Source organism: Macaca nemestrina, chromosome 5 (genome assembly GCF_043159975.1).
Source record: "Macaca nemestrina isolate mMacNem1 chromosome 5, mMacNem.hap1, whole genome shotgun sequence".
Lineage (NCBI taxonomy): Eukaryota > Metazoa > Chordata > Mammalia > Primates > Cercopithecidae > Macaca > Macaca nemestrina.
The window spans coordinates 118,955,337-119,027,425 of record NC_092129.1 but is presented as its reverse complement, the minus strand read 5'-3'; positions in this window follow the sequence as shown (position 1 = coordinate 119,027,425).

Genomic DNA, 72,089 nt, shown 5'->3' with positions numbered 1-72,089 from the left:
TCTTTCTCACATTTTTGCTATTTTTTATGTGCATCTGTCCTTTCCAGAGTCTACAAGACTTTCAAGGTTAGAATCATGCAGATTACTTTTTTCTAGATCCCCTATTGTTATCACAATGCAGAGAAGTCATTAGCTGAGTTTCAGCCTTCTGATGTGAAATTAGAATGACTTTCCCTATGGGCCCTTTAAATTCCAAAAAATAACACTAACAATGGTAGTATTAAGTGCTCAATAAACTTGATGTTTGTTGATTGGTTTCATAAAGTGTATGCCTTATCTTCACATTAAGAAGTAGACTTTTTTAATCCAAAATATCTTCACATTGGTATTTTATAAATGCAACTGCAACAGTGAAAGTGACAGATAGATATTAATATTTTGGGCATTTCTATTAAAGTTTCCCCCTTTTAAAACTGTGTTGCATTCCAGACTGTAAAACTTGCTTTTCATGTGTTATAATTCAGGGTTTTTTAGTCCTCTTCCATCATATGATGTAATAGGTAGATATTTAAAGTTGATGTTGTTTCTAAATTTATAACAAAGCTATGGATTACATATTTAATAGAAAACATACTCAAAAGCAAAAAATAATGGCAGCTCTTCCAAAAGATTATATTTCTAAAAATGTGTTAAATAGGTACTATTTCTCTCTAAATGCTACATAAGACATGGATTACATATAGTGATAGTGCATATTGATCTTCAAACTGAACCTTTTAGCTTCAACATTCATAGATTTTGCTTGGTTTTCGTGTTAGGTAATACTATAAGCATCATTTTAATCTTCATTTGAGTTATTAAGGAAAATGTCCACTTTTATATCAAGTAACAAAGTTACAATTAATGTAGTTAACAAATACTTTAGTAACACTTAAATGATTATCTTTAATCTTTCATTTCACTTCCTCATAGTTATTTGGAGCTAATTTTGGCAAGCTGTGTAGCATGATGTTAACAGTTGATGATTTAGATTCAGATTAGGAAGTCTCAAAGCACAAATCTAATAGTTCAGCTGTAAACTTTATGTCTTTCAGATTTCTCTGCCAAAAATATAGGAATATTGATAATAGTTATGTTGGCAATATGCTTAGAGTTATTGTATAATACAGCAAATACTCAATTATTACCTGCTATTATTGTATTTATTTGGATTTTATAATTTGAAATAAGCTGCAATATGTAATCAAATAAAAATCTGACACCCATGACTAAAAATAATCAAGTTCTAAAAGCACATCCTTTTAAAATAATATTTAATGAGATAACTCATAAATTATTTCAAAATATATAGAAAGTGAGTTTATCACACTAGGATTTACATGTATTTATCATTTTTTGACAAATTTTATTTGCCCTTATTTATAAAGATTTTTTGGAAAGAAAAAGTTACAAAATTTCAGTTAGACAAGATACAAAAGTCGAAGAGATCTCTTGAACAACAAGGTGACTATAGTTAATAATGTACTGCATTCTTGAAAAACCCTAAGAGTGTATACAAAGTATTCTTACCACAAAATGATAACTCTGTGAGGCAATATTCTATGTGAGCTAGCCAGTCAGTATGTTAGTCAGTCTACAATGTATGTACAGTATATTTCAAAACATCCGTTGTACACAGTAAATACATACAATTTTTCTTTCAATGTAAAATATAAAATTTAAAAACCCAAAATATTATTTTATCTTTTTTTGTTTTAATTGACTGAGGTGAGTTAAATGTTGTTGCTTCTTTACTTAAAGGCTATTTAACAAAAATCTGAATAACTATAAAAGCAAAAATACTCTAAAACCAGTATCCTAATTCAACATGGTCATTGTGGATTTTTTTTCTTGTGTTGTTTTCATTTTATAACTAGCAGTAATTATAATCAAGAAGCTTAGACATTTTTATAAATGCTGACAGAAGTGCTCACTTAAAAAACGCATGGCATCTGAGGATTTATGAATGCATGTGTACACCCAAAAGGTACTTTGGGCTGAAATAGATGACACTCAACTACTTCCTGTTAGATGTAAGAAAATGTGTTAATTGCATTTAATATAGTTTATTATACTGTAGTCAACACAGGCCATCTGTCCACAACAGCTGCCTCATGGTGGTTTCAGCAAGGCATGTGCGTGTATATATTTTAAGTGAAAGCACAACTGAAAAGAGCAAAACAGCCTACATTGAGTTTGTGTTACATGACTATGCATCAAATAAATATAAAAATATTATACCAGCATGAATATACTCCAACCAAATTTTATCCTGGTGCAAGAAGTGACTTTGTTTAAAAGTAAATATCAATAAATCACTTAACTAAGAAATAACCATTAGAGTTTGTATTGTATACGGACAAAAAAGTAAAAAAGATGACTAAAGTATTTTGCTTAATATATAAACATAAATGGGGGTTTGAGAAGACTTGAGAGAAATAGCAAAAGAGACTCCAGGAGCAGATGAGATGATAAGTCAGGGATCTGGAACCTGTGGTGGTGAAATGTGTACAAGGTACTTTTAAAAACAAAAATGTTAAATACTCAATATGCTATTAGCAATTCTGTGATTTATTCTGCTTATAAAAGGCTTAGTAAAGTCTACTAGACAAAAAACTTGTTGCACATACTATGTTTTTGCTACATAAAGATCAAAGGTAATGCTGTTTTGATGACTGGGTTCAGGTAAGAATCAAAAGGCAAAGCATGGTGGGGTTGAATTTCAACTTTTTAAACAGAACAGACTTGGGAAACACAGTAACTCCTAGAAATATAGAGATGATCATGCAAATATGCTACCTCCTCAAAAATTCAGATACCTTGAGATGAGGATACCACTTTTCCCAAGCAGATAAACCTTAACTAATTTTAATTGGATTTAATTCAATATATTTTATTTTAGTCAGAATAAGCTTATTTTAGGAGAAAAGGTGACCTCAGTAGGTAACTGAGTTGTTAATTTTCTGAGGAAAGAAACGAAAAGGTAAAGATAATTCATTTCAATAAATATTTATTGAGTGTTTCTTGTGCCAAATGATTGTTAAATCACTGTGTATCTCACAGTGACCAAAGACAGAAATCCTTGCCTCTATGAAGATTATATGCTATTGGTGCATAGAGACAGAAAAGAAAAACAATAAATGAGTAAATTATACAGTATATTAGGCAATGATATGTGCTATGAGGTAAATAAAGCTGGCAAGGTAGAATTAGGGACAAGATACAATTTTAATTTGAGCAAAGACCTAAAGAAAAAGAAGGCACAAATCAGATAGAGATATGAGTAAAGAGAGTTGCAGACACATGAACATGTAAGGTCTCTGAGTTTTAATTTGATATTTAAGAAACAGCAAGGGGATCTGGGACCACAAATTATAAAGGTGCCTTCATGTTAATTTCCTCTTGGCAAAATATAACCAACTCTGTAAGTGCTAGTCAACTTATAAAGTAGACTCATTTCATAACTAGAAATACTAAAGGATTTTAAGTTTTTTGTCCAAACAATTTACAACTCCTATCTTGTTCAAAAGTATATATCATTTTAGAATACTATTTGAATATTACTCTTTTATCACTACTATGTAAGTAATTAGCTATAGTTTTTTTTTTCTTGTCTCATTTGATTTTATGACCACACAGGAGGATCAGCCAAACCATGTGAAATATTTTTAAACTCTTTATTCTTCATTAATCTGAATAGATTTGAGAGAGTGTTAGAAATGCCAGAGAAAGAAAACAGAAAAACCTTATAAAATACTTATGCATTCATTTATTCAATTCATTTATTGAACAACTGTCATATGCCAGCAGCAAACTAAGCACTGGAACTATAGTACTGTAAAAAACAGACATGATTTTGTCCTTAAGAAGGTAACATTCTAGTAAGACATTCATGCATTAAACAAAGGATAACAAAATAATTTGAAAGAAAGTTTTACAGCAACATGAAGTTGCAAGGAATTCTGTCTTAGAAATCAGAGAAGTCCCAGAAACATATAAAGGCATTACAACTGTCTTATGAAATAGAAAATATTAATTTGGTCAAAGAGAGGGTGATTAAATATATGAAATAATGCTGATCATGCCACTATTTCAAGTTCTGAAAGTTGTCCACAAGACTGGGCTAAGTGGGTATCGCCTGTAGCTCTGATAAAAACAGTTTTGGTATAGTCTTGAAAATGAAAGCTTGATTGAAGTATGTTCATAAGAAATGTTCACTACAGTGCTAGTCACAATAGCAAAAACATAGAATCAACCCAGGTGCCCATTAATGGGGCATTGGATAAAGAAAATGTGGTATACATACAACATGGAATACCACAATGCATAAAAAATAATGAAATTGTGTCCTTTGCAGAAACATGGATAAAGAAGGAAGGTATTATCTTATGCAAACGAACATTGAAAAGAAAAACCAAATGTTGCATATTGTCACTTATAAGTGGGAGCTAAACATTTAGTATACATGGACATAAAGGTGCGAACAAGAAACACTAGGCACTACTAGATAGGGAAGACAGGAAGCGGGAAGGGACACGAACTGAAGAATTACCTATTAGATATTATGGTACTGTACTCGCTATCTGGGTGACACATTCAGCCATACCCCAAACCTCAGCATCATAAACTATATCTCTGTAACAACCCACACATGTACCCCTGATTCTAAATAAAAGTTGGAGAAGAAAAAAATGGAAAGGAAATGAAAGTTGAGAATATAGACAACCCCTTTAAGGAGTTTTGTGATAAATGGTGATGAAAAATTAGGCAGAAGGTGAAATTGGCAAAAATCATTTTTCAATATTAGATTTATATCACATTTTTCTTAGTTTATGAGCAAATTAAAGACAATTGATAATAGATCATAGAGAGAGGTCAATGGCACAGTGTATTTTATTATGTAAATAAAATGGAAAATAATTTAATGCAGAAGTAGAAGAGCTAGCATTAGGTTACACCACGATCTGCTCATCCAGAAAGCAAAATACATGACTTCCGGCGTAGGTAGCTTCACATAGATAGAAAAACTAAGAATTGCTCTTTTAATTTTTTTTAAATTTCTCAGTGGGAAAAAGGGCAGCATTATCAGTTAACCATGACAATTGGAGAGGGGTCTTAGTGATTTAAGGAGATATAAGATGGTAAATGATTGCTGAATTGAGTGGCCCACTTGAGGGTTGTGAATTTAAGTTAAAGTCTTCAGGCAGTGTTGTTCAGAGACTGTTGCAGGTGAATGTAGATGAGATTTTGATTAAATGTAGCACTGGAGTTTTATCAGGTAAATATAGTGAAGGAAGATAATTGCAGGAACGTTGAGGGTCTATATAAAAAAAGGGAAATGATGGGTGTCTTAGTCCATTTTGTGCTGAGAGAACACCAAAGACTGGGTTATTTTATAAAGAACACACATGTATTTCTCACAGTTCTGGAGGGAATGAAAGTTCAAGATCAAGTTTGCAACATCGGGTTGAATTCCTTTTTGCTGCCTCCTCACATGAGGAAAAGTCAAAGGCCAAAAGGAGAAGAGGGTACTCATATTACAGAAGAGCAGAAGAGAGAGCAAACCCACTAACAAGAACTCATTTTACAAGGGCTGTATTAATTTGTTCTAATGCTGCTATGAAGAAATACCTAAGACAGGATAATTTATTTAAAAAGAAACGTTTAGATGTTTCACAGTTCCACATGGCTGGGGAGGCCTCAGAAAACTTACAATCATAGTGGAAGGCACCTCTTTACAGGGCTGCAGGAGAGAGAATGAGTGCAAGCAGGAGAAATGCCAGATGCTTAAAAAAATCCATCATATCTCATGAGACTCACTCATTATCAGGAGAACAACATGAGGGGAATCACCCCCATGATTCAGTTACTTCCACTTGGTCCCAGCCTTGACAAGTGGGGATTATGGGGCTTATAATTCAAGGTGAGATTCGGGTATGGACAGAGAGCCTAATCATATCAGGGCCCTTTCCATTCATGAGGGAAGAGCCATCATAACATACTCATCTCTCAATGGTCCCACCTTCCAACACTATCTCCTTTGTATTAGGTTTCTATATGAATTTCAGCGGGGAAACTCCATTAAAACCATAGAAAGGCATCATACAATCTAACCTGTTACAAGAGATGAGTAAAGACATTAGGGGCTTGTAGACATAACAAATGTAGTGGTATCAATTACTAATACATTCCAGTGGCATCTAAGATTTCTGGGAGATGGGGTACCAAAAAGAGTGAGCTGAAAATATAGAGGTAGTGTTTAGAGAATAGAGCACTGGAATTGAAACTATGGTGGTATGACTATTGGTGTTTTGGGGAGTTAAGCAATAGCTAGGTAACTGGGTAATGGTCATTGGAGAAAAGGAGGTCAACAGATTGAGAAACTAGAATATCAGATGCATAATCTAAATGGATTTTGAAATCATTGCAAATTATGAGAGAATTAATGATGCAGAAAGATGAAGTGTGTCAGCCAAAATCCACATCCAGCTCCATGTTTGTGAGCCAAAGTTCTGACACAGATAAAGGTTGAAGACAGTTTCAGATCATTTTGCCTCCAATACTGTTAAAAATGGAGGTGATTAGGAGACAGTTTAGGGGCATGTATCTCAGTGGGTGTCACATAGTCTCATCTCCTACAAATAAACACCAGTTTTCTTTAGTGAACATTCAGAAAGATGAATGGATTAGAAATTCTTCTTTATTTGCATAGAAGCAAATTCATGTGTGTTTTCAATTTGTTAAACTCTTTCACTCTGAAGATGGCTCTGTCCTATTCAGATAGAGCTCAACATTTGTTGAAAATGTGCTAATTCTCATCACTGGTGAAATAGGCAAGAAGGACCCAGTGGCACTGTCTGCTGGCCCTAGGAGAAGTCTGACCAAAAATTGAGCTGCATCTGTAGGAAGACCCCTGACTTCCCCTAAAATAAAATGTCTTGCAGTCCAGATCTTTCCTGTTTGCTTGTGGGCACAGCTGACCTGGACCTTCCTTTCTGGGCTGGGACTTTTCTGGGTTGGCCTTGGCCTCAGAGTGGCTCTGGTTTGGCCCCAGGGGTATGTGGCCTGGCCCAGCCTGCAGCCTTCTGGTTGGGCCCTTGGTGTCACTAAGACGCCACCCCGCCTCCCACTTCTGCTAAAACTGCACAGACAAATGCATTGTAGAGGCCACTGATGGCCTCCAGTGTGCATTCTTCATGTTTACATCATTTGTAATCTTCAAAACCAGTTCGTAATGGTGTGATAAGTATTGCTTCAAAAGCCCTCAGGTTGATTGCAGTCTATAGGAATTATGTGTAATTATGGTGAGGTGATTTGTCCTGTATTAGAGTGAGTCTGTGCCCAGGTGGGGTCTGTGCCTTGCACACTGGTCCCCTCTGTGTGCCTATTGCTACCTGAATACAATAGTAATTCACATCTGGAACAAATACAGTCTGGGCATCACTGTGATTCTCTGCAGACAAGAGGTGGTTTGATGATCTCACTGACAGATGGACAGTGGCCCTCACAAGGTCATAATGTCTTCTAGGAGCCATGAGTAATTTTCTAAGCTTTCCAAATGTTCATTTTATAAGGGTCATGAGAATCTGTGAAATTTGCCTCATTGGAGAAATGCAGTGTTTAAGGTTAGCCTCTTACCCTTATCATTCACATTGTGTTCATACTCCTGTACTAGGAAGTATTTTCACATCATGGTTCATGCCTACTAATGAGAAGTGAATTATTAAAGAATCATTTTATTTAGCAAAAACTTAAAATATGTTACTAAAGTCCTATATAATTTGTGTTATTACCCAACTACAGAGATATGAGCTTCATAGCTATTCCTTAACTTGTCTTGCGATAATAAGAAACTAATCAGTTTCTGCATATTAACTATTTTTTATATCATAAGTAATATTTTCCTCAGTGGACAACTAGTTACTGGGGCAAACCAAACTGTGAAGACTGGGAAATGTTTTGTGCATAATTGCTATGACTACTCCTATGTGATTTTTTGTCAATTAACAACATCCTGATAGGACCAACAAAAATACATATTCAAAACTAGAAATGAAACAGGATTAAATAAAACAAGTTGAGAATCAGAACATTTCTGTCCCAAAGGCAGCAATTAGTGATCATTGTAATATTAAAAGAAAATAAAGTCCCCTATTCAGTTCATTTTATCATCTCTTCACCAGAGATAGCTTTTTCATGTGTATAAGTTTGGATATTTTCTTGTTTTAAATATTTTTATCTATTATAAACAGTGCTACAAAGATGTATTTTATGTGTATGTGGGTATACATGAATATATGTAACATGCAGCATTAGAAATGAAATTGGTAAGTTAAAGGATGTGGATTTCCGTATGATAAACATTGCCACGAACTCTTCTGAGATATTGTATCAATTTGTACTTCTACTAATGATGTGTAACAAGATCATTTCACACAATATATTAAAAGGGTATACTAATTTATTCTGAATATTTGCTAATCAACATTCTGAAAAGCTTTTCCAAATTAAATTTTGAAATTTATACATATTCATAATTCATCATTACATATATATAAAACTATGATCTAAAAAAATCAGATATTTTAAACTTTTTTATTTCTTATTCTGTATTCTACCTGTGTTCTTCTGCATTCTTATTCTGTTATGACTAACGTTATTTATTTTGTGCTTTAAATAGATATATCTATTGCAGGATTCATTCCTTGGCTATTCATTATAAAGGTACTTTCTCCAGTTCATTGTTGTAGTTTGTTTACAGTAATTTTTCCCTGGCAATAGTTAATAAGTCATGTTAAAATTTATTTGTCATTTTTATTTTGATGGCCGAATTTCAAATTATGTTAATAAAAGCCTTCTCTGTGCCAAAATTATATTTTAAAATCTCGCAGTATTTTTCTAGTAGTATTTATACAGTAAGCCTTTTTGTTATAATAACATGTAAACCATAATTCCATCTGTGTTTTTCATTTTGGTCTAATGGGAAATAACTGTTTTATTTTAAATGGTTACCTGATTGTTGGAAAAACAATTTGTCACATAATTAGTCTTTCCTTGACTGATGTGAAGAACCACATTTATCACTTAGCAAAAGGCTTTCTGTTTTTCATTGATTCGCATATACACACAGATATAGATATAGATACAGAGATAGATTAGATATAGAAATACTAGGATGCATAAGTGGTGAATATTTGAGAGTTCTCTGTTCAAAAGTTTTCTAGTCACTTTGAGTGATTGTCATCCAATAGGAAATTAAGAAAAAAATTAGTCAAGTTTCAAAAATCTCCTGTGATATTTTGATTTGGATATCTTTGCATTTTAGATTCAATGGGTGAGACTTCTCACCATTTTTACTTTTTGTATTCCAGCCAGTGTAATATTTGATTTTTCATTTATAAAGCTCTCTTCGTTGTGTCACTCATTCAAAACAAAGTTTTGTTTGTTTGTTTTTGTTTTTGTTTTGTTTTGTTTTGTTTGAGACGGAGTCTCGCTCTGTCGCCCAGGTTGGAGTGCAGTGGCGCGATCTCGGCTCACTGCAAGCCGCGCCTCCCGGGTTCACGCCATTCTCCTGCCTCAGCCTCCGGAGTAGCTGGGACTACAGGCGCCCACCACCTCGCCTGGCTAGTTTTTTTTTTTTTTTTTTTTTTAAGTGGAGACAGGGTTTCACCGTGTTAGCCAGGATGGTCTTGATCTCCTGACCTCGTGATCCGCCCGTCTTGGCCTCCCAAAGTGCTGGGATTACAGGCTTGAGCCACCGCCCCCGGCCCTCGAAACAAAGTTTTATTCTTATGGTCCTTTTATAGTTTTTGTTCATTTATTCCCTAATGTTGTTGCGTTTTCGTTTATTTCCCTACTGAAATTGCTGTCTACCTTCTCATCATAATGTCTAGCTCATTGCTGTTTTTATATGCTTATATCATTCACATCTGTAGTTTTGTAACCAGCCATTTAACAGAATTTTAATGTTGTGCCTATAGTAGTTTAGTTTTAAATCCTCTTTGAATTTTCTGAAGCTTTATCTCCTGTTAATATTATTTTTTTCTTTTACAAATATATACTTACATTTAAAAATAAAATTTAAGAAAAAGCAAACTTACAGAAAAAGTTTCAAGAATGATGTTAAAAAGTCTACTTACTTGTATTATTCAGAAATATGTTTAGAATATTTTTAGTGGATAAATGTTAAGTATGATCCTAGAATAGCATTGTTATAAGATTAACATTCACAAGTAATGGGATAATACATATTATACATGTCTGTGAATAACTTACAACATCAAAATGTATTGTTTATTATTATTTTTTTTTAATGACCGATCTTGTTTTCACTGGGACTACTTATTTTGGACATGACAGATAATATTTACTTTCTGAATTAAAAAAAAAAAAAAACACATAACTTCAGTGGTAGCAACCACAGGAAAGGAACCGCAATGCACAAACTCTGGAATACCTCTTCCTACTGTTCCTTTGCCTTATAAAGAGGACATCAGATGAAGGAAATACTTTCTCAGGAGACAAGATTTAAGACTTTAGAGGTGTGTTATCATGCTTATCTCCATGGTACAGTTTCTGTCACTGGGTCCTCATGTTCCCCGAATATCCACAAAATCAGAGACTGCTTTTAATCATCCTTCTGAAAGTTGGTAGATCAGAGAATTGCCCATGTTTCATAGTGTGACGTGGAAGACAGCAGAGGGCTGGATGAGAGAGAAAAACGGGCAGCTGGTACTCTCTGCCTACATGGAGTGGGTCCTTGTGTGTTTCTGGGGTATTGGGAATGTAGCTGAAGTTTAGTGAGTCTTCAGCCTGCTTGCAAGCACCCACAATGGCTGTGCATAGGGACACTGTGAAAGCAGCTGTAGGACGGATTTCCTTTTGTGTGGGGTAAGGGGAGAAGTCTGCTGAAGATAATCTCATGAAAAGACTGAGCAGAGCAACAAAAAGGGAGTCAGCGATCTATGGATGCAGGGGCACGGAGAAGCCCACAAGCAGCCAGTTTTAGAAGGACAAGAAATCCAAACACATTAGCAACTGTTTGTAGCTTATAACTTTCTTTACCTTCTCATCTCCCCCATCTCTTCTCCAGTTGACAGTTGACAGTGTTAGACAGGGGGAAAACTTTTGCTTAGACACTTGAGCTTAGTCAAAAGGCTGAGAAGCAATAAACCTTTGCTTAGAAAGTGGGACCAGAAGTACAAGGGATGAAAATATGCATGGAATGAGGAAATCTTGATATTGAGATCAGAACTTATGTAGTGACTAAATTTTCATAATTGTATTACATAATTATGTAATACAATTGGAATATAATTGTATTTTATAATTATATTATCAATTTACCTAAATTTAACACAAAGGATTAGATATGATTGGCAAATTACAGATTTGCCCACAACTATCAAGCCATACGGTCCTAGCACATGATTTTGGTATCATTTATTAGTAAAAACAAAAATATTTTATGTTCATGCATATTTCATATCTGATTCATAGGCTGTAGTCCTGTTCTTCAACAGTGTTTCTAAAAGTCATTATTGTCTAGGAGCTACTTCATACCGATTAAACAAAATCATGGTTCTGAGTTTCACAATTCTGTTGTGATTTTTTTGTTTGATTGTTTGCTTGTTTATTTTATAGCTTTCTGCATGATTCTAATACATAGACAATGTTGAGAGCCAATGCTTTAATACAGGGCTTCTCATACTTTCATGTGCATGTGAATTGCCCACCTGTCTTGGTAAATTACAGATTCTGTTTCAATAGGTCTAGGTGGGGCCTGAAATTGGGTATTTCTGTCAAGCTCTCCAGTCATACTGATGCTGCTATTTCAGATTGACAACTTTAAATTTTAAATAGAGAATTGGAATTATCTATTGTGAAAAGTTTTATTTAAATTCACTTTTGAAATACCTGTATCGTGTGTGTGTGTGAGAGAGAGACAGAGAGAGAAAGTAAGAGACAGTGAGGGAGACAGAGAGAGCATGCATGCACTGAAATTTTGACAAACGGGTATTTTAAAATACTGGCTTTCAGATTTGTTTTCAGAGATAAGCAAATTATCGTCTCATAATTCACTACACGTCTCCATTTTTGTGTAAATTTTCTCATTTCTAATTTTTCCATTTAGTGTATTTTTATACTTTTTTTCTTGATTAGATTAGCTAATGACGTATCTATGTTATATTTTAAAAAATTATTTTTGTTCTCTGTAAAATACAAACTTTACTGTTTTATTATTTGTATAACTTAATTTCTTTTTTGTTTTTCAATTCATTATTTTTCTGTTTCTCTTACATTACATTTAATGTTTCTTTTATTTTTAAAAATGCATAATTAATTAATTTGTATTTTCTGACTTTAATATATATGGCTTCAGCGATCTTCAGCTATTTAACCGGGACCATTAATTTAAGTAAATTAGCAATTATATTATTCATTAAAATTATTTTCCATTTTTTGCAATCTGTATTTTAATTTTTCTCTTAATTTAGTAGTTGTTTTATACTCTATGTGGTAGGTTTTTTTGTTATCATCTTTTTCTTTTTAACTGTAAGCTCTCTTTTTTTCATTTTTATCAGAAAACGTTATATCACTTTTAATGAATTTGGACATTTTCTATTTGTCTTCATATATAGATAATTTTTATAATATTTTTATTCACTCTTTGAGAGAATATTAGTGTATTTTCAACTCATATGAGTTTAAACTCATCTACTAGATCAAATTTATCATTATGATGATTGAGTACTCAATACATTATAATTTTTTGTCAAGTTTATGTTTTATCTCCCTTGTATTTTACTCCATTTATACTTTTCTTACAGTTTGAATTTTACATATTTTAACTTGAGCATGTATTTATGATTATCATAGTTTACTACACCTTTTTATTTTATGTATTGCTTTCTCCTTGAATTCAAACTCTGCTTTTTCTTCCCATGAAATTTTCATATATTTGGCTAACAATTTCAATTATTTTGAGCCATTTTGTGTTATATGCATCTTTAGCTTACAAATGTTATTATTCTAGTTTTAAAAATTTTAACAAATACATTTATCTCATACATTTATTTATATATAAGTGGTATATGCTCTCAGAATCACAATTTTGTGTTTTATTGTGGTTTAATGATTCTTTCATTTTTTTTCTATATGATCCTTTTTAGTTTTCTTTGTTGGTTGTCATTATGGTAACATTATTGTAAGACTGGAATTTTTATTGACTGTTTTCATATAGAAATTGGTATATTTATTAGCCTTTATCTGCTGTATTTTAATTATTTAAAAAATGAGGAAACTTTTGTCCAAGTACTTCTTCCTACTTTTCCTTCTTGCCACTTTCATTGTATATTATTTTATAATACATTTTCAATGGTGATGCTCTCTTTTTCTGTTTATAAACAAAAAGCACAATTTCTACAGTCATTCAGACTTAGATATACAGTTAAAAGCATATGATTGATTTCATCACTTCTTTCTTTTCACAGTTTCTCCATTTTTGAGCTCTATATTATGCATTATTTATTGGTTGGCTAAACTCATCATTAAGAGTTAATTGTTTTCTTTTCACAAACACCCCAAAATAAATGTCCTGTAACCTTTGACTTCTTTCATGTTTAAGAATGTTTGTGTGCTGATTTTACAGTTGGATCATGCCTTAGTGGATTCAGAAGTCAGATGACACTTTCCTTCCTTGAGCATCAGGTATTACTGTAAGAAACCCAGACGCCAGTCTGAGTTTTCCATTTTTAGTTTACTTGATATTTATTTTATTTTTGTCTTAGAATTTTATATTCAGTGGCTCTTACATTTTTACTTGGTGGAATTGTTTAAACATAAATTGCTAAACCTCACACTCAGAAGAAATTTTTGATACAGCCTGGAAATTTGCCATTCTGACAAATTTCCTGGTGATACTGACACTACCGGATTGGGGATCACACTTGAAGAAATACTGCTTTACATAATTTCCCTTTTTATTGCTGGAATTCAGTGACACCATCACAACATATTGCAGTGTGATGTATTTACTCACATTGTGTGATTTTCAAATGAATATTCTGATCCTTCTCTCAGGGCAGATTTTCTGCTATTATCACATGAAATATTATATTCTACTCAACTATTTTCTTTGGCCTCTTTAGGGATGTCAATTAATTCTAATATACTTTCCTATATTTTTCTCCAGGAGTGATCCATTTTTTATTTAGTAAAGCATTTTTTTTTTCATTTTGATCAGAGAATGTGATTTCATTTTCAATACATTTGGACATTTTTTATTTGTCCTAACATATAGGTATTTTTTTCTTTCATTCATACGATTTTTGTTTTGAAATCTAACACAAGTATCTAGAAGGGAGTAAAACTTACTTTGAGAGTGTAATAAATAATTAATTATAATATGAATCCTCACTTAAGCACCATCAAAGTAAAGGAATAAAATCTTGGAAATATCCTAGAAGCCTCTGAGAGTCCCATTGAGATCACATCTCATTCCTTCTACTCTAAGCTGACTTATATGTTATTTATTTCTTTGTTTCTCTTTCGAGTTATTCAACCTAAGAATGCATTCCTCAAGAAACACACACACACACGCACGCACATGAAAATAAATTTTACTAGTGTCTACTGGGTTTCTGTCCTTTGGATTTATAATTATTTTCTTTAACAAATGCCTCAGTATATGTTAGAAGGTAGATGAAATTGGTTGCTGTATCAAATGCTATACTTACTCTCCTGGAAACAGTTATTATATTAGAAATGATACAGAAACTTAGTCTTAGACCTCAACTGTTCCTAGATATTTGAATCCTCTTCAGTGTACGAGATAAAGCTACTCATAGATAAATATGTCAATAGTGATTGCTTACAAAATCCTTTGACCATTACCATCTCAAAATTTCAAATTCAAATGATCTAATTTTTTTTGTATATCCCCAAATATTTTATATTTTTTATTAATAACTAATGAGATTTGTATGTCCCCCAAACATTGTAACAACCTAATGATTCTGGCTAAATTGCCTAAAACCAAATGGCATCTCATCTCAGATCTTACTCCACAGAATGGTCAGTCTAGATGATTGCATGCAGTATCCTGTGACATGAGCCCAAAGATCCTTTAAAGGCACCATGTTTTTTACATAGGGCTAAAAATTTGTGGAGCTGGAGAGTCCAGATAATGTGAAATGAAGAGGATCTAGGAGACAGACACATTACAGTTTGAGTAATAAGTAAGAACATGTGTTAGTGGCATATCAGAGCAGGAGGCAAGGGAAAGATCTAAGATGCTGGTGGTGGGCCAAATCCAGTGCCTAGGTTACAAGGTATGTCTCCCACATGTTTTTAAAGTCATGGCTGGCCCAGTTAAAAGAATAGGAATCTGAAAAAACAAAATCATGCAATTAAATGTTTATAAGATTTATTATCCATTTTATTTTATTTTATTTTAGCATTTCATTCTTTCATGTATTTATTAAACATATTTGCAAGTGCTTTAACTTAGGACACCAACATGTTACACAATGTCTGCTTTCATAAACTAACCATAAATAAATAAATAGATCAGAATATGGTAAACATATTACTGATGTAATGTTATGTTAAGTGAATTAAAAAGGAACATATGATATAGTCACATCCAATGGTAGACATATGGGGAGATTTTTCTGCAGGAAATGCTGCTCATGTGAGTCTTGTAGAACAAGTAAAATTTCCCAAAGATAGATGCTAGCAAGGATCAGAGGATATGTCTGAAATTGAAATATTCTGGGAAAAAATAACATTGTGTGCAAAGACAAGACAATCTGAATGAGCATGATATAGTAAAGGAATTTTAAGTACCATGAAGTGAAAGTGTTATTTACAGCATTTTAAGGTTTTATTTACTTATATCAAAATAGGTCAGACTGCATTTAATATATATATAAGCAATATGAAGATGTAAAAGGAGGAGGAGGCAATAATGGAATGCAGAGGAAGGAATAGCATGAACAGAAATTGAGAAAATATAGTAGCAATTAGTAGCAATATTTTCTGACCAATGGAAGGAGGAACAGTGAGGAAAAGAGAATAAGACCCTCTAGAGAAAGAACATCTGTAGGGTGATTCCCAGATTTCAAGTACGAATGGCTAGACAGTTGATACAGAAAATAGAACAGGAGGTCATATAGTGGGGTACTGTATTCGTCCATTCTCACTCTGCTATAAAGGTATTACCTGAGACTGAGTAATTTATAAAGATAAGAGGTTTAATTGACTCATAGTTCCTCATGGCTGGGGAATCCTCAGGAAATTTACAGTCACGGTGGAAGGTGAAGGGGAAGCAGGAACCTTCTTCACAAGGCTGCAGAAGAAAGAGAGAGAGAGAGCAAAGTTGTAACTGCCAAACACTTTTAAAACCATTAGCTCTCTGAGAACTATTTAGGGAACTTTGGTCTTGCCATGGACTAATGGTCACACTTATTTATAAAAAATGCATATTTCTATATTTTTAACTTGTTAATGACATCATTGGGCATATGGATTTGAATTGGTGCTCAAGCGAAAACTTTTTTTTTTTTTTTAATTATACTTCAAGTTATAGGGTACATGTGCACAATGTGCAGATCACTCACTATCATGAGAATAGCACGGGGGAAACTGCCCGCGTGATCCAATCACTGCCCATCAGGCCCCTCCCCTGATACGTAGGGATTACAATTTGAGATGAAATTTGGGTAAGGATACATAATCAAACCATATCAGGTACTAAAAGGAATTTGAGACTTGAATGTTAATGTACAGTCAAAGATGTGTGTGTGTGTGTGTGTGTGTTTATATATATATATGTTTGTGCTTATATATGTGTGTATCATATATATATACATGTTTCAGTCATGTATATATGACATCTAACTGAAAATTTCCTGATATAAGTGCTCAAGAGAACAACTTCATGTCATTAGCATGTTTGTAATATTTGAAAATGATGATACAAATTGGAAGACTTATGGGAAGTGAAAGTATGTGGGTCTAGAAGACTGTCTCTAAAGATGAAAACTGAAATGGCAAAAATATTATGAGTATTACAGAAAAAAAATACATCTGAAAAGAAAGAGAAGTGAAACTGAAGTTTAGTGAGCAAAGAGATTGGAGGAAAACTAAGCATTTTGTTTTAGAACCCAAGACAAGCAAGTTTCAAACTGTAGGAAGTGCAGAATCATCTCATAGAAAAAAAAAATATAAAGTAAGTTAACATTTAGCATGTGTTTCTCAGATTTATCCTCACTGCATTCATTAGTAATCTTGAGGAATATAGTGTTTATGGCAAGTCATTATCGGAAATGAAGACATAAAGTGTGAATAAAAAATTAGAAAGTGCAAAGTGCAACTGTAATCTACTTTTTCCACTAATATGACTTGGAAATTAAAGAGAGGCAGGAGTTCAGACATTTTAAATATACAAAGAAAATTCTGTTTTCCAAAATGAAGATCACTAAATTTATTACCTGATGCCTACTGAAATGTTGACTGAGGATAAAAATGATATAAAACAACATAGGCTGGTTTTTTTTTTTTTTTTAATGCAGTTTATAAATCAATCAAGTGTGTTGGTGAACTTTAAAAAAATGCACAAAAGTTTATGTTGGTAGAGTGAGACTAGTTAATGAAAAGCCAATAAGAAATCAAACTTGACCAATTTTTTTCAGTCTTTGAAAAGTGTAAGGAAAGATATCACTCATTTTTATCAAGAGAGAAGTGTATATTTCCTCTTGTGGCAAATGTTCAAAAGAGATAACTACAATCTTCAAAATCTTACTTCATTGTTTTAAATATCATTTATCATCAATTTACATGTATTTGGTCTAACTGCATTAACAGAAAAATAAATATCAGAAGCTTAACAGCTATATTATACCAGCTTTTGGTTTGTCAAAGAGCCAGTTATAAATTACTTCAAATTTCCTTACAATATGGAAATTATCCTCTATTTTGTTTTAGCTGACTATGACCAAAAAAAAAAAAAAAAAAAAAGAAGAAAAAATTATAATCTAATCATGGTGTCTTAGTTTCACATAGGAGACATTTTATGTATCAGAAAGTAAATTCTGTGCTTTAAATTCAATTTTTGTTTTCTTGAAAGAATACAAAGGTTTAAACATTTTAAAATATAAACTGAAACACTTGTAAGTTAAAATTATTATGTGCTTTATTATAACTTTATCAATAAGTAAATTATTTTATACATAAAAATTGCTGATAATTCAGTAAGAAATATATAATTAAGTAAAATCTAAAATTTTTAATATGAGGGATGAGGAGGATACTGTATATTTAGATATTTTAGTAATTTGTATAAATAGTTTCTCAAAAAATAAAAGTCTTATAGTTAGCATTTAGATTACTTATTTTTTCTGACTTGACTGGTTTGATTTTACCATGATTCCTACATACTGGTGTCCACAGTACTTAGAATATTATATGCTGAATAATTGGGGAATATTATGTCAAAGAGATTATTTTTCAACAAAGAATACAGACATATCTGTAAGTTTTTCATATGTCATTGGTAGAACAATTTTGAAATAATGCATTTTGAAAAAAATTTTGCTGTCATTGTATACCTAGATATAACATGTGCTTACATTGATTCTCTGGCCATGAATGTTAAACATATTTGTCTAGGTCTTCACACACACTACTGGTGGTTTTTAAAATTTTAACTGTCATTACACCCACCCCAACTCCTTTGAGGTTAAATTCATATTTTTCGTTAGTCAGTCTCAGTCCCATCCCTGCTTGGCATTGCTTGATATTCATGTTTGTATATTATAACCATAACCCAATTCCAACCTTAAAAGTTTCTGTTTTCATCTTGGCTCTGTGAAAATGTCTTTTTCCCCTTTTTATCTTATGGCCATGATTCTAACCCAGGAAATTAGGTGGTTAAATGTAAAACCACACCCTAATTTGTAATGTTGCACTAGGTAGTTTTACTTTTTGCATGTGATTTTTAACCTGTTGTTCTTTGTTTTCAAGAAAATTTGCATTAAAACTCTGCCCTTCATTCTAAAATGCCCATCTGTTCCTACTGTTTATTTCGAGACTTAAATAGTGAGTGACATCATTATAATTTCTATGGCAACCAACTGCATTGACATTAAAAGATGATACAGCCTTCAGATAGTATAAAAACAGCAGAAGCTTGAGAACTGTTAAAAACAATGTCTTCTGTTGATGCAAATGTCTTTAATAAAAAAAAAGAAGGATTTGTTGTAACTCTTTGAAGACATACACAATCTGAGGCTCTAAAATGCTTAGAAGTGTAAGACAATCTTTTATGTACTAATTGTTCTTAACTTTTTTACTTTGATATTTTCCCAGATTCTATATGATCATTCCATTTTTCTAATATTGGAAGTAAAAATTATGAGGGTATAAAATGGTGTTTAAAAGTGACATTTTATACTTGTAATATAGAAGTTCATTGATTTACTCAGATATCCTTTATGTAATACATCTAAGATCATATAGAAGTAGATCCTAATAATTGTGTCAGATATAGGATTGTGTTAGAAAGAAGTGTCAGAAAATTGGCTGGGCATGGTGTCTCAAGCCTGTAATCCCAGCACTTTGGGAGGCCACGGAGGGCATATCACGAGGTCAGATGTGGTGGTTTGTGCTTGTAGTCCCAGCTACTTTGGAGGCTGAGGAAGGAGAATGGCTTGAACCTTGGAGGTGGAGGTTGCAGTGAGCCAAGATTGTGACATTGCACTCCAGCCTGGGTGACAGTGAGAGACTCAGTCTCAAAAAAAAAAAAAAAAAAAAAGGAACTATCAGAAATTTAATGTAACCAAAATAAGAAGAAACAAAGAAAGAAGAAATGGAGAAGGTCATCTGAGATATTCTCAGACAGTTATATGGTGATCTTAGATTGTAGTCAAGGACATCATGCATGAGTGTGTGTGTGTGTGTGTGTGGGTGCATGTGGTGTGTCAAACAGAGATAATATTTTGTACAAAAATGATTGAAAATATAAATAAGAACACTGGAATGTTTAAATGGAAGCATCGATGCACTACACTGATCCCCTACCCAGGCACCTATTCCATAGCTACTGGGAGCCTTGGTAGATGACCATTCTCTAATGAGTAAGTTTCCAGGAATTTCCTTAGGCAAAGAGAGTTGTCACATCCAATGTTAACTTGAACTCCATACCCAGCTTGCATTCTGTGGCAGGTCAATGCAAGAATATAGAGATCTAGCTACCTCTGGGCATGCTGAAATAAAAAAGAGACTGTATTTCAAAGGAACTGTAGAACTAGCCAATATGTACCCACAGGAATCCAGAGAATATACATGGGACTGGATTCTGAGGGCCTGCATCATGACAGAGCAGAATTAAAAGTTATATAAGGAGGATTTTATCAATATAAGCTTTCTCTCTTATGATACAGGTTTAACATTCTGGTAAGTACCCAAAGAACTTGTCTTTGCACACTACTCATGGTCCTTAGAAACTTGGAGAAAGTAATGCCTAACACTAAGTGAGAGAAATAGCTTGGTAAAAAGTGGAGAGAAAGAACAAAAGATTCAGAGAATAGAGTGAGTACCCTAAGTAATATCTGAGCACTCACAAACTTCCTGTGCTCTCTAGATGCTGGATGGTGCTGTATGCCTGAGGACATATGTCTATCAAAGCAATATACACTGTGCTAAAGAGAGAGTTAGCAGGATCACAGAGAAGCTTATCAGAGATTCAACACATTTTCTCAGTGACATGGAAGGTTGTGAAGGCCCTGCAGCAGATCTAAGACATTTAAATTATACTCATTCAAAAACAGATACTGGAATGCCAGTGAGTCCTGGAAGAGAAAAAGTAAGTCACTATGGCACAATAGATGAATATGCAGCCTGAGCAGCCTGCCATAGGCTGGGTTCTATCAAAATCACCACATCAGCTGCCCAACAGCATTCAATCTTATGACAGAAGTGGCATGCTCAGAATTGAAAAGAATGTCTTGAATTCACAAATAAACTGCACAAACAAGTAGCATAGAGCCTGGTGTTATTATCTACTCTTGTAGTCAGCCAACCCATAGAGGGTGGCTATAGTTTATGACCAGCTGATTGAGGAGGAAAAAGACTAACCTTAGTTCAGAAATGTTTTGGCTCAGTGAGTACAAACTAAAACTGAAATTCTGCTACACTATTGTCAATCTATTTGCCACCCTGAAAGACAATGATAAGGGACAATGTTCCCAAGGGGAAGATCTTTGAATAATGCTCCTTATCCTCAACTTAGAGACAGAGCAGATACAAAGAGATCTGGAGAAAGAACATAAGGGTAAACTTCACAAACTGAGAGGATCCTTGAATTTGTATGTTAGTTATGCACTACTAAGCAACCAAAGAAAACAGAGTGATTCTACCAGCCAGTAGTTCCCATTAGTCTTCAGTGCTGGCATAATGGCTCATGGCTGCAGGAATGGAATAATCAAGGTAGCAGAGATGTAGACTACACTTGAAGCCTACTGTTTGAGCCTCACTCGTTGCTGGTTATACAACTTGCCAGCAACAGAGACCAACACTTATCTGTCACAGGTTACTACTCCCAAGGAACTCAATCAGCAACTTGGACCTCTTAAACCCTGGTATTTTAACTGGAATGTCTCATCTTTTAAGACTGTTGCATTGAGGATTACGTTTAAACATTTGAATTTTGGGGGAATGCATTAAGACAATAGCACCAGTGGATTTCATTGCCATGTAACTACTTTCTTTGTTATAAATTGAATCTCTTGATCTGATGAGATGTTACATGAGATAACTTGTCTGTAAACCAAGCACTTCACAAACTCTATGATAGTGCTATTGGCTGATGGCCTGAGAGCAGGAAAAGCAACTCATGCCAGAGACATAGGTGCATTCCGATTAAGATTAGGCCATGAGTGCTTCACCCTCATGGATGGGACTTTTGCCTTATAAAAGAGCTGAATGGAAGTAAGTAGGCCTCTTTTTTCTTTCTGTCTCTTTTGCCATGAGAAGCCACAGCATTCACGGTGCCATCTTGGAAGCAGACTGTGTCCACACTAGATGTCAAACTTGTCAGCTCCTTGATCTAGGACTTACTGCTCTCCAGAACTGCATGAATAAATTTCTGTTCTTTATAAATTACCCAGTCTCAGTTATTTTGTTAGAGAAGCACAAACTAAGATAATTGGCTATATCAAATATTTGCCATCCAGAAGCTGCTGACTTAATAAAGCAGTACCATGGCTTCTGAAAATGAAAATGGGCTGCCATTATCCAGAATTTATTTTCCATCCTAAGTCAGTTGTTATTATCTGATGCTGTGTCCAATAGGTCAAAAACTTGTGTCTAGAAACTCAGTGGTGAAAGTAGGAGTGCCCCGGCCTACCATCACACTTAGCTACCTGTGTAAGGGTTTTGTACTTCCCATGTCAACTCTGGGTTAGAGATTCTTCATGTTAAGGAGGAATGAGTTCACCAGAGGCTATAACAATAATTCTAATAACATCAACATTATTCTCCTTTCTAGCATTATTGATCACAATTATCAACAGCATATTGGGCTGCTGTTAAAATTTGGAGATATGGAGGGAGACATGAGGCTCTTCAGATGACCATTTAGAGCATCTCTTGATATACAATACCTTGGTTCAAATTTTACAGTAAATGGACTATTGTGGTTGCTATGACCTGAATAGGGCATGGTATTTGGAGGTATAGACAACTGAAAATGTTCTTGATCATGCCTCTACAGAGGTGCTAGCCTGGGTTAAGCAAAACCTTGAGGGAGAAGTAGTTGAAAGAGTCCATGAATAACAGTTGAGGCCTCTGGTTCAGTGTCAGTGATGAGGTAGAGAGGTAAAAGATACAGTTCATTCAACTATACTTCTTGATAGTATTTTCCAGGGAAGAAAATCAAGGAGAATTTTGTAGGTCTGTTTGAAAATTTTGTATACATATGTAACAAACTTGCACATTGTGCACATGTACCCTAGAACTTAAAGTATAATAATAATAAAAAAGAAAATTTTGTTTTTAAAAGATAATGGATGTGTGTTGAGAAAGAGTTGGGCTGAGTGGAATCTTTAGTAGGTCACCCAGATTTACCCTTTAGGACTGAAGCATTCATTCGCCCACACTGATAGCTCACAGTCAACTCATTCTGCCAGAAATACTACCTCCATAGGGTTCGCAAGACATCCCCAGGGGCATTCTAATTTTAATGACTTGTTTATACCGTGGTATAAAGAATGAGGTCACCTTTCTGCAGGCAGGATAACTCAAAAGGACCATACTAGCTTCAGAGCTCTTCATCACATCGGCCAAGGCCTTTGTACAATTTTATTCCAGTTTAATTGCTTTCTCTGTGTAATCCTTCTTCCTTAAATCTCTTATAGAAGTTGACTTCAAGGACACTCCCCTATTACATTGAATAAACCTCCTACATGAAAATCTAGGCAGCCCAATCTAAGAAAAATGTCTATAAAGTTAAAGTTATTAGAGGAATATGTCTTGATGTAGTGTGTTTTCTTTTATTGGAATCAAGTAAGCACAAATTTGGCTAACTCCAAGAGATGTATTATAGAGAGGGATTCTTATATTGAATGCAGGTTTTAATTACATGACCTCTAAATGATCTTCAAATTCTGAATTTACATTGTAGGTTATGTGTGTGTGTATATATATACACATATATATGTATATATATATTTTTAAAACATATATATGTGTATATATATTTTAAAAACATATATATATGTTTTAATTACATGACCTCTAAATGATCTTCAATTCTGAATTAACATTGTAGGTTATGTGTGTGTGTGTGTGTGTATACACACACACACACACATATATATATACACACACACATGTATAATATAAATTTATCTCTTTTTCCATATGTGTTAAAGTAAAAATGGCATCTTCCTACAGGCCAAGAATAGTCCCTCTTTTTTCTAACATTAAATTTAAATCTACATAAATAAGGTTATAGAGTGGTGAAGCTGGATTAAATCCATAAATATACAATTGAAGAAAGAGACAAAATTAAAAATAAATTTATATCTTAGCATCCTGAAAGATAAAATTTGAAAAATAATCACATGCATTTTTAGAATAATAACTGATTAGCATTTTAGATGGATATTTACACTTTCTTTTCCTCTTTTCTTATATTAGTTCTACTATCAGCACTTTTCTTTCCTAGAAGAGTCAGGCTTCTATAAATGTGGTTAACTGCATGACTAAGAAAATAAATTAAACTTTGAAGATGGTAATTTAAATTTCAGTTGACTTAATAAGGAAACTAATGAAAGGAAGTGAATCAGGACTTCAGAACCATGTTGCCTGTTTGCTGACTCTGCTTTACTTGTCCTTTTCAACTAGATTTTTTTTCACATTGTGATAGACTTGCGATTGAAGGAGATACAGTACCTGCTTACTTATTGCAGTTCATTTTGCTTTCCTAGATTGTACAGAAATATTTGTTCTGTAAAAATCATTACCTTATAGGTAAAATCACTCAATACAAATAAAGCATGTATATTTCTGATTTTCTTAAATACATGCATTAAAATTTATCATGTTGTGTTAAAACATAATTATATTATCTTTCTTGTTATTCTTTTAATTTTCTTGCTTATTTTTAAACCATTTACCACAAATTAAATACACACATGCATTATATGTATGTATATATCACATTTATATATGTAATTATGATAAAAGTTCTGAAGGAAGCAAATTGAAATCTCATGTTTTACACTTAAAATAATGTTTTCTACCAATTTTAGAAAAAAAATATTTAATTGAGAGTATATCCATGCCAACATGTTTTTTGAACATATAACTGGTTTTTCTTTGTTTTTCATGGAATTTCACATAGTAAGAATTAATAAAGATATAAGAAGAAAATGTAACAGTAGTTAAGGTAGTATTGATTAAATATTTGTATATTTCTCTAGTTTTTTTTCCTATGAAAAATAAATTTCATCTATATAGCAAGAGCAAAATATGAAAATCTACTGATTTTGTTATGAACTCATATGTTTTCTTTATGGCTATACGAGTGAAGGAATAAAATTACCTTGCAATAATGCAAGGGGTTAAGATGGAAGAGTAAAGAGAATCAGGAAACTGTACTTGTTTCTCATCTAAATAACAACTGCACTGACAAAAGTTTTCTGTTGTAACTATTTTGGAATGCTGGAATTTATTGAAGGCTTGATACTTACGTGAGAAGACTTGGATAATAAGTTCCAGTCACTTTGGGTCAAATGTAGCTCCTAGCAGAGTAGCAGGTACCAATCCCCCATAACCAGTGCATGACAAGGCAATGGTTCCTGGGGAACCAGTACATGACAAGGCAATGATTTCTGCATTCCAGGAGCAGTTTGCATACAGCTTACAGGAAGCAGCCCAACCAGTGCCATGGCAGGCAGCTTTTCCTGCATTCCAGGAGCAATTTGCATACAAGAAACTTAGGGAAGCAGAGTGGGCAAAAAAACATCATTCATTCCAAAGAGTAGAGATCTGAGTTCTGATGCTGATTGCTGCTTCTGACTATGGAGGTGTCAAAAAAGAGGCAGGAAGCTATTACTTTTTACCCTCCTTGCTTTGTTGTGAGTTTCACCCTCTCTGGTCTATTGAATTTACACAAAATATAAAGACTTGTTGACCTTTATTCCCAGCCTTTATTACTCTTTTATTTTTTATTTTTTTCTTCTAGAATACAGACATTAAAGACTAGGACATTCGAATGCAACTGTATATGGGGACAAAATTAGAAAGTAAATATGCACACCTAGGATATGGTGCAGGCGCAGAAGTAATCTAAAGAAGGCCTTAACTTTATACCTCAGACTGATTCATGGCACACAGACAGCCTACAAATATCAAGAAAACAAAAACAGTACCAAAAACAACAAATCCTGGAAAAGAAGAATCTGATTCCAGAGTGACTGCATTGTTAGATTCAGATGTTCACTTTTTCAGCAAAAACCATGAGATATACAAATATAAAATTATTTTCCTTTCAAGGGGAAAAATAATAAAACAGCAGAAACTGTCCCTAAAAATGATCTGATAGCAGAATTACTAGACAAAAACTTTAGCACAACTCTCTTGAAGTTGCTCAAAGATCTAAGCAACGATGTAGATAAAGTAAAGAAAATGGTGTATAATCAAAAGGAAAATTTAACTAAAGAAATAGAAAACTTAAGAAAAAAAACAAAAATAAATTCTGGAGCTGAAAAATATAATGACTAAAATGAACAAAAAATACCAGAGGGATTCAAAAGTAGATTTGAGCATGCAGAAGAAAGAATCCAAAAACTTGAAGATAAGACAATGGAAAATATTGAATATGAGATCAGAAAAAAGCAAAAGCTAAAGAAAAGCAAAAAGTCTTAGATAGCTGTGAGACACTATCAAAGAAACCACTATATGTTTTGTGGAAGTCCCAGCAAGAGAAAAGAGGGGGAAAAGGAAAGAAAAATACTTGAAGAAATGTTGGCTGCAAACTTTCCAAATTTGATGAAATATATAAATATAAACATCCCCAAAATTGAATAAATCAAGTCAAAAGGCCTCAAAAATGAGAATTTCACTGATACTTAAGCTTCCAAAAGACAATACAATAAGAGAATCTTGACAGCAGCAAGAGAGATGTGACTTGTTGCATACTAAACTTTCTCAATAAAATTATCAGCAGATTTCTCATTAGCAACTTTGGAGGTGAGAGGGCAGTTGGTCATGATATTCAAACTGCTAAAAGAAAAAACAATGTTGTCAATCAAGAATCCTATGCCTGGCAGAACAATTCTTCAAAAGTGAGGGAGAAATGAAGATATTCCCAGATAAACAAAAGCTGAGAGACTTTATTATCACTAGACCTGGGTTGCAAGAAATGCTCAAGGGAGTCCTGCAAAATGAAATAAAATGACAGTGGATGATAACTCAAAGCTATATGAAGAAATAAAGATCTCAACAAAAGTAAACATATTGGTCATTATAAAAATTAGTATTATTGTCACAACCATTTGGAATTCCAGTCTTTTAAGTCTTTTCTTCATGATTTAAGACACTACTGTGTTTAAAAAAATAACTATTAGTCTGCATTAGTATTGTAATTTTGGCATGTAATGTCACATATTGTTTTCTATGTAATTTAAGAGATTAGTGCATTTAAAGGTAGTGGAAGTTTGTATTTTTAAAAACACAATGTGTAAAGATGTAATTTTGAGACATGAACAACTAAAAAGAGTGGAAACAGAGCGGTAAATGAACACAGATTTTTTTTTTAATTTTATTAAAGTAAAAGTGGTATAAATTCAAATTAGAGTGTTACTCTTTTAGGATACTATATGTAATCTCCATAGGAGCCATAAGTAAAATAGCTATAGAGTATATACAAAAAGAGATCAGAAAAAATTAAACATTTAACTCTTCTGCCAAAAAAAAAAAAAAAAAAAAAAAAGCTACAGCTAAACACAAAAGAAAAAAAATAATGCAGGAAATAAGGGGACAAGATGAAATCTATAAGGTGTATATAAAACAAAATGATAAAAGTAAGTCCCTCCTTCCCAGTAATTACTTTAAACTAATTAAACTCTCCAATCAAAAGAGAGAGATTTGCAGAATAGATACAAAATCATGTTACAACTATCTGCCATTTATAGGAGACGCCCTATAGATTCAATGACGCAAATAGATTAAAAGTGAAAAGATGGAAAAAATAGTCTATGCAAATAGGAACCCAAGACAGCACGGGGGCTACACTAATATCACAAAAGTAGGCTTTAAATTTTAAAAGTTTACAAGAGACAAATAACATTATATATTAATAAAATGTACAATACAGAAAGAAGCAGTGGCAATTACAAACATTTTGTACTAATAACAGACCATCAAAAACTGACAGAATTGACAGGAGAAATAGATAGCTCTAATAATAGTGGACACTTCAATACTCCACTCTTGGTATTGAATCAAACAGAGAGAAGATAAATAAGGATATAGAAAACTTAAACAACACAATAAACCAATTAGATCAAATTGACATATACAAAATGTGGCAGGCAAGGTTTCCATTAGCAACCAAAGCAGTCAGTTTCCACTGATCTTTTAGTATAATTTTGATGAATGCATAAGTTAAACATTAAAGAACTGAAGAAACTGCTGCCTGACTACAAGGGCTGAACTGTGAAAACAAATCCATTAAGACCTCAAATAGGTTTTCTCAGACTCTAAAAACTGATTGAATAATAAAAGTGTTTTTACACACACACCTCATCCAGGGCCCACTTAAGATTAAGAAACTTTCCAAGACTCTAGAGAAAGCTTTCCAGACCCCAGGCCCTAGTTAAAGATGAGATATAGATTGAATGAAGCAATCCTGCTTGTAGGTGCATTCCTACATGTAGGCGTAGAACTTAAAATGTATATAAGCACTAGAAGAAAACTTGTAACTTTGAGTTGGTTTGGTGAATTTTCCTAACCTTCTCCCTGTGGTCAGTTGCAGAAATAAACTTTCTTCTTTGCCAGTCCATCTGCATCTTGTTATTGGATCACAAGACTAAGCAGCCAGACCACTTTCTGTCTGGGAATAAACACACTCTACCCAGCAACAACAATATACACATTCTTCTCAAGTGCACATGGACTAGTTTACAGAATAGGCCGTGTATTATGTCACAAAGTAAGTGTCAATAGATTTTTAAAGATAGGTATTATGCAAAATACCTTCTCTAGCCACAATAGGATAAAGTTAGAGATCAAAAACAAAAGAAAAGATGAAAACAATTACAAATTTGTCAAAATTAAATATCACACTCTTCAAAAATCAATGGATTTAAGAAGAAATTGCAAAGGGAACTAGAAAATACTTAGAGATGAATAAAAACGAAAACACCATGTACCAAATGTATAGAACATGGTAAAAACAGTGTTAAGGAGAAAATTTGTGTCTATATACATTTATATTAAGAAATAAGATCTCAAATCAACAACATTAATTTAAAATGAGAAACTGAAAAAAATAATAACAAATTAAACCTAAAACTAGCAGAAAGACAGGAATAATAACAATAACAATAAAAAAAGAAACTAGAGAAAGATATAATAAACAGATAACTTAATAAAAAAAGGGGGGGGGGGAGTTAATGAAACCAAAAGATTGTTCTCCAAAAAAATAAAATAAAATAAAATAAATTAGGCAAACCTTTAGCTAGACGGACTAACAAAGACAGAACACTCAAATTACTAAAATCAGAAATGAAAGTATAGACATTATTACCAACTCTATAGGAATAAAAAGGATTATAAGTGTACTATGAATAATTGTGTGCCAACAACTTGGTTAACCTAGACGAAATGGACAAATTTTTAGGAACACAAACCTATCAAGACTAAGTCATGAATAAATAGAAAATTTTCATAGATCTATATCTAGTAAGGAGATTGTGTAAGAAATAAAAAATATCCCAATTAGGAAAACCCTGGATCTGATGCCTTCTCTAGTAAAGTCTACCACCTGGTTAAAACAAAACAAAACAAAAAGAACTAACATCAATCCTTCTCAAACTTTTCCAAAAAATTTGAAGAGGCAGGGACATTTCCTAATTCATTCTTTGAGGCAAATATTACCTTGACACCAAAGTCAGACAAAGACACTACAAGAAAAGAAAACCACATACCAATATCCTTTATGCAAATAAATGAAAAAAATATCAACAAAATACTAGCAAATCAAATTCAGCTGCATATTAAAAAGATTAAACACCATCGCCAAGTATGGTCTATTATTGTATAAATTTGCAAAGATGATTCAACATTCACAGAATGAAGGGGAAAAAAAAACGTGACTATCTCAAGTAATGAAGAAAAAGCATTTGTTAAAATTCAACACACTTTTACGATAAAAATGAACAAATTAGGAATAGTAGGAAACTCCTTGAATATAATAACAGCTGTATATAAATAATGTAGCAAACATAATGTTTAATGGTGAAAGACTGACAGCTTTTCCTCTAAAACATGAAATGAGGAAAGGATATCTGCTTTTGCAACTTGTCTTCAAAATAGTATTGGAAGCTCTAGTCAAAGCAATCAGGCAAACAAACAAACAAAAGAGGAATAAAAAGTATCCAAATAGGAAAGAAAGAAAAAATTCTCTTTTGCAGATGATATAATCTTAGGTGTAGAAAATCCTAAATATTCAACATGAAAATTACTAGAACTAGTAAATGAATGTAACAAGGTAACAGAATACAAAGTCAGTACACCAAAATCCATTACATTTCTATATTTTACAAATGAACAACCTGAAAAGAAAATGAAGAAAACAACTCTGTTTACAAACAAACAAACAAACAAAAACACTTTAAAAACTAAGGAACTATCTTGACCAAGGAGATGGAATTCTACAATGAAAACTACAAAACGTTGTTGAAAGAAATTAAAGAGGACATAACTAAATGAAAACACATTTCATGATAATGGATTGGAAGACAATATTGTTAAAAAGTTGATAGCATCTAATGTTAACCACAGATTCAGTGCAATCTCTATCAAAATCCTAATGATTTATTTTTCAGAAATAGAAGCACCCATTCTAAAATTGACATAAAATTTCAGAGGATCGCAAAGAGTCAAAACAATCTTGAAACAGGAAAACAAAGCTGAAGAACTCTCACATCCTGATTTCAAAACTTAACACAAAGCTATAGTAGTCAAACATTGTGGTTGTGGCATAAAGTCAGACCTACAGACCAATGGAATAAAATAGAGAGCCCAGAAATAAACAATTGTCTCTATTTTCAAGTGATTTTTGACAAGGGTATCAAGAGCATTCAATAGGTAAAGGACAGTTTTTCAACAATTGGTGCTGGAAAATTGGATTGACATGCAAAAGAATAAGGTTGGATCCTTACCTGATGCCATACACAGAAATTTACTCAAAATGAATCAAAGAGTTAAATGTAAGGCCTGACACTGTAAAATTTGTATAATAAAATATAAAGGAAAAACTCTGCAGCTTGAGATTTGGCAATAATTTCCTGGATATGACACTAAATGCCCAGGTAATAACAGCAACAAAAACTAGATAAATTGGACTTCAAGAAAATTATTAAAAAATACTTTAAAATACAGTATCAAGAGAGTAAAAAGGAAACATACAGAATGGAAGAAAGTATTTGAAAATCATATATTTGATAAGGGATTAATATCAAGAACACAAAAACAACTCCTAAAATTCAACAACAAAAGAGCCTTATTCAAAAGTGGGCAAAGAACTTAATTAGATATTTTTTCAAAAAAGATATACAAATAGCCAGTTATCACACGACATAATGCTTAACATTGCTAATCATTTGAGAAATAAAATAAAAGCTAGCATGAGATACCACCTTACACCCATTCTTGTATTGGTTATCAAAGAAAAAAAACAAGTAACAATTGTAGTATGTGCAACAATTGGAACCCTTCTTTACTGTTGGTGGAAATGTAAATAATATAACTTCTTTGAAAGGCAGTATGGCCATTCCTCAAGTAATCAAAAATATAATTACCATATGATTCAACAGTTCCACTTCTGGGTGTATACAAAAAAGAATAAAATCAAAGTCTTGAAGAGATAGTTAAATATTCACATGCAGCATTGTTCACAACAGCTAAAACATGGAAGCAGCTCAAGTGTCCTTTGAAGGATGAATAAATAAGCAAAATATGCTACATAAACACAATAGAATATTATTTAATTGTAAAAAGGAAAGGAATTCGAACATATGCTGCCACATGGACGAAACTTGAGGACATTATGCTAAGTAAAATAAGCCAGTTACAAAAATACATACAATACATACAAAAAATCATGCAAATACTGTATGCTTCCAGTTAGATAGGGCACTTGGAATAGTCAAGATCATAGAAACTAAAGTACAATGGTGGTTTGCCAGAGAAGCAGGGGAAGGGTATTGAGATATTTTTTTAATGCATACAGAGTTCTAGTTTTGCAAGACGAAAAGAAATCTGAAGATGGATAGTGGTGATGATACACATCTTTATGAATGTATTTAACAACACTGTCAATATTTTTAAAATTGTTAAGATGGTAAATTTTACATCAGGTATATTTTACCACAAGAAAACAGTTGTGAAAAAAATTTAATTACATGTATCTTTTAAGGTTGTGATACACAGAACACATGGGAGGAGGAAGCCTGGGTACTCTTTCCTTTGTTTTATCTAGAATGAGGAAATATTTTCACTTGCTTCTTACCAAACTGGTTTTGTTTGCTTGTTCTCTTTTTTCCTCAGATAGAACTTTTCCCTTGCATTGTGATATGTTTTATCAAATGATGGAGAATCCCTATACTACAGTTGAAAAGAATTAGAAACATCATCAAATTATATCTCTTGCATTACAAATACTATTATCTGTTCACCAAATCTCATTACGAAGTTCTCCCTTAAGAACAAAGATGACTCATTTTAAGCTCATTTATACTAAAGTGAAATTGTGTGACTATCTAGGGTTCATAATAAGTGAGTTGATGTGATCTGTTTTCCCATCTTGGCTGAGTCAGAGAAAAGTCTCTGCATGGTTTTCTAGTATCTTTCTTCCTCTTCTTGATGATGTAAAAGTACTCTTTTCATCATATTGAAACCCTGAGTTTGGAGCAGACACCAACACCAGCTTGTAGTAGATATATATATTGAAATGATATCAGTGATTATTATATTTAACTACTAAAATTCAAAAGTAAGTGGTTGCTTTACCTTAACATAAGTTATCTGGACCAGTAACATACTTGCACAAAAATATGTTGATATGCAAAAGTAATATTTGATTATGATTGATATGGCAATAGCAAGAAACAAATTAATTGAAGTATTATTTTCATAATCTTAACAGATTTTTATTTTTGTTTCCCGGTTTTGTTTTCATTTTTTTTCTTTCATTTTCATTCAACCCAATTTGATATTTGAATTCTTTGCTTTTGCAGAAAGATGTGGCAAGATACAGAGATATATGCTCTTGTTATGGGTTTATTTTGCATAGACCATTATCTTTCAAGGAGGAAACTACTAGCCATAAATAAATCAGCAGGAAAGATAGGGTTTGAGACATGTAGTGAAGGGAGACATAGTCACAATGATAAGGCAGTGATGTATTCTAGGAAGGGGCTACTCCTCCTTATTACCAGGCAAAGCCACAAAGAAGTTGCAAGAAAAGCAAAATTGAAAAGTTATAGAGCACGAATAGATAAATGGGTCCTATAGATGTTATCCTACCACAGCAGATTATAGGAAAAGCATCATGATTCACAAGTCCCATGAATGGTCTTGAAATAGAAGTAAAATCCAACAAACATGAAAAGGCATAGGGAATACAATAGAATGATGTCTCGTGATGAACTGTTTAGATTACCATGACTAAGGCCCACACAAAATGTTGGTCAGCTTTGGAATCACATGTGTGAATTAATTGCTGAAATCAGATAAGAGCAATTAATAAGTTACAAGAGAGAACAGTGTAAATTTAGTAACTAATACTAGAAATACTCCTAGAGTTCAAACAGACATAATAATTGTGCAATGAGAAGAATCTTCAAACTGACACACTGATTTTTAATTGCTACTATCCTGGATTTCTATGGTTTCAAAATAGACATTATTATAATTTAAAAAGAATGTGCTGATTGTATACTAAAATTTTGAACTGATATCTCATTTCTTTAAAAAATAACAAAGAAAATGAAAACAAGAATAACAATCTAGGCCTCTAAAACACTCATGTTCTATTTGTAATTTACTTACAGTTAAAGGTTTAAAGGTGTCCAAAGTCCAAACTTGAAAATGTCCAGGTAAAAGTGTCCAGTTTTGTGTGCTACACAAGTCAAAAAATATGACCTATACTTATACATCTATTACTCTGTATCTCAATTGATGGAAATCTCAACATTAAAAAAATAATAATCACAGTCTATGCTGGAGGTCAGTTAAATAGCAAAAACCAAAGAGAAAATATGTTAAGCTTTGTGTGCCACATGCAACTTTGTGTGCCTTTGCAGCAACTCCACTCTCTCGTTAAGGTGTAAAAACAGCCAAGGTAATTTTCTGAAATGAGTAAATGAATGTGTCTAGGTTGCAATAAAATTGTATCTACAGAAATAGGCAGTGGACTGAATTTGGCCCATAGGTCATAGTTTCCCTGCCCCAAATCTACACTACTATTAAATTCTGTTAAGTTAAAATTAAGTTCAAACAGTGGATGTGAGTATATTTTTAAACTTTGGGATGATATTTGTCTTATTTAAACACTTTGCAACATAATGTACTTCACTTTCATGTGTTTATTCATAAGAGTGATTTGGCTATGTCTATTAACTCAAATAATTCCAAATAATCTCCAAAGTTTAGATGAAATGATTTTACAATTGAGAATCTGGAATGAATGTTGAGTGCATGTGTTTTGAAAGGAAGTTGGGATTGACAGACTACTGCTATAAATTGACAGTCAGAGAAAAAGTAACAGAAAAAGAAAATATGTCACATTTGGGTTTCTTTTGAAATATATTGAAACTTATGGCATGTTTTTGTCATTTTAACCATACAATGTATACTTTTCCATTAATTGCAAGGCAGATATTTTATCTCCCTGAAATGCTGAATAGAGCCCAAATTTCCATACATTTCAGGACTAAGAATCTAGAGTAGAGAATGTATTTCTTTTGAGGAGTTAGCAGCATGCCTAATTAGCTGTTGATGACCTATCAATGTCTAATATTATACATACTAAAGAGCTAGAGTAGTCACTGAGGAACTCTCAAAGGAGAAATATGTTACTTTCCAAAAATATAATCAAATGAATTTTTCCAAGATTTATAATTATTCTTAAGTTATATTGCCTTTTTTAATTACTTCTAAATTAGTAGCAGTATTTTTTGAAAATAAATTTATGAGCTGAAATATTTCCATTGCACAATGCTACTATTTCTAACACGATTTATTATTTAAATAATTATTAAATATTATTTATTAAGGAATTACTTTTTGCCAGAAAATGTGTTCTTGAAAGTTGTAACCTATTGGGGAATACTCTGAGTTGTGTAATTATTTGAATAATGTTGAGTATAACACCTAGGGGGGTAAACCTCCCTGTCTTAAAGAATTTTACTTTGAGCATCTGTCAAAAACTGCTTGAAGCAAGTCAAGTGAAATTTATTTTTCTAATTCAGATTTGCAAATAAAATGCAAATTTGAGGAACAAAGAAATGAAATACTCCACACTTCAAAATAAACTGGCCAAGCAATTTCTCTATATTTAGACTGAATTATACCATTTCTGACTAAGCCTCCTCCTAATATTCACTTAATATAAAGGATTAATAATACTGTCTCTCTCTATATATATATATATAGAAAGTTTATATATATAAAACTATATATGTAAAGCGATAAACATATATATATATATATAGAGAGAGAGAGAGAGAGAGAGAGAAAGCGAGAGAGAGAATTATTAATCCTTTACAAAACAGTGACTATTAGGAGGAGGCTTAGTCATATATATTTACATATATATAGAGAGAATGAGAGATAGTAGAATTAATATATAATTAAAATATATTAACAATATATTTTTATGTTAATGTTTCTGTTATTAACAATATATTTTTATGTTAATGTTTCTGTTATGTATCATATATTAACAATATATGATTCATCTTCTATATAAAGGAGAGAAGGGAGAAACAGTAGGCAAGGCAATAACACTCTCTTTGAGGGAGATGGTAATTCTTGAAGAAGAGTATGCATCCCACTCACTGCCCCATATAGCTACCAAAATTTTGGCTGACTGAACTGCTCTTCTAACCCATAAAGTCAGAATTGTAGAGTAATAGGCTAGGGAGAGATTGTAGAGTTCCCTAGCAAGTGAGTCTTACTGCACTTCTACAACGTCGGCCTGCATGTATAGGCACGTTTCCTGAATAAGAAGTCACTTAAGATTAAACTGTCTTTTTAGTGTCCTACTGAAGAGGTTATTCTTCTGGGAAAGATAACTCATGAACAAGAGATGACAAGGTTGGAAGCAGGACTAAGAAGGAGAAAAGTTTGTCAAATCTGAACTTGGGAATAGAGTGGGGTACCAACTTCTCTGTATGGGAACTGTACAGGGAATAAAACCACATAGGACTATTCAGGAATATATATCCCCACAATATAAGAAAACTCATCTGGATTACTTTCATGTATAGATTTATAACATATATAATAGGTACTATATATATTACTTAGGTATTATTATATATGACATAATTATATAATATAATTATATGTCATATATACGATATATATATGATATATATAGAAAATTATGAGCTATTAGGTAAGAAACCACAACAAACAAAAGAAATAGGACATCCATCGCACAATGGACAATCACATAAGACATGACATTTCTTTCTCCCTCTTTCCTGCTGCATACTTCAAAGGAGCTGTCTGAGAGAAGAGGGAGAGAGATGAGAGTTTTGTAATGGCACCTCCTCCCCATACACACACTCTACTTTACTTTAGCCACAGTTACAGCATGCCCTGAAGTGATAGAAAGAGAACTTGAGTTGATAGGAAATTGGAAATTTAAGTTAAATAGGATTAAACTATAAATATCATGATGGATACAATTATTATTATTATTGTTATTTATTTACCTACTAATTTCATACTGTTTTGTGTACAAATGATGCATATATAAAATCTTTCAGAATAATTAGAAGGTGTGTTAGACTTATATGTTTTATATTCAGAAGCTTTCATATTATAACATTTCTTTTAATTTTTTTTATTGGCAAATTTCATAATAACTTTATATTTACAACATAGAATGATTTATATTATGGGATATATTGATTTATGATATTCAGGCAAGTAGGAAACAGGCTTCATGTTCCATTATGTAGATGAAAGATTGGCTTTATTCAGCTGCACAGTCTTTTGGTTTAGAATTAGAAATGGTTGATATAAGGAAGACCTTTTATGAATAATTGTTCATTGATATTGATTCAGTTATAATTAGAAGCTTGCAATAAAGAAAAAAATTCTAATAATTATATTTTATAAGGGAAAATTTGAATAATAGAGATGAGAAAACTAGAGAAATTTTCTGGTATTTAGAAATATATTCTGCATAAAGATTTGATTAAGTGGAAGTAAGGTGACTTAAGTGAATTTTTAAATGGGCATAACTTTGAAGACATTTAATAAAAACCTGTAAGTCTGATTCTAAGAGTCTGTATTTTCCGCCAAGTTTTATAGATTATCCTGAAATACTGATCTATTGTGATATTGTATACTTTTGTATAATTTGTTGTGGAACTATTGCTTTCTCCTTAGTGAATTAAATTGATATATAAGGGAATTAAGCAGTATTTTTCACATTTCACAGTAACAATGATTTTTTAAAAATATTATTGCTTGTGTGTTGTTGAGACAATTTTGCCAAATGTAGCTAATGCTGTCTTCAGTAGTAATAATTCAACTTTACCTACAAATTCAATATGAATTTTGGTTGTGTTTTCTTGAGATTAAATTCTCAATATATGATCATTGTATTATTTAAGGAGGCTGAATAATAAATGCAAAAAGGACTATTAAAGAGGATTATTCAATATGCACAATTCTAGGTATAAATAATTCTTTACTGCATCCTAATGATATATAGAATATAATTAACTCAAGACATTTGTTGCTCTCACTGCAAACACACGGACAGTCCAGAGGAAACATAACAGAATATTTTAAATGCAGACTTTAGCTCTACAGCAACAAAGGGAACTTCCACAACCTAGAAATAAAGAAGGAAAAAATCCCATAATAGAGCCCAAAAGCGAAGCCACAAATCTTTTGGGAATATTGATATAGGGTGATATCCTTGGAGTTTTGACTAATAGATAAATAAATAAATAAATAATAATACTAATAATAAATAATAAATAATAATAATAATAATAAATAATAATAATAAATAATAATAATAAATAATAATAAATAATAAATAATACTAATAATAAATAAATTAGTATTCTGAGTCCAAAATCTTGTTTCTACTTTGGAGTTTAAAAAACAACAACAAAAACAAAACAAAACAAAACACTTCAAGGAAGGGCAGGCTGTTTCATGTAACAGCATAAAAGTAATTTCAGTCCTTGACCTCAGAATAGGTCAAATAAATGGCCCACTTATGCTGGGGAGGGTGTGAGGTAAAAAGTGCTGCTGGCAGGAAATTGGAACTCAAGCTATGTTAAATGCTGGCATGAGTCTATATGCACATTAACTGTGTTATTTAAGTAACCTATGATGGGAAGTCTACACAAGTAGATAACTCAGAGGACAAAGATAATCACATAGAAATAAAGTCAGCTGAAGAATATTTCACAGCATAAATTACAAACTTTATGAGACAGTATCCACAGATGAAACAAATATGAGATTCAACACACAAAGAGCAAATACCATTTTAACATGACAGATACTTTAAAATATGTGTACTAATGTGTTCAAGAAGACAAATCATAAAATACAATTGATACAGCAGAAGTGGTACATTGTGGAAAAGCATATAGATTTGAAAAGGAACAAAAAGGAAAATAATTTTCTTCAAAAATAATTAAATATTAAACTTTGGTGTGATACACTGTATACAGAACTGAAAAGGAAAAATCTGTCAGAAGTGGCACAAAAGCAAACTTGTAACCATCAGCAAGTTATTTAATATATTTTGTTAGATTTGATTATGATTTTTAGGAGTAAAATGTAAGTTACATAGGTCCTGCCACTTATTAGGTGTAGAATAATGATAATATTATTATGTGTTATTATTATCAAAATGTGTTGTAAAAGATAAAAGGATGGTAATGGAGAATAGAATGAAAAGATCCTGCATTGATTTATAATTAATTCCATTAAGATACAATAAAAATGAGTGCCAGACTATATTTGAAGTGATTATGGATAATTATTTTTCAGAATGGATGATATGAATTCTAAGATTGAAGAAGCACTAAAATAGAGACATTAAGTGATACTGCAGAATATCTAGATAAAGGGGGAAAAGGATGCTAAAAGGTACAAAGATGCTAAATTCAAAGGAAATGCAATTAGAGTTCACATCAGTATTAGAATGCCAAAGGACAGTAACACATTTTAATTGTTAAAAGAAAATATGGCTAAATTATATTAAATTTCTCCATTGTGTTCTAAATGTTATCTATTTTTTAGGATACATAGAGGTGTGTGTTTGATGTTCAATCAGGTAGGTCCAATTCTCTGAGAAAAATTTCAGACTTGGATTCATTATTTTGCAATCTGTGTTTCATAATTCCATTATCTGAGGTGCCTACTGATTTGTTTCTGTTGTTTTTTGTTGCTGTGAATTCCTACTTAATTTTTCTTATCTCTTCACATGACTGTTTATCTTTTATCTTGAGCTGGACATTGTATTTGAAAAATTATAAATAGAAAAAAAAAGAACCCCAGGATTTTATCATCTTTCACGGATCTTTTCATTTTCTCCTGCCCAAGTGCTTAGAAGGGGCGCAGCATTTCTAGATCATCTTGATAGGGTCACTATATGTCCTGTTTGCCTGGGGTAAGCCTGATTTCTTCCAATTTTACTGGCATCCCGTCTGGTTTCGCTTTTTTATGAATTTTTGTTTTTAATAGGTAATTATGAACAATTGTGGAATTAAAAGATGCTGGGGTGGAGTGGGTAAACCTCTGTTTTTACTGATGCCCTAGAAGGATATACAGTTTTAAAAACAGAAGTTAAGCAGATTCTTTTAAGAGAACAGTTAAAAAGAGAATGACGTGTTCACATTCCTAAACTATTCAAGACACAGAAGGAAACCTAGGGGCTATTTAGTAAAGGGCTAAGTGTATCTACACCTTGCAGCAGCAGATCTAAGTTAGCTGCAAATCAAATACATGTTTGATCTCATGATCAAATTCTGATCATGAATTGCTGAATTCATCAAATTGCTGAATTCTGAAGTGCAGAAGTAAAATACACAGCATTAATAGGATTCAAGCAAAATGCAGGAATATTGATAAGGAAGGGTTGGGTCTGTGAAGATAGGAAGGATATTTGATATTTAAACTGGAAATACGTGCAATAAATAAGAGGGAATGAAAATGAATTGCGCCTCCCTGACAGCTGGACCAGTTGTTTGCCCCTTTCACACTGAGGAGGTTGATGCTTTCCTTGAACATCCCACCTGAGGAAGTTACCTAACAAGGTGAAGCCAATTCAGCTCAGGCCTCACGAATGGCTGGTCTTATTTTCTCGTATTTGAAATTAGAGTCAGTTTCCAGCACATTTAGGACAGTTTTACTTTCTTGCCTCAGGTTTATATCAACTCTCCATCTCTGTACCATGATTTAGGCTTAAGATTTCTGACCGGACATGTTGCTGGCCCATTAGAGTGACAATTTTATGCCAACAGGTCCCAAAGTGCAGGAAGTAATAGAAATCTAGAAGCTCAAATAACAAACAATCTAGGTAGCTGGTGTGTGCCAAAGCATAGAACAAAAAACCTCATGCAAAATACAATGGCTTGCATCCTCAGTGAAATTTCAAAGGGCCTAGTGGTCTGGAGGGATATCGCTTGCACAATATTAAAATGCACACACACACACACAACTGTATTTTACTTAGTGCCACCTTGTATGTAGATTATTATGATGTTTTTAATTGATGTCATTAGAGTTACTAGTAGGGATCTAAAGAGTCTCTAGGTGTTGTGATGACAATTTGCTTTAAGACCTAGACAAATAGTGCAGATTGGTATACCTTATAGAGGCTGTAGGATGAGACAGTATAAAATCATAATGAAGGCTCTGTAGCATTTTGGGAAAGAAAAGCATGCATTCTTCGGCAAATAATTGTTCTCAGCTGTGTACTTAGTACATGTGCAAAGATACTGGTTAAATTTTATTAATAATAAAATTGGAAACATACTAACTATAATATAATAACAATTACATACACACATATCACATGTAATCACAAAAGATGACAGTTGTGGATTTTCATGGAAAGTTGTCATATAAAAATATCATATATAGTATGATGTCAGTTTTACATAGTACCTAGCACATATTAGTTATTCAACACTATTTACTTATTGATAGGCAAAAACAGCAAAACCTTTATTGTGTTAAAAAAAAAAAAGATGTTGTTTTTAGAACATAAGATTCCCTTGCTATGACACACTAGTTTTCTTTTCCAGAGAACAAGTTTTTGGTCTCTGTATGTGTGTGTGTATCTGTGCGTGTGAGTGTGTGTGTGTGATTTTTTAACATGAGAGCATATTTTCTCTCTTGTGTTCCTCCTCACATCATATTTGCTCTTTCCACCCACTGCAATCTGGTTTTCACTTCTATATTCTACTAAAATATTCTAAGATATAAAATGATATTTTAATGGCTATATGCAGGGATCTCTTAGCAGTCTCACTGTAATTGCTGCCTGTCCATTTCACTCTGGGCGTCACCCTCTGCTCCTTTCTGTGGTTGCTCAGATAGCAACAAATGTTGTCTAATATTGTTAGCTTTCTCGCCTCCATGACACTCGCTGCTCCGTCATTTCTGTTTGCTCTTCATCCTCTGCCTGTTTTTTTAATATTGGTGACTTTCCCCATTGTTTTAAACCTCTGTTTTTCTTCCTCCATGGTTTTATCACTCCTATACGTACCATTTTATACACTGGGTAATTCTGAAAATACGTTTCTACTGAGCTCTCTTTTGAGAGATTTCAGATTTAATTTATTCACTTCATTATTTTCTTCTCTCTTTTCAATCTTCCTCCTACTTCTGGATTTCCAATCTTAGTTAATGACACCCTCGTCCCCTGACACACAAATCAGAAACAAAAGAGTAATCTCCCTCTCATCCTCTAATAACACACAAAGCATTTTGATTTCACTTCATTAACTTTTCTCACATTCATGTCATCCTCCCCATTCTCATTGCTTCTCCCGTACATTTTTGTGCCATCATTCTCTCTCTACATTATTGCAGTGACCTCTTAACTATAAGAGTTACCTTCTTAATTTACTTCTTCTAAATTCATACTACAACTGCTAGTTGAGTAACACTGCAAATGCTATTCTGACTTTGACATTTTTTTTACTTTAATCTGAGAATGTTTCCTGTTAACAATTCTTTAGAAAAGGCTTAGTTTTTTCTCCAGAACTCACAAGCATCTGTGACTGTCTACTTTTCCAGATTTAATTTCATAATGCAATTTTCCAAACTAGTTGTCTTCTTTATAGAGAGTTATTTTTCACACCACCTTGACTTTGTAATTTAACTTTTATGAATGAAAGACCATTGTAACCAATTCTCCTCTTTCATTACTTTTTCATTTTGTGACAATTTTTGTATGACACAGAGAATTACCTTTACTATATCATGTTATATGTGTTTATTTATGTTGCTGTTTGGGGTTGAGTATTTCCTCGTGATATTTAAAAGGCATCTTAACTTCAGGAAGTTCACAAGTAAAGCATTCCTTAATCAAATGCAGAATAAATTTATAGGCACTAGTTTTATCTATAATATCTAGTTTGTTTGATCTCCAGAAGTGGGCATATTCTTTCTGTCTCTTTGCCGGTTTCCTTTCATGAACTCAATCCTGGATTTCGTTTTAAAGTAGTACTTTCCTTACATCAAAAATGTTAGTCTCCTGTAACGAGATGATTACCACAGCCTAGAAATGATAAAATAAAATATTTTCCTCTTTGATTTTCAGATACACATACCTACACACACATCCAATAGAAAATTTTTTGGGGCTTAGAATTTATTGTAAGCCTGGAAGGGGAAACAAGTGTCATATGTTATCGTCAGTGAACATAAAACAAAACAAACTATAATATGTGGAAGACCTGGGTCATGTTAAAACATGCCATGGGAGATATTGTTTTCTTATTCTTCAATGTTCCATTTTAGAACCCAAACACGGTGTTTCTACTCCACTCTCTCTATGTATACAACCTGGAAAGTATTTTTTAATACTAAATTTTATAGAAACATAGTAAGATTTCTTTTTTGATGAAGTAATTTAATTTATATATCTATATTTTTTAATATATTTTTTGACTGACACATCATAATTGTATACATTTATGGGGTACAATGTGATGTTTATATATATACACACACACACACAATGTAGATTAATTAAATCAAGCTAATTAACATATCTGTCACTGTGTTTCCTATTACTTTTATGATGAAACATTCAAAATTTCCTAAGTTATTTTGGAATATATAATATATTACTATGGAAAACAGACACTCTGTTGGGCAATAGAGCTAAAAATCTATTTCTCCTATCTATCTAAAGTTTTTCCCCTGGATTATCTTTTCATTCCCTTCTTTCTTGCCTTCCCACTCATCAACATATCTCTTGATAGGCACTTAGATTGTTGCCACATCTTGGCTCATGTGAATAATGCTACAATAAACATAGAAGTGAACATATCCCTTTGACATATGTTGATTTCAGTGCCTTTGGGTATGTACTCAGAAGAGGGATTACTGGATTGTATGGCAGTTCTATTTTTATTTTTTTTAGTAATTTTCATGCCATTTTCTCTAAGGACTGTACTAATTTACAATCCCACCACAATATATAAGAATTCCTCCTTCATATCCTATCATTTGTTATCTTTCATCTTTTTGAAAACAAAGCAATACAAAACAAAACTTCTAACAGGTGTGAGGTAATATCTCATTGTGATTTTAATTTTCATTTTCCTGATAATTAGTGATGCTGAGCATTTTTTAAACAGACCTATTGGCCATCTGTATGTCTTCTTCTGAGAAAAGTCTATTCAGCTCCTTTGCCTGTTTTTTGATCAGCTTACAAAACGCTAAAGAGTTACTTGAATTTCATGTATATTTGGCGTATTAAACCATGATCAGATATATGGTTTGCAAATATTTTCTGAGATTCAGTGAGTTGTCTCTTCACTTTGTTAACTGTTTCCTTTGCTGTGCAGAAACTTTTTAGTTTGAATTCATCTAATTTGTCTATTTTATATTTTGTTGACTGTGCATTCAAGTTTATATCCAGAAAATCATTGTCCAGACCAATGTCACAGAGATTTCCCCCTAGGTTTTTTCTAAAAGTTTTACAATGTCAAAAGTTAAAAAGTTTAGATTTATGTTTAAGTCTTAATCCATTTTAAGTTAATTTTTTAAAATGGTGTAAGGTAAGGGTCGAATTTCATTCTTTTTGTGGATAGTATTTTCCATCACTATTTATTACAGAGATGTTTTTGTTGTTGTTGTCCCTTTGTTCTTCATACTTTTGTTAAAAATCAGTTGTTGTTGTTGTTGTTGTTGTTGTTGTTGTTGTTTTCTGGGCTTTCTATTCTGTTGTATTGGTCACTGGGTCTGTTTTTATGCCAGTGCCATGCTGTTTTGTTAAAATAGTTTTCTAATAAATTTTGAAGCCAAGTAGTATGATGCTTTCAGCTTTGTGGTTTTTGTTCAAGATTATTTTGGATATTTGATATATTTGTGGTTTTACACAAATTTAAGAATATTTTTTCCATTTCTGTAAAAAATGACTAGAATTTTGTTGGGGATTACATTGAATTTGCGATCATTTTGAGTATTAGGAACATTTTAACAATATTAGTTCTAATTATGTTTTTAATCTCATTACTTGTTATTGATCTGCTCAGGTTTTGGATTTCATCCTCGTTCAATTTTGGTAGGTTGTACGTATCTAGAAATTTGCCTGTTTCTTCTAGATTTTCCAATTTATTGGCATATAGTTGCCTATAGTAGCCGCTAATGATCCTTTGGATTCTGCAGTATTTATTATAATATTTCCTTTTTCATTTTTAATTTTATTTATTTGGATCTTCTCTTTTTTCCTTTGTTTTTCTGGCTAAGGGTTTGTCAATTTATTTAAAATTTCAAAAAAAGTTTTGTTTCATTGATTTTTGTGTGTGTTTTTAAATTTCTATTTTATTTATTTCTGCTATCTTTATTATTATTTTCCCGTCTATTAATTCTGAGTTTGGTTTGCTCTTGCTTTTTTAGTTCTTTAAGATACATTGTTAGAATGCTCTTTTGAAGCTTTTCCTCTTTTTTGATGTAGGCACTTACAACTATAAATTGCTCTGTGCACTGCTTTTGTTGTATCCCACAGGCTTTGGTATGCTGTGTTTCCATTACCATTTATTTCAAAAAGTTTTCCAATTTTCTTTGATCCACTGGTCATTTTTATTTCTTCATTGATCCACTGGTCATTTGGGTGCATATTGTTTAATTTCAGTGTATTTTTATAGTTTCCAAATTTTTTCTTGTTATTAATTTCTAGTTTTATTTCACTGTGGTCAGAAGAGATAATATTATTTTATTTTTTGAATGTTTTAAGAACTTGTTTTGTCACCTAACATATGGTCAACCTTGCAAATGATATATGTTCTGAGGAAGAGTATGTATTCTGCAGCTGTTGGATGAAATGTTCTGTAAATATCCATTAGATCTCTTTGGTCTATAGTGCAGATTAAGTCTGATATTTCTTTGTTAATTTTTCTGTCTAAAAGATATGTCTAATTATGGATATGTGGTGTTGAGAACATGGGGTGTTGAAATATTCAGCTCTTACTGTATTGGGGCCTACCTCTCCCTTTAGATCTAATATTTGCTTTATATACCTGGGTGTTCCAGTGTTGGGTGCATGTATATTTAGAACTTGTATATGCTCTTGCTGAATTAATCCCTTTATCATTATATAGTGACCTTCTTTATCTCTTCTTATAGTTTTTGTCTTGAAATCTATTTTGTCTGATATAAGTATGGCAACTTCTGCTCTTTTTTGGTTTCTTTTTTTTTTTTTTTTTTTGAGACAGAGTCTCGCTCTGTCACCCAGGCTGGAGTGCAGTGGCCAGATCTCAGCTCACTACAAGCTCTGCCTCCCAGGTTTACGCCATTCTCCTGCCTCAGCATCCCAAATAGCTGGGACTACAGGCGCCCGCCACCTCGCCCGGCTAGTTTTTTGTATTTTTAGTAGAGACGGGGTTTCACCGTGTTAGCCAGGATGGTCTCGATCTCCTGACCTCGTGCTCCGCCCTTCTCGGCCTCCCAAAGTGCTGGGATTACAGGCTTGAGCCACCGTGCCCGGCCATTCTTTTTTGGTTTCTATTGACACGGAATATCTTTTTTCATCCCTTCATCTTCAGTCTATTTATATATTTACAGATGAAGTGTGTTTCTTTTAGGCAACAAATCAATGGGTCCTGTTTTTCATCCATTCAGTCAGTCTACATCTTTTGACTGGAAAGTTTAGTCCATTTACTTTCCATGTTATTATTGATAAGGATTTACTCCTGACAATTTGTTATTTGCTTTCTGGTTGTTTATGGTCTTCTCTTCTTTCTTTCATTCCTGTCTTCCTCTAGTGAAGATAATTTTCTCTGGTGATGTTATTAGTTTCTTGCTTTTTATTTTTTGCGTATACATTGTATGTTTTTTGGTTTCAGGTTACCAGGAGGCTTGCACATACTGTATTATCATGCATTATTTTAACCTGGTAACAGCGTAACACTATTTGCATCAACAAACTAGCCAAAAGAAAACTAATAAAAATTCTCCTGAACGGCCTCATCTTGCTTTGTAAATTTTTGTTCTTATTTATATCTGATTGTACTGACCGTTTTGAAAAGTTTTAATTATTATTTTATATTGGTTTATTATTTTGTGTTTCTACTGAGGATAATTTACACACTATAGTCACAGTGTTATAACATTATGTGTTTTAATGTGTAATTACTATTACCAGTACGTTTTATACCTGTAAGTGTTTATTTATTGCTTACTAATGTCCTTTGCTTTCTGAATGAAAGCATTTCTTGTGCAACAGGTTTGCTATTGATGAAATCCACCAAATTTTGCTTGTCTAGGAAAGTCTTAATTTTCATGTTTGAAGAATATTTTTGCCAAGTATACTATTATAGGGTAAAAGTTACTTTCCTTCAGCACTTTAAATATGTCATACCGTGCTCTCCTGGCCTGTAAAATTTCCACTAAAAAGTCTGCTGCCAGATTTATTGGACTTCCATCATATGTTATTTATTTATTTTCTCTTGCTGCTTTTAGGATTCTGTCTTTATCTTTGACCTTTGGGAGTTTGATTATTAAATGTCTTAAGGTAGTCTTCTTTGGGATAAATCTGATTGTGTTCTCAAACCTTCTATACTTTGGATATTGATATCTTTCTCTAGGTTTGGGGAATTCTCTGTTATCATCCCTTTGAATAAACTTTCTACCCCCGTCTTGTTCTCTATTTTCTCTTTAACGCCAGTAACTCTCAGATTTTCCCTTTTGCAGCTAATTTCTAGATCCTGTCAGCATGCTTCATTATTTTGTATTCTTTTTTCTTTTGTCTTCTCTCACCATGAATTGTCAAATAGGTTGTCCTTAAGCTCATTAATTATTTCTTCTGCTTGATCCATTCTGCTATTAAAGGACTCTGATGCATTCTTCAGTATGCCAGTTGCATTTTCAGCTCCAGAATTTCTACTTAGTTCCTTGTAATTATTTCAATCTCTTTATTACATTTATCTATTAGATTTCTGAATTTCTTTACTGTTTTATCTTGAACATTTTTTTAGTTTCCTCAACACATCTATTTTAAATATTCTGTCTGCAAGATCATATATCTCCATGTCTCCAGGATGGGTCCTTGGTGCTTTGCTTAGTTCACTTGGTGAGGTCATGTTTTCCTGGATGGTGTTGATATTAGTAGATGCTCTTTGTTCTCTTGGCATTGAAGTGTTAAGTATTTATTGTAGTCTTCACTGTCTGGGCTTATCGGTAGTTGTTCTTTGGAAGGCATTCTAGATATCTGATAGGACTTGAGTGTTGTGGTCTAAGCTATTTCTGCTTTGGGGACACCCCAAGCCCAATTATGCTACGCTTTTTGTAGATTTATACAGGTTCTGCCATTATGGCCTTGGCCAAGGTCCAGGAGAATTTTTTGGATTACCATGCAGAGACTCTTGTTTTCCTACATTATTTCCTCCTAAACATTCAGAGTCTCTCTCTCTGTTTTGAGTCATCTAAAGCTGCGGGTGGAGTGACATAAGCACCCCTGTGGTTACTACCACTATGACTTTGCTGGGTCATACCTAAAGCCTGCACAGCACTGGATCTCATCCAAGCCCTGCTGTAACCACTCCACGGCAACTGCCTATGTTCACTCAAGGCCCTGAGGCTCTGCAAGAAACAGGTGGCAAAGCCAGCCAGGCCTGTGTCCTTCCCTTCAGCATGACAAAGTCCCTCAGGCCTTGGTAGTTTCAGAAGTGCCGTCTGGGAGTCTGGGACTAGACTAAAAAAACCTTAGAAGTCTATCTGGTGTTCTATTATATTGCAGCTGAGCTGGCACTCAGACCACAAAACACAGTCCTTATCACTCTTCCCTCCCCTTTCCAAAGGCAGAGGAACCTCACCCAGTAGCCACTGTCACCCCGGCCACAAGGAATACTGTCACACTACCACAGATCTTTTCTTAAGGCCCAAAGTGTTCTAAATCAGCTTGTGGTGAATGCAGCTTGTCCTGGGACTTACCCTTCAAGTCAGTGGGCTCCCCTCTGGCCCAGGGCAGGTCCAGAAATGTTGTCAAATAGTTAAGTTCTGGAATCAGAGATCCCAAGAGCCCACTTGGTGCTCTATCCTTCTGTGGTGGTATTGGTAGCTAAGGTGCAAGCCAAAGTCCCCTTTACTCTTCCTTTTGTTTTTCTGAATCAAGAGTTTTGCCCTGTAGCCTCCACAGCAGGTAATGTGCTGAGCCTCACCTGGAGCCAGCAAGTCTCAGTGACTCTCTAAGGCCCTTGATGTGGTACCTGGTTACTGTTGCTGGTTATTCAGGGCCCAAAGGCTCCTCAGTTTGCAGACGATTAATGTTGATAGGACTAGGTTCTTTTATTCAAGCAGTGGGTTCCCTTTCTGGTCCTGGGTGTGTCTAGAAACTTCACCTGAGATCTAGGCCCTGGAATAGAGGCCTTATGACACTGACCAGTGCCCTATCCATCCATGGTTGAGCTGGTATCCAAGTTGCAAGACAAAGTCCTCCTCAATCTTCCTTCTTCTCTCCTCAAGCAGAAGAAAGAGGTCTCTTTTGGAGCTGTGAGCTGTGCAGCCTGCGGTTAGGGGAGGGGCGATGCCAGCACTCTCTTGCCTTTCCCAACTAGTGTCTCAGCAAGTCATGTGACTTGCTAGTCCACTGTCTCTGGGCCTAGTTCAGCCCAAGAACTCACCTAAGAGTTGCAGTCTTTATGGCCTAGACTGCCTTTCAAGTTTACTTAGAGAGTGAAAGAACTTTGGCCCTTGGTGGCAATCTTTGCAGACACTCAAGTTTGCACCACTGTTACTGGTAATTTCTCCCAGGTTAAGGCTGGTTTGACTGGTTCCTTTGTGAGCAGGTTTCAGTTGAGTTTGGTCTGGTTTTCTTTTCTGTCTAAGAGAATGATTCTAGTTTCATTTCCAGAATTTGCATTTCAGTTCTCTACATTCCATGCAACTTATGCTGAAATTCAAAAACTTTACAGATTGGGATGTAGTCAAAAAAGAGAAAAACAAAATACAATGGAGTATGTATTTAGTGTTAAAATTCCTTTTTTGGAACTTTGAAATATAGTGTTTCATATACTCTATTGAACAAAAAACAAAATAATATATTTTTAATGAAATAGTTACATCTTAAGTGGACAAAAGTTTTAAGTCCCCCCCCTTTTTTTTTTTTCCCACGGAGTCTTGCTCTGTGGCCAGGCTAGCGTGCAGCAGGGTGATCTTGGCTCCCTGAAAACTCCTTCCTCCGGGTTCAAGTGATTCCCCTTCCTCAGCTTCCCACGTAGTTGGGACTACAGTTGCGTATCACCATGCCCAGCTAATTTTTTGTATTTTAATAAAGACGGGGTTTCACCTTGTTGGCCAGGATGGTCTTGATCTCCTGACCTCATTATTTGCAGACCTCGGCCTTCCGAAGTGCGGGGATTACAGGCGTGAGGCATCACACCCAGAGGACCATACTGATTTATAAAGCCAAAAGTCTTCAAGCTGCTGTCATACATCCAGTAGTGGTAAACAGAAGAACATCCACAACATAAAATTCATCAAGAACCAGCTCATTAAACAGCAACGCCTTTGAGTTGCTGGGACTGGGAGATGTTCAAATGGCTGAACATAGGAAAGCTAAATGGACCCAAGCTAAAGGAGAAATATTTTCAGGAAAGTATTCATCACACAAATTGGGGTAGAATTTCTCCTCCTATGCCTAGGTAACACAGAGGATGCTCACTGTATAAGACATAATGCAGCCAGCAATGAAGACGTATTGGTTAAGATGAAGAGTCCGTTTTTCGATTCGATTTAAAGTTAGCCTTCAGAGTTTCAAAAACAAAAGCAAAAGCACTGAGGGGAAGCTAAGTCTTCCATAGAAACCATCTGATAGAGAGTCACTATGTAAAGATTCCCTTAAAAGACTTTCAGCAATAGCACAGGCAGAAGTCTTTCTGTCTTTAGTGAAGAGGCATAACAGCGAGAACCTTGAATTTCAGCATAAGTTGCATGGAATATAGAGAACTGGAATGAAAATTCTGGTAAATGAAACTAGAACCATTCTCTTAGACCAGAGTTTCTCAATGCTTTCCTTATGTTAACATCACCTTAAAGTGACAATAATCAAGTACTATTTAAAATAATTATTTCCTTGTGATTCTAATTGGCTGTCAGGTTTGCTGCAGATAAAAGCAGTTAAAATTTGTCACAAGAATATTTTTTTAAGACAAATCAGGACGGTTATGTCAGACCACACTTTTTATTATATATAAGTGATAAGGTACAGTAAGAAAACCAACAACAACAACAAAAAAACAAAAAACAAACAAACAAAAAAACACCAGGAACATATCCATATTCTAACAAAATAAAGTATAAAATATTTATCAGGAAAACCACACTCCATGGGCAATCTTGGAACACTTCAATAGGAGAAAATACAAACTAATATTTACAAGAGTGGAGAAATTTCATATAACATTTCACACTAAAACAACCTGCAATTTCAAAAATCATACGTATAGAAAACTGACTTGTGAGCTGAACTTTTAATTATTCAGCTAATTGCACCAGCATGTTAATGTGCTCACAGGTAAGAAGTGTAAGTCATATTTATACATTAAATAAGCTTATTTTTAACTATTTTATTTTATTTTATTTTATTTTATTTTATTTTTGAGACGGAGTCTCGCTCTGTCACCCAGGCTGGAGTGCAGTGGCCGGATCTCAGCTCACTGCAAGCTCCGCCTCCCAGGTTTACGCCATTCTCCTGCCTCAGCCTCCCGAGTAGCCGGGACTGCAGGCGTCTGCCACCTCGCCCGGCTAGTTTTTTGTATTTTTTAGTAGAGACGGGGTTTCACGGGGTTAGCCAGGATGGTTAACGATGTTTTATAAGGTAACATTAAATCAATCATATTGTAAAATTTAAAATTGAATGTATTTTACTTTTAAAAATTAATACATTTCTTCCCTCTGCTAGCATTTGATAGCAGAGTGCTCAGATGCTTCAAATAAAAGTCAGTAAAGTCCAATAATAATATGATTTTCTTAAACAGCTGACATAATCAAAGTAAATATTTTGGAAGTTCATTTTTTCAAAGTGAAGCATCGAACATTGTAAATTTTATTGGAAATCAGGTTTAACACATCAACATTGAGGGAAAAAATCACTCACTTTTGCAGAGAAAATGCAAATAAAATTCTGCACGAACACTAAAATTATTCCTATAAAGCAAACTTAATTAAAATTTTAAAATTTAATTTTAAATGGAATATAAAATTTAATTTTGAAATTTAACATTTGCTCTTCTGAAATATTTCAACCAGTAAAATTATTTCTTTTTTATACATATTCTTTTTTTATGGGTTAAACAAATATTCAACAATGATGGACTAAAGTTGAAAGTGCCTATAAATTTGCAAATCTAATTTGCAAAACACTCAATAACTATAAAGAAATACTTATTGTAAAGTTTGACTTGTAAAAATGTTTGATAAAGAAAGGTATTCTAAATGGGAGCAAAAAGGCAGTAATATGTAAAATATTTTTGCTGAACTATTTACAGTTCAAAATAAAAAAAAAAAAAAATCGACTTGAGAATAACTTCCATGTAGCAGAATTTGTTCTGAGTTTACTACGAAATTGACAACTTAAGAAATAGTAGTTTCTCAACCTAAAATCATATGAACATTAGAAGAAATGTAAACAAAGATAAAAATTACTTAAAGTTTAACTTCGTCTTAAGTATAATATGCAATTTTGAAAAAAATGCTGGTTATTTTGGAAAAATTAAAACTCTTAAGACAATATTGAAAAAACTCAAGATACTACTAAAATTTAATAATATTTGGCTGAGTATTAAAGTATGTAAATGAATATTAAGAATAATTTTGTACTATTTTAAGTAACAGATACTCAGTGTATTTAATTTTCTTTTAATATGCATATATATGGTATTTTTTCATATATACTTTTATATTTTGAAAATAATTTTTGAAGGATATATGCTATAGGTATACTATAAGTAATGTACAACAAATTTGTTGGTTCATTACAGGTTTTTAAAATTTTATATAAATTTGATTTTTATTGTCTCCTTACAATGTCAAATCTGTCGTTCTGTAGAAATAAGTTATGTAATCACCCGTTTTAGGATTTGATATTTTCTTGGAAACCTGGAAGCCATGCTTGTTTCACTGTTGGTGAAGACTGATTTACTTCAAGTTCACTGATATCCTTCAAAGTAGCTTACTTTAACAGGGGCCTGGAATACACATTTTTTTCATCTGCCTTTGGAGGGGTCATCTTGCTTCATTTTATATTTTCTTAGATTTTAACTAAATTGGATCCTGTCTATATTTTTAGCTGCTCGATACTTTAAATATGCATTATACATTTTGTTTAGACATGTTTTGAAAATTTTCTTCAGTGGAATCTTTAATTTGTAGTTCTTGTCTCCCCTTATGAGATACTTTGGCATTGAAGTGGAAATTAAACCTATGAAAAATTCCATATACCCTATTACAACTCTTTTCTCTCTTTTGAATAATAGTGTGGTATAATTTACACCAGGACCAAGGTCTTCTGACATTTTAGCTTCAGGTCGTTACCTTTGGACACTGCCACTCTTATTTTTAATTGGACATTTCTTAGAAGAACATAGCAAGAAGATCTTCTTATCTACTTTTTATTCTACATAAATTTATACATATGAATGAATTTTCTTGTAGGTTGTAGAATGACACTTTCAAACTCAAAGTATACCAATTATGTAAGGAAATACTTCTATTGATAAATTTCCGACAAGTTAACCAAATTAAACTGACATCATTTTGTGACAAAATAATCAAAACAAAATTTGGACTATGCGGCCCCTTAAAACCTTGCTAAGTGTCTAATTTATCAAAATAATAAATATGTAATTTACAATTTTTCTATTAATTTCAAGTATGCTGCTCTTCTTACCCATTCAGATGTATTTTAATGAAGTAACTAATCTGCAGTGACAAAGCCATTTCCACAACAGTTAAGTGCTAAGCATTACCAAAAAACTCCTTTATTTATTTTTTTATTTTTCAAGAGCCTAATTTAGCATTTACCAAACAAAAGCTGAGCAGGATATAACAAGTTTTCCTCAATTTCTGTGGTCAGATAAGCACATGTGAAACGTTAATTGCCTCAGGGAGTTAAACAGATTGGTTTATCATAGAATGTTTTAAACCTTACAGTGTGACCACATACTGTATTAATCTCCAAAGAAGTATATAATAAGTAGGCAAATCTATTTACCCACAATCTATTTTTTTCTTTTTTCTGGAATAAGAATTGCATATCTTTGCCTCTTCTTAGAATATAGGAAATGCAATAAATAATTATGATATTTGGAAAGAAGTTACAATTTGACCTTATTACAAAGAGAAATAGGTCAATTGAAGCAAATCAAGGGACTGTACAAATGTGTGAATTATCATACAAGGGCTTTAAATATTAAACTATCTTAAAGGACTAAGTTAAAAAATTAATGTGTGAAAATTTAGGAGCTAAATTTAGCAAAACACAGGTGAGTAAAATCCTATGTAAACCTTGAATTTGAAGAGATTGTGGTAGAAATTATTCAAATTGAAAGCCAAACAGAGTATCAAAACACAGACTCTCTAGGGATTGTAGACATATCGCATGTTTAATTGAAGTCTTAGAGATAAATAAGTGAATGCTATTGGACAACAAATTTATAAAAAAAATAAAACCAACACTTTTCTACAATTGTTGAAATATAAAACAACAGAATAAAAAAATTAGACGAACCTAGTTTTAGATCCTTGACGAATCACCACACTGTCTTTGACAATGAATAAACTAATTTACACTCCCAGCAACAGTGTAAGAGAGTTCCTATTTCTCCACATCCTCTCCAGCATTTATTGTTCCCTGACTTTTTAATGATCAGCATTTTAACTGGTGTGAGATGGTATCCATCAATAATAGACTGGATACAGAAAATGTGGTACATATACACCATGGAATACTATACAGCCATAAAAAGGATGAGTTTATGTCCTTTGCAGGGACATGGATGAAGCTGGAAACCATCATTCTCAGCAAACTAGCACAAGAACAGAAAACCAAACACCTCCTGTTTTCATTCGTAAGTGGGAGTTGAACAAAGAGAACACATGGACACAGGGAGGAAAACATCACACACTGGGGCCTGTCGGGGGATGGAGGGCTGGGGAAGGGATAACATCAGGAGAAATTCATAATGTAGGTGATGGGTTGATGGGTGCAGTAAACCACCACCATGGCACATGTATACCTATGCAACAAAATTACACCTTCTGCACATGTACCCCATAACTTAAAGTATAATTAAATAAAAGAATTAAAAAGTAGACAAACATAAAAAATGTGAATACAAAGAAAACCCAATAAGCTTATCAGTGTAAAATTTGAAACTGAAGAAAGAAGGGAATCTTTAAAAATATAAAATAAAAGGACACATTATGCAGAGTAACAATGATAAGAATGATGACCAAGTTTCATCAGAAACAATAGCTTCAAAATGACAATGGAATAATATTTAAAGTGCTAAAAGAATAAAAATTCATTAACAATGTGGAACATAATAAGAAGTAAGAATTAATATATGCAAAATATTATGCAAATCGAAGACCTTTTAACACAGACATCTGAGATAATTTGTCTTTAGAAGACCTGCACTACAAGAAATGCTAAAAGAAGTACTTAAAGTGTAAGAAAAATAATACCAGATGGAAGTCAGAAAGGATTGAAGAACACTAGAAAGTAAATACGTGAGAAAATCTAAAAAAGAGTAAGTTAAATTTGTCATTACATTCTCTCTCTGTCACCAACCCCCCCCCACACACACAGATACACGCTACAATGTGGATGAACCATCAAAACATTTTGTTAAGTGAAAGAAACTAGACACAAAAGGTCACTTTATTATTCTTTTGTGCAAAATATCTAGAATAGACAAAATACAGATTGTTGGTTGTCAGTGGCTGAAGAGAGGGGGAGAATGAGGACAAACTACTTCATGAGTAAAAGATTTTACTTTGGGCCAGTGCAGTGGCTCACGCCTGTAATCCCAGCACTTTGGGAGGCCGAGGTGGGAGGATCAGGAGATGGAGACCATGCTGGCCAACACGGTGAAACCCCGTCTCTACTAAAAATACAAAAAATTAGCTGGGCATGGTGGCACACGCCTATACTGGTACTCGGGAGGGTGAAGCAGGAGAATCGCTTGAACACAGGAGGAAGAGGTTGCAGTGAACCAAGATCATGTCACTGCACTCTAGCCTGGGCGACAGAGCGAGACAGTCTCAAAAAAAAACAAAAACAAACAAACAAAAAAAGTGTTTAAAATGTGACACAAAAGAGCTAAAATGTAAAATTGACAAATGTACAAAATATTTTGATATCTTAATACTATACTACTATCTTACAAGGTAATCGATTAATAGCTGCAATAAAAAAGCTCAGGATCTTATGGCTTAACTGCTGAGTTGTAACAAACATTTAAAAAGCTAATACTACTTCAGCCAGGCGCGTTGGCTCACGGTCTGTAATCCCAGCACTTTGGGAGGCTGAAGCAGGCTGATCATGAGGTCAAGAGATTGAGACTATCTTAGCTAAACAACATGGTGAAACCCCAGCTCTACTAAAAATACAAAAATTAGCTGGGCATAATGGCGCCCCCCAGTAGTTCCAGCTACTCAGGAGGCTGCGGCAGGAGAATCACTTGAACCCTGGAGGCGGTGGCGGCAGTGAGCGGAGATTGTGCCACTGCACTCCAGCCCAGGTGACAGAACAAAATTCTGTCTCAAAAAAAAAAAAAAAAATTAAAGGAGAGAGCATACTTCCAAACACAGTTACTAGACCATCATTGCCCAGAAAAGTACAGGTTAATATTTCTGAAGATCACGATTTCAAAATTCCTTAACAAAATGTTAACAGATTGAATTCAACAACACAGTAAACAAATTATTCATTGTGATCAAGCATAATTCCAGGGATTTAAGAATGGTTCAACATATGAAAATCAATAAATGTGATACATTACATTGCTAGAATCAAAGATAAAAACCATATGATCATTTGGCCAAAAAGGCATTTTATAAAATTCAAGATCTCTTCATGTTGAAAATACTATCAACAAATTGGGTATGGAAATAACACACCTCAAAACAATAGAGGCCATATATTAATATTTCAAACACAGTGCTGGCATCATACTGAATGAAAAGATATTGAAAATTTTTTCTCTAAGTTCTGGAACAAGATAAAAACACTTGCTTTCAACACTTTTATTCAATGTAATACTGCAATTCCCCCAGAGCGATTAGACAAGAGAAATAAATGAAGGACATTTAAACTGGAAAGGAAGAAGTCAAATTTTTCTTGCTAAGTAATTTTATTGACATTAACTCCATCTTATAGATAATAAACATTTGCATTTTAAATATGCATAGATGAGTACACTTAATTTGCTAAAACAAATACCAATGCCAGATAATGACAGAAAAAAAAAAGAAAATGACAGAGCCATATACATCATGAATATAGATGCAAAAATTACCAACACAATTTTAGCAACCCTAATTCAACAGCACAATAAAAGGATGATATACCATGATCAAATGGAATTTATCCCTGTGATGAAAGGATAGTTCAACATATGCAAATCAATTAATACAATATACCGCCTTAAACAGAGTGAAGGATGGAAATCACATGATCTTCTCAGTAGATGCAGAAAACGTATTTGACAAAACCCAACACTCTTACATGATAAAAATGCATATCCAATTATGTATAGAAGGAATACACTTCAACATAATACAGGCCATATGTAACAAGCCCACAGCTAACATTATAGACTATGGTGAAAAACTGAAAGCTTTTCTTCTAAAATAATGAACAAGACAAGAATATCTTCACTTGCAACTTCTATTAAGTATATTACTGAAAACCATAGGTTGACAAACTAGGCAAGAAAAACAAGTAAAATATGTTGAAATTGAAAAGAAAGTAAAATTATATCTTTTGGCAGATGACATGATTTTCTCTGTAGAAAACATTAAAGACTACACATAAAAAAGCTGCTAGAACAAATAAATTCAGTAAAGTTTCAGGATACAAAATCAGCATACAAATAAATCAACTGCATTTCTATATACAAACAAAAAACTAGCCAAAAAATTAGAAAAACAAATCCATACCAAAATCAGACAAAGACATTATAGAAAAAAAAACTATAGTCCAATATATCTCATGAACATAGTTGCAAAAAATCTTCAATAAAATATTAGTAAATTAAATTAATATAGAAAAAGAATTACAAACCACAACCAAGTTGGACTTATCCTAAATATACAAGAATGGTTCAACATCTGAAAATCAGTAAATGCAATTCATCATATCAACAGGCTAAAGAAATCACAATCATGTGGAAATATAAATAGATGCAGAGAAAACAGTTGACAAAATCCAACACCTATTCATGACAAAAATTCTCCGTCTACAAGAAATAGAATAAAACTTCCTTAAATTGATAAATAATATCATTTAAAAACCTACAGTTAATATCCTACTGAATGGTGAGAAAAATAAAAGCTTTCCCACTAATATCAGGAACAAAACAAGAATGTCCCCTCTCACCATACCAGAAATCTAAACTTACGGAATGTGACAAGAAAAGGAAATACGACATATACAGATTGGCAACAAAAAATTGCACTGTCTTTATCAACATATGACATGATTGTCTATGTAGAAAATAAAAAAGGATCAACAAAAACCTCCTGGGTCAAATGAAAAATTATTCCATGGTTGTAAGTTGCAAGATTAAAACACAAAAGTCAATAATATTTCTATATACCAACCATGAACTAGTATAATTTAAAATTAAAAACACAACATCTTTACATTGGCACCCAAAGAAATGAAATACAGAGGTATAAATCTAAAAAATGTACAGCTTATATGTTATGAAAATCACAAAATTCCAATCAAAGAAATAAAATAACGAATAAACGAAGAGAAAGCTTTGTTTATGGATAGGAAGATATACAATTTTGAAGATGTCAGTTCTTCCCAACTTGATCTATAGGCTCAATGTAATCCTAGTCAAAATCCCAGCTAGTTATTCTGTGGATATCAACCAAATGATTATACAGTTTATATGAAGAGGCAAAAAAGCCAGAATAGCCAACACAATGTTAAAAAATAACCAAGTTGAAGCACTACCACTTTCTGACCATAGAATAACTATAAAGCTACAATATTGAAGGCAGTGTGGCATTGACTAAATAATAGACAGACAAACTAAGGAGACAGAATAGACAGCTCAGAACAGTATCTACAGAAATATAGTCAAATAATCTTTGAAAAAGAAGTAAAGACAATAAGACAATGCAATGGAGCAAAGACAGATTTTTTTTTTTTAAACAAATGGTGCTGAAACAACTGGACATTCACAAGTAAAAAAGTGAATCTAGACACAGAATTTATGCCCTTGCAAAATGAACTCAAAATGGATCCACAGAACTAAATGTAAAAGGCAAAAGTGTAAACCTCTGAAAGATAATATCAGAGAAAATCCAGATGACCTTGAGTTTGATAATGACTTTCTAGATACTACATCGATGATATAATCCATGCAAGAAATAATTGATGAACTGAGATTCATTAACATTTAATTATTTTTCTCTGTGAAAATCACTGTGAAGGGAAAACCACACATGAGGAGAAAACATTTCCCAAAAAAGTATCTTAAAAAGAACTGTTATCCTAAACAAACAATGAACCTACTGACTCAATAGTAATACATTGAACCCAATGACTCAATTGCAAGAAATTGAATAACTGAATCAAAAAAATAACCCAAAGACTTTAATCGACAATTCATGGAAGGAGATATATAGGTGGCAAATAAACATCTGAAAAGATGCTATATACCACATGTCATCTATTACACACTTACGAACATAACTAAAATCCAGGACGCTGACAACACTAAATGTTGACATACATGGGGAGTAACAGGAGCACTCATCCCTTCCTGGGGGAAATCACAAAATAGTACAACCACCTTGGAAGACAGAATTTTTTTTTTTTTTTTTTTTTTTTTTTTTTTTTTTTTTACAGAAGTAAACATGCTTACTGTATTGTTTCAACAACCAAACTCCTAGGTGTATATTCAAATTAGTGAAAACATGTTCACAAAAACACCTGCAAAAAGGTTATTATAGCAGATTTATCCAGAGTCCCAAACTTGGAAGTGGCCAAGATGTCCTTTAGTGAGTTAAAGGATAAACTGTAGTGTCTTCAGAAAATTGAATATTATTTACTGCTAATAATAAATGAACTATTTAGCCAAGAAGAGATATGGGGTAATCTAAAAGGCACTAGAAAAAAATGTACTAGTGCTATATAGTTGGTTTGTTGGTCTAATATTAGTAATGCTTTAAAAAGACCTATTCGGCTGGGCGGTGGCTCACGCCTATAATCCCAGCACTTTGGGAGGCCAAGGCGGGCAAATCACGAGGTCAGGAGTTCAAGACCTGCCCGACCACCATGGTGAAACCCCATCTCTACTAAAAACATACATAAAAATTAGCTGGGCATGGTGGTGGGCATCTGTAAACACAACTACTTGGGAGGCTGAGGCAGGAGAATCGCTTGATCCCAGGAGACGCAGGTTTCAGTGAGGCGAGATCGCGCCACTGCACTCCAGCCCAGGCAATGGTGCAAGACTTCGTCTCAAAACAAACAAACAAACAAAAAAGAAAATATTTATTTTGCGTTACCTAATCCTTTATATATTTGTAAGATAGTTAACTAGTCTGTGAATTGAAACACAATATTTGTCTTACTTTGATTTATTCATGTGTTAAAATAACAAACTTTAATGCAAAAAACTCCCTGTGTTAAAAATATAGATAAATTATCATTTAAAAATTGTGAATAAGGGTTATATACATTTCATTTGGAGTTCTTCAGAATTTTATCTTTTTCCATCTTGGTATACCTTTCCTATAGAAGTAAAGGAGACTTGTCCTTTACAAGGACACATAACTGCAATCTTCTTGCTCCTTCTCAGTGGCTCTTCTCATTATACTTTGCTGTGACTTACAGCCTCCTTAGAGCATGTCATGCAGTAATGGCCACCTTATTCATGAGAACGATGTGATGCAATACTAGGCAGCCACTAGACTTGAAGAAAAGGCAACTTTACATTGTTTTCTTAAGTAAAAGTGTGAAAATTGTCAAAGCCAACCAATTTCTCTTCTATTTTTAGACGTAAAACATTTCTAAAGCCAGATGCTGAAAATCATTGATATACCTTAGGAGAAAGTTCTTACCTTCCTTTGTAAATCATTAACACCAATAATAAGTGGCAGGGAAAATAATTACATTATTACTAGGATGCTCAAAGGAATATCACACCAGTTCCAGTCCAGAGTAATTTTCTTTATAAATCCACTCATGTCTGTTTGATATATAATGGCTTTCTTCCAAGGAATTCAAAGGCCTACACTTAACTACCTCATTTATTTCTGAAATATATCCTTAAAAATATGTCATGATTAAAAGTAAAAACAAAAATAGAAAGTATTTATATATCAGCTAAGTGAAATGTATTATTCCAACATGCTGGTGGCTGCAGCCATGGATTTAAGAGAATAAAAAGAAACAAATACTGTGTATTTGTCCACTAATCTGTTATTGCTGATTTTTACACTGCTAAACAATAATCTCTTTGTATGTTGCACTCTGAATGAAAAGTAATTATTAAATAAAAATAACACACCATTTATAATTTATGCAAGGTTTAAAATATGATTTGAATATTTCAATACAGCTAACAATCCGCATGGTGCCACTATTCCTTTTGCCAATTTCACATTATGCCATATACAGCCCTTGTTATGTAAAACAAGTAAACTTTTCAAAGTTGCATATCTTTTAACGGTATTTTATTTCTTTGGTATATGAGTATCAAAATTATTTGGAATGCTGACCAAAGACAGAGTTGGGGGCATATTTTGTTCTGATATAAAAATTTTGATTTTTTTTTTCTGTACACATTTATAAAAAATAGATTAAACATTTGAACTTCCAGGGATATTTATTAAGAATTGAAATAAGATCCTGACTCCCTCCCAGATCCTTCTGTGGTCAGTAGAGTCTCTCCTGCTAATACATCTAGATATTGGCTGATATCTGCCAAGAGAGTAGTTAAACTCTTAGAGCAAGTTCTCAGTGGGGCTATGATTTTAAAGTTACTGTGTAATGGAGTGTATTACCATTTACCATATGATGAGATAGCCTGTCTGTCAGCCAGGGAGCTGTTTAAAGTTATATATAGGTCAAATGAGCCAAAAAGAGCAAAGGAAGATCAAGAATATTGAGTATCTCAAAAGTAAAATGATCAAAATATTTTAGGTAACAGGTGATTTCTTCCAATGTTTGTCTTAACTCTATTGATGAAGTTGATTATGAATTATTGAATGCATTAAGTGAAATGAATTTCAAGGGCATGCATTTTTCCTCATGAGTAACCATATGGTATACATGTCCTGTTTCTACAAATGGTTTTACATATTATTATTTCCACTTACTAATGAAAGGTATCTTAACAGTTCTAATTTTCACTTCTGGGATCAAATTATGTTTTCATCTCATTAAGAATCACTACATGATTTTTTTCCCTGAGTTTTTTTTTTGGTTAAAACTACCATTCATCTACCATTCACTGTTCAAAAATACTAAATAATGTTACATGATGAAAAGAAAAATATTTCATCTGTCTTTCCAAAGTCACCTTCACTATTAAAAGTACTGTACCCACTTTCAAATATGGCCATGTTTAATATGTGAGCAACTGTAGAGTTTATAACAGGGAGTACATTATTTTTCTTACTCTGTAGCATAAACTGAAAATCAGAAATTAAAAAAAATTTCAAATTAATTAAATTCCACCTTAACTCTCAACCAAATGAACATTGGTATTAAACAGGTTATAAACATACCTGTAATTAGAAAATTTCTATTTACCTTGTTATAATTTATCAAAAAATATTAATCAGTATAACTTTCATGTATGGTTACATATTTCATATTATTATTAATAAATCTGTTAAAATTATAATGGTGAATATTTTCTGAGAGATCAACTAGAAAATATTGAGAACAAAGAAAATATTAAAAATTATGCATATAAGAAAGAATATAGCAAATATCAGACAAAATCTGCTACTTTAAGGGTAAGATCACTTTCTGGTAAAGAAAGACAAATCCTGCATTAGGTAAATGCTAGTCTTGTATCCAAATTCTGAGGACAAGTTAAAACCAGCTCTTTACTCTTTTACCTTTAATATTTGTTTTACACTCTCTATTTGTTAAAAAGGAGTCTCAAATTAGTAATACACAAATGATACAAACTTTATAAAATTTCATGTCAGTCCTATGTGACTCAAGTTCTTACCACATCTAGAAAGACAAAATTCCTACTGATTCCTAATTATCGATTACATATTCTTCATAACCATGTTATGTAAAAGCATTTGTCACTGGGGGGTAGAAGTCTAATTTCAACTCACATCTTAGCTTAGTGGGAATGTCTGTTCATAGATTTTATATATGAAGAATATTTTAAATGTAAACAGAATTTTGTGACTTTGATTAATTTCTTCAATACAGTAACGGGACATGACTCTTCCTAAGGCACTCTGTACACTGACTCTGAAAATACCTATTAATACAGCCAAATTCGAAAAACAATTTCTCATGTACCGTATGACTATCTCTTCCACTTTTCTAATATACACTAGGAAAAAAAAAGCCCATATATGCACACAATACAATATATGAAAAAAGTTTTATTTTTTAAATAACACCAAATTGGAAATAATTATTATACTAATCCACTGGTGAAGTATTTAAACAAACTATAATAAAGATATAATACTGGACATTATGCATTTAATTGTAGGGTTTGTTATAGGGAGTACATTATTTTTCTTACTCTGTAGCATAGACTGAAAATCAGAAATTAAAAAAATTAAAAATTAATTAAATTATGCATTTAAAAAGAAAAGGAGTAATGTTGGTAGATGAGAAGGCTCACAAATGTAAAGCCATATAGTACTCTGTCAGGTGCTATGATGAGGCCGAATAATAAAATAGAGTTTCAAGATTTAGTGCCAGAATCTTGGGGTTAAATCGTAGTTCTGCCACTTAACCAGTCTGTCATATAAGAAGTTCCTTAACCTCTGGTTTTTAGTTTCTTCATCTCAAAAATCAGAGTTACTAGTACTTATTTCATATGTTATTGTGAAGATTAGTATATATGCATGCATATACACTGTAATGTAATCATGTAGTCTGGATACAGTATATGTAAATATATGTGTGTATATGTATATACATATATATACACTGATAATGCTATAAGTGTATTAACCATATTAAAGTATTATAGTATATAGTATAGTATAGCATAGTATAGTATAGTATAGCATATGAAGTACTATAGTATAGTTAATACAATTCAAAGGACAATGTAGATAGAAACCAAATTAATAGCAGAATTTGTATTTGGAGAAGGATAGAGTGGAGCATTACTCCTCTCTAATATTTTGATTCTTAAATCTCAATGTTTTCATATATCAAAGACAAACAATCAAGCAAGATTAATATTAATATTTATGTTAAATTCAACTTATTCAGTTAAGTTGTGCAACATTTTAATCTCAAATTCCTTCTTTTATGAAATTAAATTGCTTAGGCATATAGTATAAATTATATAGAAAAACAAGACATAAACAGGTTGAAACATTTAAAGTCAGGGAATCATTTAAGGGTCATTTTGAGTTGAAATTTTCAGATTAAGTTAAATCTGTATGATATTAACTGGAAATTTCAGGTAATTAGGATAGAATAAGCCAAGACATGAAGAACAAGCAGAAAAGCATTCAGATTTGTTTTCAGAATGCTTTATTTCAAATGCACTGTTGAATAAGTCACCTTACCTGTCTAAACCTTGGTTTTCCCATTGAGAAATTAGTATAAAGCTTCTTATCTGAAAGGGATAGTATAGGATAAAACTTAGCAGTATATGAGAAAGGAATTTGTAAGCCATAAATTCTCATTTGCATGTGCATTATTATTCTATTGTTATTAAGAAATATATATTTATATACAGATATATATATTTGTGTGTGTGTGTGTGTGTATATATATATGGAAACAGGGAGCTCAACTTCATAGAGTAAAATAATTATTTTGACAAAAATATAAAATTCTGTTTTTATGTAAGATACTACAAAATTATGGAAGTATTTGGTGAGAGGGAAGTAGAAATTTTGGACTCAAATAATTGGAGCAAAAGTTATGCTTCAAAAGAGAATTAATTTGTCAGTAATATTCAGAGTTATGTCTGTTTTAATAAGCTAATATTTCTGAAATATGTATTATTGTGCAGAACAGTTTCCTATGTGGCTTTACAAATATTATTTAATTTTGCAAATGCACGGAAAAGGCCCTATTTTTATTCTACTTTTAATAAACTGTATGTCTCTGAGTCACGAAGAATTTAGATAACTTGACTGAGGAAATGTATCTAGAGAGTATTAGGTCTGGGGTATGAGCACACCCAGCCATACTCTCCTTATTACGTAGTGCATGCCCTTATGTAAATAATATAAATAATTAATATTGGGACTATGAAACTGTGTGTGTGTGTGTGTGTGTGTGTGTACCAGAATTCCAGAAAAAAAAAGAAGGAAAACAAATGAGTAATCATGAGTTACGGATTAAGAAAACTATAAACAAAAACAGGTAGACGATATACCATTGATACCCTCCTCTGTCCCTCACCTCTCCTTGTGGAAGAACTATGTTAGATATAACAAAGAACCAGTCTACATACTGAAAGTTTTGATGGTGGAAGGGAGTTTTAGAAAGAATAAGTTAATTATCTTTATTCTGCCATTTTTTTCTTCTTTACCAGGAATATAAATTTGAGTCTCGAAACCTGGGAAGAAATAATTTATTTCTAGATTTGGTTCCTATTTGGGAAATAATTGCTCTTTGTTCTTAAAAGCACAGGTAAACCAGAAGAAAGCATTTGTATGTTTAAACTTAAGTATTTATGTTTTTACTTAAGTACTTATGGTTAGCTTTAGTTTCTTATTGGAGTAGGGCAAATGAGACACCAGCTTTTTCTTATATGTAATCCTATCCATGGATTTGGTATAAATTATTTGCTGGGAATGAGAAGCACACATATCTTCTGCTTTTAAAAATTTGTATACAGCAGTAGGCAAGTAAGCATCATGCAGATATGACAGAGGAAACAGAACTCTGAAAGGACAGGAAAAGTTTGACATATATGAAAACAAATACAGCACAGTATGTCTTCAAATATCAGAGCCAAAATAAGAAAACATACAAAATGAAAAGTCAGATGAAAGAATACTAAATGAGAAAGACTTCTTCTCGGTTGGGAAATGTTTCTCCGTTTTTAGTAAGAGTAGGACCAAACTTTGATTATACTATCGTAGTATGTGCAGTGAAAAATTAATCAGTGGGAGCATCTGTTTGAAGTAGAGATTCTTATAATAACAGGAAAATTGTGTTTTATAGGCAATCTTCATTTGATGGGAACTTGCTTTGAGGTGTCATAGGATAATAGGAACCATATTACTGACTTTATAATTAGGTATGAGAAAACTGAAAGAAAAAAATACATTTTAGGTACTTGGGACAGGAAAGGATTCAAATAGAAAATCAGCAACTTATGCAACTTTGAAAGGGCTGGAAGAGCAAAAGTTAGGAAAATTAATGCTAATGTAAAGGGACTCCAGAATTGAAGAAGTGGAAATGAAGCCATTGATTATGACTTCAGTTGTCAACAGCATTGAAGTGATTCTCACCGGATGATCTGAACCTGCTCACAGTATTCCTTGTCAGGTAACTGCTAATTCTGGCACAGTCACTGAGTCTTGCTTGCGTGCTTTTCATTGTCTTTACTAGGAGAAAATTGTGGGAAATATAGCTTAACAACTATAAGAATAAGAAGGGAAGAATAAGATGTTAAACTAATGACAGATAATCCAGCATAGGTGAAAAGGTTAGAGACAAATACTCTTGATTGTAGTTCATGGATGAGCTAATGAATACATGGGTTAGACTACTGGCAATGGAAGCTGAGATGATGAACAAACCATGATATCTAGAGCTAATATTTGATAAATAGCTAGAATTTGTCAAGGTTTACAATGTGCTAGAAATAGGGCTATAAGGTATATATTGATCCCACATTCACTTAACAAATACTGATCTAGCATTTCCTTTGTATCAGGAAATATTCTAAAAACTTTACAAATATATGTTCAGTTAATCCTCATAACTCTACAAAGTAGAAACTCTTATTATCTTCCTTTTAAAGGTAGAGAAATTAAGTAAAGAAGATCACAAAGCTAGTACCTTGCTAGAGTTGACACAGCTAGTTCTGAGCAGAGTTAGGATTCATACTCAAGCAATTTTGCTGTGAAATTCATGCTCTGAAACAATACGGTATGGTGCCTCTAATTCTGGCTTCATTGGATTATCCTCCTTATGAGAAAAATACTCATTTTGACTTAAGTGGTAAAATTGAGACCCAGAGATGTTAATTTGCCCAATATGATTTTTATAGTAAATTATCTACGTATTTTGACTTAATTTTATAGTTACAGGATTTGGTGACCAATTAACCATAGCAAAGTAAAGAGAGACAGTGAAAATGATTTTTAAACTGCCTAACCTAGGAGACCTGAAAAGCAGTGGTACAACTGAAAGAATTAATGTAGTAAACCAGAGGGCTGTATTTGAATATGTTATATTCAACTGGATGGGTTGAATCTGAAGCAATAACTGAGCATTCAAGCAGATATATTTTGTATTCGGTTACACATGTGGAATTGAAGCCAGGATAAAATGTTTAAGCCTAGAAAAAACTCAAGTCATCATCTTCTTAGAGATAATATTTAAAATTGTAGTTATTTACATATAAGAGATGAGTTTCTTCTAAAGAATAAAAGTACTCTCTCTTTCTTTCCTTCTTTCCTTCTTTCTTTCCTTCTTTCTTTCTTTCTTTCTTTCTTTCTTTCTTTCTTTCTTTCTTTCTTTCTTTCTTTCTTTCTTTCTTTCTTTCTTTCTTTCTTTTTTTCTTTTCCTTCCTTTCTTCCTTTCTTTCTTTCCCTTCCTTTCTTCCTTCATTTTTTTTTTCTTTCACAGTCTTACTGTGTTGCCCAGTCTGGATTGTAATGGGACAATCTCGGCTCGCTGCAAACTCCTGCTCCCTGGTTCAAATGATTCTTGTGCTTCAGCCTACAGAATAGCTGGGATTACAGATGCTTGTCAAACAACCAGCTGATTTTTGTATATTTTATAGAGACCTGGTTTCACCTTGTTGACCAGGATGCTCTTGAACATCAGACCTAAAATGATCCTCCCACCTCAGCTTCCCAAAGTGCTGGGTTTACAGGTGTAAGCCATTGTGCACAGCCGAGACAATTTTCATCTATTAGAGTGATTTTTATCTGACATTCTGATACAGTTCTCTTGCTCCTTAAAGTTAAGAAACAACCAGCTAAAATATGCAATACATTCTTATTGCAATTTTTTTTATTACATTTACAATAGTTTCTTATGTAACTCTGTCTCATGCTTACTTGGTTGAATACCAGATTACTTAGTCAAGAACAGTCTGACTGGCAAGGAGGTTCCTTAAAATTCATACACATGAAAATATCAGATTTGCATTTTTTGAATGAAAGCTTCCTTTAGTTGTATAGCAAAACAAAGTCTATTCTAGAAATAAATATGTCATGTGTATTTCTAGTAAATATTCAGGGATCACAATTATTTTAATTAATTCATCTCCTTTTTCATAACATTACTAAAAATATATCACATTTTTAAACAGTACGTCACTCTTATATTGTTCGAGTATTTATTTGTGCATAATTTCACACACCAAAATTTTGCAAGAATAATAATTGTACTAAGGGAATCTGTCTACCTTTTACTAAGATTCACCAACTATTACCTTTTACCCCATTTGCCTGATCTCTTCTCTTACTCTGTGGATTTCTGTTTCTCTCTCCTGATATTTGAGGTTAAGTCGCATAGATCATGGCCTTTTCTCCTAAATACATGTTTGTAATTTATCAGATGCCAGTATTGTTTTTTAAAAAACCACAATGTAGTTATCTACTCAGTAAATTTAATATTGATTCAAAATTTTATATAATATACAACACAAATTTTAATTTTGTCAAAAAATATATAATTTTTATATTTTTTTATCTCCAATACAAGACTCCATCTAGGGACAAATATTTTTATCTAGCTGTCATGTCACTTTAATCTGGAATATTTTAAAAGCCTCTTTTTGTCTTTCACTTCCGTTTTTTGAAGAGCACTGTTCTCTCCCCCCAGTTGAGTTTGTCTTTTTTCTTATGACTATAATAAGATTAGGCATTACTTCCTGGATTGTAATCTGTGATGCTTTGTTATTTTCAGGGAGTTATATCTGAAGTCACACAATGTCTATCTCTTCAATTGGCAATGTTAATTCTGATGAGTTTATCCAGGTATTCTTTGATTTCACCACCATATTTATAGTGTTTATTATTCCCTTGTACCAATGAGCAGATTGTAGAGAAAGTTTTCAACAGCATATAGGTAACCTGTTCCTCATCATAATTTCCTGTTACATATAGTAGCTATTGATGATCCTTGCTTGATTCACTCTTAATATGATAGCTGCAAAATGCTGGTTTCCAACTCTGGAATTCTTTCCTTTATACTCTCAGTTATGTATTCATAGTCTTATGTATTGATTCATTATACATATGAATTAACACATTTATAATTTTAATTGCTTGTCATTCATTGATATACTGAATTATTTTGGTTCTCAAATTGTCCCAGATTTGAACAGCAACAATTCCCACTTTATTATTACTTTCTTATTACTGTTATTATTATACTTCTGGCATCAGACACTGTAGGTTTATATGGCATATACCTTGGCTCTATAAGAGACATTTTTGTTAGGATCTGTGGTTTCTCTTGATCAAGTATGTTATTAGTGACCAAGATTCAGGCACTTGATATGCTCATTGCTGTTGGAGTGTCATTATGTCTTGACCTTTTCAGAGTACAGAACTTGAAAATACATGTCTTTTATAAACATACACATAACTCACATATACAAATGTACATCACCGGTACAAATGTACATAGTGCACAATGGCATGGTCCTTTTCTGCTTCCTGCATTCCATAGTTGTCATTTCTTCTTCTTCAGTGAGAACCTTGGTTCCCAAATGTATCAACACATACCATTTTTTGCTCAACTCTATAATACATCTAAAATTGTTTTAGAATATTTTGTCTATCACATGACCAAAGTAGACTTCTTTAAAAAAGTTGAAGATTTATCTGCAATTGCTACTTCCACCAAAGACTTATAGTATCTTACATCTTGTAACATATTATTTTCATATGTTACTTGAGTTTTCTCTCTCTCTCTCTCTGATGCTCCTCTGTCTATTATCTCTGTTTTTTGGTCTCTCTCTCTCTCTCTTTTTTTTTCTCTTTCTTCAGTGTGTTGATAATATTCATTTGAAATGCATCTGCAAGGCCAGACCCAGTGGCTCACATCTTCAATCCCAGCACTTTAGTACAGTGAGATCATGTCTTTAAAACAAATTTAAAAATTAGCTTGGTGTGGTGGCATGCACCTGTAGTCCCAGCTACTAAGGAGACTGAGGTGGAAGGGTTGCTTGAGTCTAGGAGATCAAGGCTACAGTGAGCCATGATGGTACCACTTCATTCTAGCCTGGGTGAGAGAGTGGGACCCTGTCTCAAAAAATAGTAGATTAATTAAAACTAAAATAAAATAAAGTACATCTACCCACATTTTTACCTTTATTTCTACATATTTTTCCTTTTCATTTTTATTGATTTAATTAACTCAATATTTTTTAAAATGTAGAATATTATTATGCTTACAGAAGTCAAGACAAAAGTAAAATAAGGGGTCTCTTGTACCTCATTTCTCCCAATTCCTTGTAAGTAATCAATTTAGTTATCAATTTTATTACTACTGTATTGCTTTTTAAAAAATAAGTGTGTGTGTATGTGCGTATGTGTATACATGCATAAATGTGCATGCTTTTATTTCCTTTTACAAAATGTGTATATGTACACACACACACACATTTGGTATTATTTTTACTTCACAATGTCTCCTGGAAATACTTTTACATCAATTCACAGGCCCTCAATTTTTACAGCGGGGTATTATGATTGTACATTCTAAGTTGTGTGAATGTAACATAGTTTAGTACTCAATCTCCAGTGATTGGTTCCTAATATTTTACAATGAAAAATAATGCTCTACTGAGCTGTGTTTGTGAATTTTTACGTTTTTGGAAGTTGTATCTGCAAGGATACAATTAAGTGAGATTGCTGAGTTGAAAGGGTAGAGCACATGAAAAATTTTATTAGATATTGCCAACTTTCTCTCCAAAGGTATTGTATCTATTTTCATTTTAGCAGTCAAAGTCTATGACTGCCTGATTTCTCACAGCCTTGCCAATTCTCAAGCTTCTGATATTTTGCCAATCCCAGTGGTGACAAGTGAAATTTCAGAGGATGTTTCATTACCTTTCTTTCATTAGGAGTGAAGTTGAACATTACTTCATATGTTTATGGGCCTTTTTATATCTCTTTTTGTGGATTGCTTATTCATATATTTTCCCTATTAACTATAATATTTTTTGGCTTTTTATTTCAATTTTTAAAATTTCCTTTGCTGTGGTGAAACTTTTTAAATGGATAAAATCCCATTTGTCCATTTTTACTTTGGTTGCCTGTGCTTGGGAGATTTTACTCAAGAAATCTTTGCCCAGACCAATGTCCGGGAGTGTTTCTCTAATGTCTTTCTCTAGTAGTTTCAGGTTTTAAACTTAAGTCTTTAAACTATTTTTGTTTGCTTTTGTATATGGTGAGAGTTTGAGGTCTAGTTTCATTCTTTTGCATATGAATATCTTGCTTTTTCAGCATCCTTTATTAAAGAGACTGTTAACTAAATGAATTTTAAAACACAAATGGGAAAAAAAATATTTGCAAACTACCCATCTGGCAAGGAATTAATAACCAGATGATGTAAAGAGCTCTAAAAACACTCAATAGCAAAACAAAACCAAAACAAAAGAATCCAATTAAAAACTGTGAAAAAATCTCAATAGACATTTCTCAAAAGAAGACATACAAATGGCAAACAGGTGTATAAGAAAATGCCCCACATCACTAAGCATCAGAGAAGAGCAAATCAAAGAACGCTATAATGAGATATTATC